Source organism: Crassostrea angulata, chromosome 8, assembly GCF_025612915.1.
Source record: "Crassostrea angulata isolate pt1a10 chromosome 8, ASM2561291v2, whole genome shotgun sequence".
Lineage (NCBI taxonomy): Eukaryota > Metazoa > Mollusca > Bivalvia > Ostreida > Ostreidae > Magallana > Magallana angulata.
This window is the reverse complement of record NC_069118.1, coordinates 56,806,659-56,878,747: the sequence shown is the minus strand read 5'-3', so window position 1 is coordinate 56,878,747 and position 72,089 is coordinate 56,806,659. Positions and strand designations below refer to the sequence as shown.

Here is a 72,089-nt window from a genome sequence, read left to right as displayed (position 1 = left end):
TGAAAATGTCAAACTTTATAAGCTTTGGGTTTCATTGTCTTTCTTGAATGATTTATGGCAAAGAGGTGGTCATCATTACAAATTTTATTTTTTTTAATCCAGATTTAAACTTAATTAATTGCATATATGAGATTCCTCGCCAGGTCTTTGTATGGGCTATCATACTCAGGTGACCGTTAAGGTCTGTTGGCCTCTTGTTTAACAAGTGGTTTTGGGAGTTGATTTTTAATCAACTCTCCTATGCAGTTACTCTGGCAAACCGAAACTAAAGCAGTGTTTGGACCTAAGCACAAATCACCACCGCTGACAAGATTTAGTTCTTGAAAATAATCGATGAATTCGATGTAATATACATTGAAGCATTGTTTTTTAAGAAACTTATTTATTAATACCTTGAAAATAGCAAGAAGTTAAATGGTACGAATAATTTAGATACTTATTGCAGTCGTTTGTATTCCTACGCCAGAGTTCAATATAGTCTAGTTCAACACTCGGCTGTCTCCGTAAATCTCCGACAAGCAGAGAATCATTCTATATATTGAGGTCGCGTCATCAAGCTATCACGTGACCGGGTGAACACATTCTCTTGCTTGTTGGAGATTTACGGAGAGAGCCGAGCATCTGGTTGAACGAGACTAGAGTTTTCTACTGCTTGGATCCACACTATTTTTAAAATATTTCGATGACTTATACATAGTTTGATTGAATCAATTCTATTTTGAATTATTACACAACACGATTCATACGGGGTTTTCTCGAAATTCTCGTCGAAAAAGTCCGATAATTCATATTTTAGAAATGTGTGTAATTCAAACACAGATTATAAACTACTTGCCAAGCAAAGTAACATATCTTGATTTCAAAATGAATAATAATCAATAAAATCAACTCCCGTCAGTACTTTAGTACTTTTATTATACGATTAGTTTCGTGTTTTTATCATTCTTGTAAAGGAAATCATTAATGACCTTGACTCTGTCTTTCTGTGCAATGATGGTAAACGTATATATAATCGATACCATTAATTAAGCTGTTTTTAATATGATTGTGACTATCTAGAAATATTCAAGATTGTTGAATGCAAAATAGGACAATGTGCATCCTCTGGGGACATGTATTTGAATAAGCTTTTTAATTACCAGTAAATGAATAAATATAATAGTGTCATGTAAAAAAGGATGTTAGCGTAGTCCTTGACTTTTTTGACAAATCTTAATCCTAAACTAATAATTTACCTTCTGAATTTTATTCACTGTTTGCTATTTGAAATATCAACGCCTGTGTTTGATCCCTCATATCAAAATTCCAGATATCCAGAGGGCTTACTTCAAAGTAATAAAGTAATATTGTTTAAACGTGTTCTGATTATCATTACGCGTATGTACACAGAATGCGCCTCTTATAGTACTATTTTTTTAAGATTCATTGCTTGCTAAACTGAATTGTTCTGATGAGGACAAAGAACCCAACGAATCCCCTTTTGGATGTTCATCAATAACTATTCAGACTGGAGATGACATTAAACCGAAATTTACGATAGTCAACAACGCTGTCGTCACAACAAACAACGTCATTGATTTCGACACTGGTGACGTCATTTACACACTTGTCATAGTTGGTGTTGATAGTTCAACACGTGATCCACGTAAAACAGGAACGATGACGATAAAGGTCAACATTGAACCTGTGAATGAGTTTACACCTGTAATTCATGATCAACCACTCAGCACAAATGTAGGTATATCATTGCAAGTACCGTCAAATGATATCGTGGGTTCAAATATTGTGTTCATTGACAGAAATTTAATGTTGAGATTAAAATGCTATAGTGTGTGCTATAATAGTTTCATGTTTTGTTAAAACCCTTTTTTTTGTTCTCCATATTTCTCCCATCTATTTATTCCCTTCTAAATCTAAATATGCAATGATAAATTTTTGCCTAACACAGTGGTTAAAGATTAAATTAATGAAATACAAGTTTATGTTGTTTTGTTGAACCATGATCATTATCATGTAATATAGCAGTTTAATATAACTAGAGTGATCTTCATTATATTCAATAAAATAGAACTACGTCGTAGAATGTGATGCTTAGTTATGCTGAAAAATGTGTTAATTTTTTTTATATAGCACTTTATATTTGAAAACAAAGAATGTGTGTCCTTAATGTATATTTTGCATGTTAAAAAACTGTAATGTTTGGCAATATTATGACAGCAATAAGCACTTTACTTCTTTTGAGACATAGTGGTTTATTTGATTCGTTACATGCAATGAACATAAACATTGTAGATAAGCAATGCCACACCTCTTGGTACCGAGATCTTTTCCATCAATGCCACGGACGGTGATGCACCACCTCATGGAAATCTTTCTTACATGATAACAGGTAACTGCACAAAATGCACCTGGTATATGTAAAAGACAATGTTTACTTTCATTATGTGTGTTTTATCAATTACAAGTTGAACACTTCTGTAACACGATATCAAATTAATGGTACCCTGTGCATGACAAACAAAGGTCAACATGATTTTATTCAAAAGAAACTATTTTAAAATGAAGATGAAATAAAATGGATTTTTTACTTACACAAACCAACGTAATAATTTTTCAAATGCTTTATTTTTTTCTAGATGGAAATGAAAAAGGTATATTCCGGATTTGTGAGAAGACGGGAACAATTCATTTAGATAGGTCGGTAGCATCGGCCGCCGGGACGACCTTCACTCTGACTGTGAAGGTCACGGATGGGGACTTCTGCTCGTCAGCTGTTCTCAAGATACTGATTACTTCAAGCTGTTAAAGTGGAATAGTTAAGGCTGTATGACACCGGTTCTAAAGATAGTGATTACTCCGAGTTGTTTAACTAAACAAGTTATTATACACATAGAAAGCTTTAATGTTAAAATATATATATATGTTTGCATATAATGTTGTCATACTCCTTTTTAATTAAAATAGCGGTATTTTATGCATTTGTATTCTTTTAAATAGGTCGCTGTGTCTTTTTTGTATTGAAATAGCGAGCTTTAAACATATCGTTCAACGCATTCTTAATACTAGTATATGTACATGTATATTACATCGTTTTAACGGACATTGCCAAAAAAATTCAATATGTAGTTCTTTTTTTTATAATCAAACTTATGCATCTTTTAGTATCCTCCCGACTGCTTGTACAATACTGAAATTACCTTATACATTGCATAAACACAATAAAATGTCGTATACATATGTCAATTAGTTTTAGGAAACGAAATAAACATTATTTGCTTTTAAATTGATGATCCTAATTGAAATAAAAATAAAATCATTTTAATACAGTTTGCTTTTTAATGAAGATGCATATGCATATCGAAATAGTGGCATAAAAGTAAATGAACATTAAGAACCACTATATCCTGATTTGAACAGACTGATTTAATTGAGTTTACAGACGATATCGAGAAATCTAAGATCAAACAAGGTGTAAATTGTCGAGAAAATAATAAACTTCATCCCTTAAGAACATCTACTTGTTAAAATCCTAATCCAACGTATGACTCCTTTGAAAAATGTATTGATAAAGCCAAACTAGAGATTTCTATGCCAAGAAAACAATATCTGGTTAATATAACTTGCCAGGAAAGGCAGCACTGGTATCATTAAAATACAACCGCCATATTGTTATTAAAAATGCTGACAAAAATTACACAGTAGTCATTATGGACAGAAAAAAATATCATTGGAGCACTACGTCAACTTGAATCAAAGCACTAGAGATTTCTTTGCAATTGCATCAGTAAAATTTTGCCGGATCTACTTCTCTCTACTGTTCTGGTTTAACACTATTTATAGAACGGGAATTTCCAAAATAAACAGTCAACAAAATGTAAAGTTGTGTCTATTTAATTGTAAGCGAACAAAATATAACTTTATAAATATAAAAAATTAAAAGTTTAACCTTGAAAAATAAACAATACACATTATTTAATTCATTAAATAGATAATTAAGCTTCTCACAGTTTCGTCTGCTTGAGATCAACGATCAACATTTACGGTGAGGCTGGCTGTTCCAATTCCAGGAAAAATTTTAATGAACACATAAGCCTATACACTTTTAAACAAATAAGATATGAAGATACTTTTAACTGTGAAATAAAAAAAATTTTTAAACTATCATGTAAACACTGTATCTTTCAGAAACTCTTTATGTTTAAAACTGGAAAATAATTTAAGGGCTGCATTGTTTGACATTAACTTCTAATGCAAGATGCATGTGTTGATGTTTAAAGTGATTTAAATATTTCAAACTTTAAAGAGGTAGAGACTTGTGAACATATTATGTATGATTCTGATAGATATACTCATATTGTAAATACAGTGAAAACAGAAAATATGTCTGTGTCAGATTTTCACAGTTTTGTGTCAACATGCAACAAAAACATCATTGATGAAATTGAGGTAAGAACCAAGGGTCAGCATGACAATTCTCTATGGGTAGCAGCACGGACTGGCAGGGTTACAGGTTCAATGTTCCATAATATAAAAAAAAAGACACACGAAACCAGACATTATTATTCATAAAGGTTTGGGTAACGATAAAGAAATTTGTTGCTTTTTAGATGATAATAATGAAATTCAACGAAAGAAGAATCATAGGTATTATATCCAAATTCAGGACCAAATGGGGGTTTGTAAAATGCAGAAGTGTGACTTTGTACTGTAAACAGTTGTAGACTTTGTTATCATAACAGTTCAATTTGACAGTGTGTTCTGGGAAAGTCTGTTGCAAAAACTTACAGACTTCTATGTCAGTGAAATTGTTCCCAAAATATGTAGCTAGATTAAAATCATATATATATATATATATATATATATATATATATATATATATATATATATATATATATATATATATTAAGCACTAAAAATGGCTAACGACACGAACAATAGAAATTGTCTACATAAGAAAGAAGAAAAACATCTGTATTGTTCGTGTCGTTAGCCATTTTTAGTTAGCCATTTTTAGTTTTTAGTATATATATATATATATATATATATATATATATATATATATATATATATATATATATATATATATATATATATATATATATGTCTTTTTTTTCATCTTATGGTACTTCACTACATCGAGACTTATACTTTTTAAGACACTATGTCACAAGATGGCAATTTAAATGTTTTGATAAATTGTTTATATTGATTGAATTGGTTGAATGTGTTCATAGCTCAAGGTTTAAAGTATTGGCCTTTTGAACGGCAGATCATGAGTTAAAATCCGCCATGGGCCTTTGTTTGTATTAACTGAATCATATTTGTTTAGATTCGTAACTTTTTATTTTTTCAAAAATTGCATATTTTTTTGGCTAATTGATATATACATGTATGATTCTTATACATTATAATATCTATCCTAATCAAGTAATTTTTTGCTACTTCGTAAACCTTTTTCAAGGTGAAGTGTGCCACCTAAAGCATTTTTTTAAATTATTGCAATATGCCTTCAAACACATTCATTGTTGTCTGGAAACACATTGTTCACTTTTATATCCTGTTGTACATTTAAATATTCTCTTCTAATTGTTAACAACAAGGACTAATAAAAATCTGAATTGTAGTATACACAGAGTCTTAAATTTGACATACTGTAGCTTCATTATAATTGCAGTACATTACATAATAAATTTAAAAAAAATGATATACATCTATAAAAATGGAACAAAAGTGTGTTTCAAATAAATTTAAAGTAAACTGATTGAAGTATTACTTTACATCATTGTAATGTAGATCCAAAAATTCTTCATTTTTTTTCTCAAAAATCAGTTTAGCCTTATTGTGATACTAGAACATGCAGATTTTAAAATATAATTATGGCTACTAGTATATCTTAAGAAGTTTGCTTTTACTCTGTTACAAGTGGAGGAAGTAAAGGACTAAGTGCGGTTTTATGCATTTTTTGCCCCCCAAAATCAAAGTTTTAGAAAGAGCTTTAAAATAAGGTGAAATATAGTTAATATCATATTAGAAATAAAGGTGTAAAAGGTTATCACCACAGTGACGTCATAATGTAGAAATGACGTCATGAATATTGCATTGTTTTGATAAATTGATGTTTTGTAGCAAAATATGGGTGTTTTCCGATGGTTATTCGACTGGGAAACATCGAGCGCAGGCTTGCTCAAGTACCATTTTTTAGTATAATATGTATAACTATCTGAAGAAAAACATATGTTAAAATCGCACTTGAGCAGACCTGCGCTCTATACTTCCGAATGCAAAATAAAGAGCAAAAATGAGAATATCTTCATTTGTTTGCAAATTTGCGGGAATTAGGTCATTTAGGTGACGTCATAGATAAACAGGGAGTGAGCAATGATGACTAAAATCTTTATTAAAGTTATAGGCATCCTCTTTACAATGATTTGTGAAGATTTCATTTTTCTACGATACTATTTAAAAATTGGTTGAAATCGGGGGCAGATATTTGACCATACCGCACATAATCCTTTGTCATTGCTGTACAAGCAAAAAAATGTGATCAGGAAAATCACTGACAGCTAAAGGCATGACACCTTGCAAAATATGGATTTTTTTTTTATCTGCTCCATTTTTCTTTCAACATGAAATCTTGCTGAAGCAATCCTTCTTGTGGTTTGCACTTCTCCCTTGCTAAACTGAATTTTGGACTTAAATGGGGGACAGTGGAGCTTTACCCCTATGGCTTTCAAGTCTGATTGGATGTGAATGAAACCTTTATCCACCATCACTGCATCTCTCTTGTTCAACTGCTTAAACAAACCGCTTTTTCTAGTTATTTTCACATCTAAAGTGGATCCCGGCCACAGTTTTGACATAAATACTACTGCACAAGTCCTACTGAACCCTACAAGAACTTTAAATGTTTCATGAGATTTATAGTTTGAATAGATTTTTTTTTAGCTCACCTGAGCTGAAAGCTCAAGTGAGCTATTCTGATCACATTTTGTCTGTCGTCCGTCTGTCCGTCCGTCTGTCCGTCTGTCCGTCCGTCTGTCCGTCCGTCTGTCCGTAAACTTTTCACATTTTCAACATCTTCTCAAGAACTACAAGGCCAATTTCAACCAAACTTGGCACAAATCATCCTTAGGCAAAGGGGATTCAAAGTTGTGAAAATTAAGGGCCACGTCCGTTTTCAAGGGGAGATAATTAGAAATTAATGAAAAATTTTGAGAAATTTTCAAAAATCTTCTTCTCAAGAACCAGAAAGCCAGGAAAGCTGAAACTTGTGTGGCAGCATCCTCAGGTAGTGTAGATTCAAAGTTGTGAAATTCATGACCCCCGGGGGTAGGGTGGGGCCACAATGGGGGGTCGAAGTTTTACATAGGAATATATAGAGTAAATCTTTAAAAATCTTCTTCTCAGAAACTAAACAGCCAGGAAAGCTGAAACTTGTGTGGAAGCATCCTCAGGTAGTGTAAATTCAAAGTTGTGAAAATCATGACCCCCGGGGGTAGGGTGGGGCCACAATGGGGGGTTCAAAGTTTTACATAGGAATATATAGAATAAATCTTTAAAAATCTTCTTCTCAGAAACTAATCAGCCAGGAAAGCTGAAACTTGTGTGGAAGCATCCTCAGGTAGTGTAGATTCAAAGTTGTGAAAATCATAACCCCTGGGGTTAGGTTGGGGCCACAATGGGGGGTTCAAAGTTTTACATAGGAATATATAGAATAAATCTTTTAAAATCTTCTTCTCAGAAACTAATCAGTCAGGAAAGCTGAAACTTGTGTGGAAGCATCCTCAGGTAGTGTAGATTCAAAGTTGTGAAAATCATGACCCCTGGGGTTAGGTTGGGGCCACAATGGGGGGTCGAAGTTTTACATAGGATAAATAGAGTAAATCTTTAAAAATCTTCTTCACAGAAACTAATCAGCCAGGAAAGCTGAAATTTGTGGGAAGTATCCTAAGGTAGTGTAGATTCAAAGTTGTGAAAATCATGACCCCTGGGGGTAGGGTGAGGCCACATGGGGGGGGGGTGTTAAAGTTTTACATAGGAATAAAGAGTAAATCTTTAAAAATCTTCTTCTCAGAAACTAATCAGCAAGATGATTCTTTATAATTGTTAAGACTTTGGGTCCAGGACAATTCTTTGGCCTCACAAGAAGGTTCAGAGTTTGATGTAGCTAAATATCCCATATATAAACAATTGTAAAGGATCTTTTTGAGAACTGCAATACTCAACATGTGATATAACTATAAAATTGAAGCAGGCAGCTATTTTTTCATTAGAATCTTTTTGTATTACTGTTTTGGGTTATTGCCTTTGATTTATTGATTCTTGATTATTTTAATTAATGCATCCACTGTTAACCAATTAATGTGATGATTATTTTTATACAATAATAAATATTCAATGTATATAAGTTGTTCTGCATAAGTAGTTTTGGGTTAGGCTGGATTAGTTTGTTTATTTTTGATTTCCAATTTTTAGATACTATGAATTATTTTAGGCTGGCACATATATAGGGACAGTGTCTATTGCATTGCATCGAGCGATTGTTTGGGGTTAAACTTGAACAGGTACGGAGAGATTGAGGGTGTTGACATCCCTGCTCTTTCTATTCTTCGTGTTCTTCTAACCAACGATACAGAATGTGGGGTCATTTCTGCCCTGTATCGCATTAATACAAATGTGCGGTCATACCTGCTTGTATTGGTGGTGGTTGCGGCGGAGCACTAGTGTATGGTCATCCCTGCTGGTGTTCTGGCCTTTCTAGCGCAAGTGTGCGGCACTCCCTGTGTTAGGTTGAGCTGTTGGCGCAAGTGTGAGGTCATCCCTGCTTGCGTTATCTCTGCTTGCATTAACGTTGGTACCTGTTGAGTTGCGTAGGTGTGCGGTCATCCCTGCCTGCATAACGTTGAGTCCCTATTTATGTGCAGGAGCGGTGATTAAAGTCTGCTCTTGTAAATATTTTCAGCAATCAGGGCTATCCGAGTTCCAAGGGGGAAAAATGGATTTTATTTATACAGGATCTACATGTATTAATGTACATTGTCCAGATTGTATTATGACTCCATTAAGCTGACTTTATCATACCTATTGTTCCTCAGGTGAGCGATGTGGCCCATGGGCCTCTTGTTCTAATGATGATGGAGTCTGAATGAACACCTCAGTACAAAATCCTGGTATCTGAAAACTTCTCGAAACACTTTGGAACTCGTTACTATAAAACATTTAGTTCTGGGAGAGTAATAATTGATTGCATACACATAATCACATAAACAAAATCCATGAATTAAACATCTTTGATACTGTACTTGAGGAGATTTTACAGCAAAATTCTAAGTCTTTGACCAATAATCCAAGCATTGATCTCATCAAAACTAACAAAAACTCATGAACATGCCGTAACTTGCGTTTTCTCCATAAACTGGCAATGTTCAATTCACCAACAGATTCTGTGCACAATTTATCAGCACCATGTTCCATTAAAGTGTCAAACAAAGCTTGAAATGTTTTAAAATCTGTGAGACCAGTGTAGAGCATGATCATTTCATTTGAATGTTTAATGTTTTCTATAGTTATTTCTGGCATCACAACCCCTACATCAACGGAAACAGACTGGCTGCACATTTATGTTGCAGCTGAATGCAGAAGTTGATGTTAATTCGTGGTATAAATTTGAATCTGAGACATCAGTCTGATCACAGGTCTGAATGGTTTGTGTAAAACTGGCTGCTGTAGACTCTGGCATGATGTTTTCCTTGTTTTGAACATACCTGTAAAATATTAAAATTAATATTGAGTTAAATTATTAATCAGATGTACATGTGGGGGTTTTTTCAGCTTCTTTATATTAAAAACAAAACATAGCAAAAATGAAGAAAAAATCCAATAGTATAAAAACAAGGACAACAAAGTTCACAATATAAATAAAACAATAACATTGATAATAATAGCATTATTGTCATATCAATACATTGATTATTAGACCAGTTTATCGCCAAAAGGCCACATGATCAACATGCTTTACCCCTTTATCAATTATTCCATTTAACTCACATTCAATCTTATCATTGCCCATTTATACTATACACATAAAATAAGTATAATATGTGTGTGTTTTAAAACTATCTAACTAATTGAAATTCAAAGGCCAATAAATACGTCACTGAGATAATTCAATAAAATAATAACCTTACCTTGTTAACTGAACTAGTTTGGAATGATATTATACATGCAAGTCTTATTACATGTATCAGCTACCATTTGATTTTCACAGGATGAAGCTCTGACATTCAGTCAACTGAATGGTAACTGAATGGTCTGGAAAGGTGACTGAATGGCACAGCTATGCCATTCAGTCACATTTCAGTTACCTTTCAGTCACCTTTCAATTGACTGAATGGCAGAGATTCATCCTGTGTTTGATCCTTGACCCCGTACAAGTACTATTAAATAACAAAATCAAGTAATCTTTAACAGTACTAGACTTTGACCCGTGTGTGCACGGGTTGACATTGCATATCGGACATTTACGAAGTAGATACATCGATACACCGTATTATTGACATTTACATAACAAAGCTATAAGCCTATAATACAATAATGCTATTATTTTTCACAACACTTTCCTTAGTTTGAATAATCTAACCGTGTCTCGGGAAAGGCCCTCACCACAGTTAGAATGCCTTCCATACCCGTAATGTAGCAGAAAATTGCAGAACCGCTCTGGAACGATTTTGGAAAAAATTAATGAAGTTGCCTTGAAAATAACAGTCAAATTCATCATAATAAACCATTTTGAGACTGTCTGTGAATACCTTTCATCTAAAAAATTAAATCCATATAATGGAAGAATTCAACACTTTTTCACCAACGTACACGTATTTTCTTTGCTACAAAGACAATACACGGAACGCATTAGAGTTATCGTAAAACAAGGTCTGTAGGACATTATTCATTTTTACGATAAAACATGTCCTATCTTCACTTTCCTAAGAAATATAGGGCCTAATGTGAATTTTTTAAAATGTAAATATTGTTGTCATCACGAAGACAAAAGTAAGTACTCAGTTGAAATGTATATTTGTTTTTTTAGACTTTCTCTCATAAGGAATCATTAATATATATGAACAAAATATATAGCAAATTTCCAATGAAAATTTACCCGTAATTGTATTATCATTTCTGAGTTTAATCATGCAAATATAATATTGTGGAAACATAGACTAAAGATCCCGTAAATGTGAATGTATTGCGCAAGCGCAAGATTGTAAAATCCAAAAAATCCAGATGATTTCCGGATTGTTTCGAGGAATTTTCGTTGATTATTAATAAGCGAAGCTTAACTGAGAAAAAATAAAAACAAATTGGTAATCTTCAAGTACCAATGACGTTTAGAATATATAAAACAAAAGGCAGTATTCTTCCAATTTATCGGTATTAAAGACCAAAAATTCGAGTCTATTTTTTTGATATAGTAGTATAGATTTAACAACTACATGTACATGTATGATCTATTTTTCAATATGCATGTCACTTACAAATGGTGTTGTAATGCATTCTGTAATCTCGTCCGTGGCTGCCTTTTTTTTTTATTGGTTATAATTCCTCTCTGTGGCAAAAAATTTGTGAATATTTTATTTCGATCGACTGAGTTTGGTCCTATACCGTCCCTGAAGTGATCAGAGCAGACACGAGTGTAGGAGGTCGGTTTCCAGTTTTTTCGGCTGATTGCTCTTGTCCACGCTCTTCGTATATACTGTTCTTTAGGAGGTTTGTGTAAAGTCACTTTCTTGCCAAATTTGCCGAGTAAATTTGCCGAGTCTACCACTAATTATGACAATTAAAGATGCAGCAATAGTCTTTCCCCATTGTTTACTATTAAACCGGAAAAATGTATACCGTCCCGCATGAACGACAACTCTTACAAGCTTTCATTACGAAAATCCGGAATTCCAAGCTGCAGTTAAACCATTTTAGTACATGTACCTCACTGGCTATCTTGTTACTACAACACTTACAAAATTAAGCCGCACATACATACTATTCGTTGTCAACATATAAACTTTTTACGTCCACGACCGTGTCTCCCTGCATCATGGTTATGCCCAGTTGCCTATTCCAGCGATCTATCTCGCATGAAAACTGGTTTAACAAATCGGGCTGCAGAGTGAATAATATCACAAGCCATCGCATGTATTTTCCTTTCTTTTTTAATTCAGCCGGTTTGGATTTCAACTTTCTAATCCATGTAACCCATTAAATTCAGCCCAATTGCTCTGCATCAGCTGAAGGCGCATCCATTTTGAATATTGTTGCTGTTATTGTTTTGTATTCATACGCGCCGCTTCGGTTACAGTTTTTACATTTTTGATCATTGTCACTTCAAGTTTAATGATTTAAAATGTTTTAATAAATGCGTAGCGCATTTATGAAAAAGTTTTCCCGTCAATTTTTCCTTTGATACGTCGATCAATAGAAAAATTATTAAATTCATTTTCTAAATAATACAAGACAAGGTACTGATATACATATAAGAGGAACACTAGACAAAGAAAAAAAACCATATCGTCATATAAATGATAAAGGGTCGTCCTTTAAATGCAGACATTTATACTTATATAATATCTTGACTGCCCTCACGAATGACACGTGCAACCTCAGAAGGTTATCAAATGGGCGACAAATTATTTCACAATGCTACACACCAACACATATAATTGGTGCTTTCTGTGATTACTTTCTTATCATAATAGTTAAAAAAAACAAGCGACCTTCATAAAGGATACAACTGACTTTATCAATTAAATCGAAACTGTATGCTTACCATCGCAGATTTTATAGATCAGTTGTACAAGTATGTATACTAACATGGAGGTTGATAGAACCATTTTAACAAGACCTTGGACTTTCAGTAGGGCGTAGCTATCTATTCTTTGCGTCAAACCAAATTAAAAATGACGCAGTTTCAAGCAAACTATGCATCGATTGCGTAGTCTGAGCTCAAAAGCCAGACAAATCTTGTTTCAAACAGCCACGGTTGAGTGGCTAGCAATGACACAACTACCAAAAGTACCAAACTCTTGTTAAAATGGTTCTAAATTATTATGCCTACAGAAATAACGTAAGAGACCTTCAGATCTACCTTATCCCGATATCTCAGATCTCCTCTTTCTTGTAAAGTGTATGGTCGAAAATAATCATTTCAAATTCAATCGAAAATATTACAAACAAATCATTGGCAATGGTTCCCGTTGCTTCCCCGGAGGTTTCTGAGTTACAATGTTCCAAATAATAATGTCTTGTTTCACGGCAGATTTAGACATGAGGGTTTTATCACATTCAATGGTTCTGAGACTGAGATTCTCGAATTCTTTGAACTTGCCAATCAGTGTCACCCGCAATTAAAGTTCACTTTGGAAATTCTAGGTGTCTTGGTGAACCTTTTAGACACAACAGTGTATAAAGGAAGACTTTTTAGAATCCAACAAACCTACATGAAACCAACAAACAATATTTAGTGTATACACAAAGAAAGCTCTCACAACCCTGCCGTATTCAAAGGTTTTATTAAGGATGAATGCAAGACGTGAGTAATATCAATGACACTACAACTCTAAGTATAATTCTAAAAGACTTTAAGAAACACTTGACAAAGAGAGGCTACTCCAATACAGAAATAGACCCTATTATCACAGGCATAACTGGAGCAGGCAGAAATGAGATCCTAAATAAACCCAAAAGTCTATCGAAAATACACAATTGATTCGTTGTGGTTACGAAATATAATCTGAGAATCAAAAGATTAAAAAACGCATCTTAAAATACTGGAACGAAATGAAAACAGACACGAGATGCAAAGAAATATTTACATCGGAACCAATTATAGCCTATAACAAGCATGCTCGGATCTAGAGAGAGGGGTCGGAGGGTCCAGACCCCCCCCCCCCCCCCGGAAAATTAACATTTATAAAATTTACATAGTAAAATTACCACAAATATGCCTCGGACCCCCTCTGGCAAACACAATTATCCTTCCACGGAAAAATTTTCTGGATCCGCGCATGGCAAGGACAAAAGTATAGGAGATTAAATCATTAGAACACGTTTACCACAAAACTACTTTGTAAGTGGCCCCCTGATGAGGCGGTACCCGCTTTAAAACCGCCAAATAACTCTTTACTAATTACTATATTATGAATTAGTTTAGAGTGTCGGGTCCTTAAAAATACATGGACTAGTTTGTCTGATCGATGTTCTTTTTTCACACCTGATCTATTTGGACTTAGCATTGGCAGTTACTGGTTTTTTTTTCTTTTTAAAAACATGTGACGCTATCAAATACTAAAACAATATACTTTATGCAAAGGCATACCCATGAAAGTATTTTAAAGCTGATATCAGAAAAACATAATTTACACATTTAAAGATTAACCAATTGCAAGTAAAATAACTGCAGGGTAAAAAAAACTTTAAATTTTTTTTAAATGAGTATATTGTTTGAGAATTTCTGTGTACGAATCCATTTTGCTGCAAGTTTCGCGTGTCAGCAACACAGAGACAAATAAAGAGAGAGAGAGAGAGGAGACAGACAGACAGACAGACAGACAAATAGACAAAGGATAGAGAGAGAGTGAGAGAGAGAGAGAGTTACATAAACGAAACAAATTATTTAATAGTTTTATTTAAACAATAAAAGAAAGCATTTTATTGTTTACATTTACATCTTTTTTTATCAAATTTATACCATTATAAACATTGTAAAAAGTAAGTAAAATAAATTAAACTTAGTTACTGTTAATGTACATCAGGTACGTTAGCTAAAAGTACGGCCAAATCATCTCGTTTGGGAATTTGAGGCTGACATCATTATGATTATTTCGTGCAGTCTATATTCTTTCTTAGGTCGATGAAGGTTTCGACCAGTTGATAAACGGGACGTGTAGATTTCAGTCCTGTCAGTTTCTATAGAGTATGAATTGCAATCAATTTTTGTAAGAAATGGAGGGAATCATACTTTTTGTCAGGTTTGAAATAAATATATCTTTAAACACAATCTTTATGATAGGAATTAATTAGATAGATCTACAAAATATCAAAAAATTATTTGCATTGTAGACTTCCTTTCAAAAATGTTCCTTGGCCCTTAAACAAATAGTCTGCATGTGAAATACATGTATGTCTGGGTTCTTATATTTTAAAGTAACTCCAATCTCCCTTTTAAAGCGTCACTAATGCTGTACGTAATTTATTTTAGAAGTGTGTAAGTGTCAAAATCTTCTCATTAGCCAATGAGTTGAAAATTTACCACTGGAAATTGTAAGTGTCATTACGTGCTTCGTTTTCTTTAAATACCGCAAATCTTGAAGGCTTTTAATTCTTCAAATCATTTTAGAAATCATAAGAATGCCTTCGCATAGTACAGCAAACGTGTACATTTTGCTATTGGTCTGCATCCGTCGTCGTGCGTCGTCCATTCAGGTGACATCAACAATTTTACATTTATTACATCTTCTTAAAAACTACAAGGCCAATTATAACTATTTATGGTTTGGAGCATCTCTTGAATAAGAAAAAATTCAAGTGTGGCACTTACGACTGTACTAGCCCTGAGTCCTCATGAGTCAAGTGTGCAAAAATAGGCCGATTTTTTTTAAATTTCTCTCTACTCCCGCACTTCTAGGACAAAGTCTAATGCATGGTTATGAAAAATATGGATCCCACTTCAGAGAAGTGAAATTCATGGCCCCTGGGGCAGGGGTTTAGTCCCTAGAACAGAACCAATTTAGCCGCATTTAACATGTAATAAGTCTTTTAGAATTTATTTTCTTAGAATTTATATTTAAAGCTGCTTGGTCCGATTTTATATCAAATTTTATGCACGCTTTAAACGATGGCTATGCTTAGTATAAGTATAATAATAGACATTGCAGTAGTTTTGCCCGTCAATTATGCCAAATTTCAATGAAGAAAAATACGTTAAAAGGTACCGCGTTATTTCGCCTCATGTTAAATTTCACCCCTGACGACAAGACGGGTTGGTTGTATTACGAATTTGACATCGCTTTAAATAAAGGTCGAAATGATCAGACAAATTACAAACAAACATGTGTACGTTTTGTTAGCCAATATTTCTAAAGTCTGCTTTCTTTACAATCGATGCATAGCATGCGGGTTGAATAACCCCAATCATTCGGGGGACGAAACCATGCGGTTTCCTTTTCTAAACATTCCCGTGATGAATTTTGGTTTGTTTTTTCGTTTGCCCAAAGAGAAATTATTTTTATTTACTTTGAATATTTCTAACTTTGAAAGGAGACTGATTCTGCTGGTGTAAATAGGAGAAAGTCCATAACTTTCTAAGATAAATGATTTGTATGAAAAAAAAATTGATACTGTAATTACAAAAAAATCGGACCAAGCAGCTTTAAGAAAAACGAAATGCATTTATTATTTATATGCAAATAAAGTCCTCCACCCAAATTGTTAAACGCATAGCACATGGGTCTGGACCTCAGACCTTTAGACGGGGCCAATATGGTCATACAGTGAAAATGTAGAAAATCTTAAAAAATCTTCTTTTTTCTACATCCACAGCAAAAAGGGGATAAAAAGAATGCATAATTAACTTGTTTGTAAAGCCCGTTAATTAAATTATAAAATGTATAGCTCCTTAAGCACTGATTCAGGCCATAGGGCTGGAAAATATCGTAATTAGTCAAAATGTATTTAATCTTAGAAAAAAATCTTCATCTCTACTTCTCTACTTTCATAAAAATTTGAGAAACACTAAATAATTAGTTAATGAAATCCAAGAAGCCTTTTATCTAATTTCTTATTTTGGCCATAACCGTCTAGGGTCCTATGGCTTGGCCAATATGTCCACAATATGAAATGAATTAATCTTACATATCTATTCTTCTTTACATCCACAACAGGGGAGGATAAACTGAATGCATGGTTATGAGGTCCCAGTCGTAGGAGATAAACTGAATGCTATTCCGTTATGTCCGTTATGTCTAGATTTACTGTATTGTACATTGTATCCTTGTTTTAAAATAAATTTAAAATGATATGCATGTTTTGTGCTTTATCAATAAAACAGTTAATATAATAAAAGATTGACCATTCAAGGCCCCTAGGTCCTTTTTATCAAAAGTTTACAAATTTTGGCTAAGGGAGCTAGGGTATATTAGATAATTTTATATTCCTCCGACTCTTGCCCCCCCCCCCTTTTCTATGAATTGATGTTTTACAAACATCTATATAATTAAAGTGGGGTTAACAGTCAGAAGAGTCTTGGATCATGGTTTAATCTAAGACTCGATGGCAGGGGTCTTGTTTTTAATCCAATTTTTTTTCTAATACCAATTTACTTTATTTCTAATAAAGATAAATATTTAAATAATATCAACGATTAGTCAATGTTGGTTAATATGTACTTTTATAAAGAAGATGGGTGGATATTGCGTGTAAAATGCCCATACGCGGTCGGACACGCTACTGAAAAATAAAAGTATCAATAAATCTAATGGGTTTTTTTTTAAATCATTGAAAACAATATATATTTAACGAATTATTGATTTTTAACCTATAGGTATGTTCAATACTTGGAATATGTTGACTCAAACAGGCGTGTACGTATCAAAACCTGCAAATATCGCATTTTTTAGAACTTCAGGGCATTTTCTTTTATAGAGTGGGTCTTTGCTCCATATTTTTCTCATAGTCTAATAAAGGTCGATTGGAAAACAAACCGATTTCAATCAACACAAACGTGGAGAGATGACCCACTATACATTAAAAATATCATTTTGTATCCCAACAATTGAACGTTTTGAAAAAATAATACAAGTACGGTAGTTTGTGACCTTAGTCACACATAATATTTATAAAGCCCACTTTGTTGTGTCTGAAATGGCTCAGTGGTTAGAGCACCTGGCATAAGCTAACCTTATATATCTAGGGTTTTTATGTTACGGGTTCGATACCACCATAATTTCCGACAATATTTTTTTTCTTATTTTTTGTTAAATATATTAAAAACTGACTATAGTTAGAAATTTTGCTTTTGCAAAGTTTTATTATAATATATTTGAATAGATTTAATTGGGGAAACATAAATTCAAAATTGTATTTCACTACTAAACCGAATGGGCATTTGCGCCATCTTATTCCCCCATCTTCTTTTTATAGTCCGTACCTTATTAAAATATCATGAAGTATAATAAAATATCACTATGTATAATGATATTTGTACGTTGTAATTGGAATTTATGGTATGTGTTTATGCGAGCAATTTAAACTCTTATAGCATGCATGCATTGTTATCAAAGTTTGATTTCTTTTCATTAAGTTTACATTTAACCTTTAATTGATAAGAAGCCAAAACGCATCATAGAAATCAAAAGATTTAAAAAAGCAGTCATCATTAAATAAGAAAAACATTATAAAATTTATGTATGCTTAAACTTTTTTTTAATGGTTTTTTGTTTTATAATCTCAGACTACTGAGGCTAGTTCGACACTTAATCTTTGGACACCCAGGTACCATAAAAAATACCAATCCAAGTCCATAAAATGTAAAAAACCATGATATGGAACTTCCAACTATGTAATTATATAAGAAATCCAAGTATGCCAATGACCTTTGAAATCTAAACAAGTGCCGACATCCTCCTCAGAACAATAAAACCGTCCACGTAATATAATGGAGAGTGGTAAAAAAGATAAAAATAGTTTAAATGTTACGTAGATTAACGGTTTCAAGGCCGATACATCATTAACATGGCATTACAACTCATTCCTCCTACTTTTTCTAACAATTGGTCAAAATTATTTATCGATGATTAATGTATTATTAAATCTGGTAGATTAATGAAGAAATTAATGCTTTTGCCAATAAAGAATGTCAAATCTGATTTGTGATATCCATCGATAAAAGATAAGAAATATTTTGAAAGACCACTTGCTTGTTGTATTGATGAAGTTTTTAGCTAGTCTGTACCAAATGTTCAAATGAGCTTTTCGGATCAACTCTTGTCCGTCTTTCTGTCCTTCTGTCTGTATGAAAAATCTTCACTTCGACTTCTCTACAAGAACCACTAGTTCAAAATAACATGACGTTTAGTAATTTTATGGAACATTTCGAGAACTGTTTTGATTTTGTTTTTAACAAATTGAATTTAAATATCAAAATTGGTGATATCAGCATGAACCTATACAAATCTCAATTTAAAAATGTTCTGAAGATATTTTTCTCTGCAGACAAGATCACTTGTTGCCTGTCGTCCGCCCATCCGTTTGTCCGTCAGTTCTTCTGTCCGTAATTTTTTTAAAAACATTTTTGACGTCTTCTCAAGAAACACTAGGCCAAATCTAACCAAACTTTGTAAAGAGCATCTTTATGGAAAGGGTATTCTAAATTAATAAAATAAAGAGCGAAATCCTTTTTAACATGGAGATAATTAGCAATCATTGAAAATAGGGCATGTCTCTAAAAAACACTTTTCTCAAACATTTACATTAAAGCTTGTATACGTAGTTAAGAAATTGTGACCCAAGGACCAATATTGAGGCACAAAGAGGGTTTCAAAGTTTACCTAAGAAATAAAGTCGGAAAATGTTTCAATATCTTCATCCCAAAAACTACATTCCTACAATTTGTGATATTACCATGCAAGCAGCAGATGGTGTATGTTCTAAATTGGTAAAACCGTCACTGCAGGACTAATAACAGGGCCAAGAGGGGTTCCAAATTTAACCTAGAAATATAAAGGGAAAATGTTTAAAATTCCTCTTTTCAAGAACTACATGTATTATGATACAATTTGTGATATTATTATGCAGGCATCCTTAGATATGTATATTCCTAATTGTAAAAACCGTGACCCTTGCACCAATACTAGGGCTCCAGAGGGGTTGAAAGATAAACATGCACATATATAATGTTTAAAAATCTTCTCGATAAACACAATGTTTTGTTATTTTGCTATGCAAGGATCTTCATGTCTTAATATCCTCATATCAAACTTTTTTTAAAAAGTTGAAGCATAGAATAATAAGGTTGGTCAGTTGATACATCTTAGGTCTAGGCTTTTAAGGATATGATACGAAAAAGTAGGCTTCTTTTTTGTATTGTTTAATGTATTGTAAAATCTTGAAATAGATGAGAATTTTACAATATTTTTAGAATTTTATAATTCAAAATTTTGAAATAGAATGTTACAAGAACTGTTGTTCTGCTGTTCAGGTGAGTGATATGGCCCATGGGTCTCTTGACTTTCATATTTCTTTCAGATCCTCTTAAAATCCTCTAAAAATGAAACGAATATAAAGTCTCAAGATTTCTTCCTCATATATTTTTCTTTCCAGCATGTTACCGGTTAGCTCCGTTATCAAATCTTTAGAACTTGTATAAGTATGGTCTCCTATTAAAAGTAAATCCAGGAATGTTGGTCGATGTGAATAGAGTACTTTGAATAAGGGGGTGTATGGTTACATGATAAGTGCAGTGATATCATTTGGTATTAACAAGTGTTGTTAAAAAATATTAATTCTTGTTCATTTACTTTTTTTTATTCATTTCCTTCTTATAATTTGGAAAGCGTTGTTGGGGTTTTTGTGGGGTAAGTATATATATAGGATCATGATTTGCGATGGTATATGATTTTTATCCAACGAGTTTTGTGTTTTCTATCCCCGAGCCTTGGCTCATGAGAGATTCTTTTTATCACTTGCTTTACCACGTGTTTTGTTAAACCTTAATCTTCTCTGTATTTAAAAATTATAGTTGTGATCCGCACAACACATTTTCTACAAGACGTCAACAACTTTACGCACGAAAAAAAGCTCCCTAAGATTACCAAACAAACATTTCATTTTCGAGCATATTTTTATCAAATTCATAAAAAATAAATTAAAAAAACATTGTTTCACATTTACAACTGTACACTTTTCAGCTGAATTGTTTGTTACTTGTTCATTCTACGTCAATCATCCGCCTGAAGCTACGTAATGTTTAATTATGACGTCACGTGCTTAAGAACACACAGTGGAATATCAAAAATTTATCCCATAAGTGATATCCACCGTATATTGAGATAAACATGTGATAAATTTTTCATCTTATTCTTCTTGTGTATTTGAGAAGATGGAACAACGCGGAATATCTAGTATCCATAATATATGTATTAGTACATGTAAAACGTCCGCCTAATCATCATTTTCAACAAATAAACAATTTAAATAAACAAAAAACCAAACATGATAATTCTTTTAAAAACACGTGAAGAGCAAATTAAATCAACTCTGCTTCTTAACAGAATTAGCAAAATTTTATGCATCAAATAATCTATTATATCAGGTCATCTGTTCTAAAAAAAATCCTATATTGAATATTCATATGGAAAGAAAAAATGTAGAATACATTGAAGCTATTTACAGAATCGTTAAAGAGACAGTACGGCGCATCTTTTCGAAAAACCGACTTGAGAAAATTTTCCGATCGGGTTCGGTATTTTTGTACTACTCATGAATGTATAAACTTTCAGAAAATTACAAATTTCTCCATGCAATAAATCGCGTCGGGCAATATTTCGTCCCTCGGGGGCTAATATAATCAATGTTGCCCTCAACCCCAGTCAATATTTGTATATTATTTAATTAAAATTAATAATTACGTGTAACCTATCACATAAATACATCGCAACGTGTTCGGGGTTCAGCCTTTTATACTATTACGCATGCGTGTTTACTGTAAACAAAACACATGCAGGGCTCGCGAAGAATCTCCTGGATAGGTTTGCTGATAAAAAAAAAGTCTTTTCTACTTCTCATAGGTAATAACTGTTCAAAGTTTTTTAAACAACCACATTTATTATTTTGTAAGCATGTATTTCTCGTGTTTATCATAGGAGTTGCTACAACCTAAATCTATTTTTATAAATGAGGCCCCTTGAGGGGTTATTTGACATATTTATGTCTATTCATTTTAAAATGAACCTAAATTGGTAAACCATTTATAAATTATCGAGTAAGTAAGGATGTGTTTCATATAGAGAATCGCTTTAACCTCGTTTTCCATGATGACCGTGGTGGGACGAAGATCTTGTAGTTTTCAGCACGTGTCAATTACTGTCAATCAAAGTCCACGTGGTACAAATAAACGATATAAGATTATTCCGGTATGTACGGCCCTTGAATTTCTGGAAGCTCATAATAACGTTAATTAAATATGTGAAAGGGATTTTCATGTATTTCAACTATTACAATAAACGTTATTTCTTATTCCCTAACGATACAATAGGTAAATCTGAAGTTATATACACATGTGATTTCAGCTGTACTGTCTTTTTAAAATGATGCTTTTAAAAAAAGGAAACACATCCGAAGGAAAAACATTTGGTTTCCACAGAAAACTTTAGACGCGAATTTGAAACATCAAACTATGCAAAAACGCTATTTGAGACAACTGTCACAAACATTTCTTTAATACCTCATTGTTGATGATATCTTTTAATTATGATATGCATTTGTTTTTACATCTACAATGTGTTTCCCCTCTGTTAAGGAATTCAATTGGTTGTAATGTATACCTGTACAGTACTAATCGTGTTACTTTATTGAGTAAATTGACGTTCGCCTACGTTTAACTTTTAAAAACTTCTTTAAAATATTTAGCTAATAAAATGTCAGGTTCAATTTAAAAAGCTACATTAGATAATTTGTATCTCGTTTTTTTTTTTTGTACATTTTGTGTTGCCTTTGTGTAGATGTTTTCTTGTATGATCAAAACTTCAGCTACATTGAGAGCACTAACTCCACATACTAGTAAATATTGACTCAAGACCTTAAAGAAGTCTTCGTAACTGGCTACAGTCCCAAGTGATGCGTCTGTTCATTAAATAAATAATATGTATTCATGGCCTTTATATTTTAAACCTATTAGTAACTATTAAAAAAAACTTATCTCCTCAGTTATTTTTAATTAATGTATTTATAGATTGCGACAATGCTGAGAAAAACTGGAACAAAACTGGCCATTGTATTTTTGACATTGACCTTTATTTTTTGGCTTACTTCTATGGTAACTCCTGGCTGGTTTGTTCTTTTTTACAAAGATCATGTCGTCGTAAGTTTTAATGAACTTTGACTTTGGTATTATATCTGTCCTTTTCTTATTGCCTCAAACCTTTTTTTCTCAAAATGTTTATCAAGTTTGTCAAAACTGAACTGAGAAGTTTTAAAATGTTTTACTAGGATGGATGTAATAGTAAAACATGAACATTGCACATATAATAGCAATAAGTTTCGTTAGCAACCTAAGCTGTGTAAAAAAAATAATATTAAAGAGAAATATCCATATTTACTTCTGTTTTAGCAAACAAAGATAAGCATTTTTTACATCACAGTTTGCATCAATGACACGTGTGATAGCCATAATTACAGAGATATCTCCGGAGGTAATTTATTAAATTCATACGAAATTTGATTTAATTAAAAATGTAAATGAAGCTGTTTCAGTGGTTTTTAAATACAATGAAAGGTCTTGAACATATTCTGAAATGAAAATAAATGAACAATCTTCGTTTCGTTTTTTTTTTTTATCAGTACGGGTTGGTTTTGTAATAACCCTCTGTAATAACCCTCTGTAGAATTGTAAATTTCTTTATTTTTTCCTATTTTTAGTTGCCGGCCTCCCTCTTCATGTACCACAACAAGTTATGAGCCTTTTAGCTCTCGTCCTGTGTGCAATATCGGGTATTTTGGTGATCATTCCGATTAATCGTACAGCGACTAAATTTCTTACAGTTGTAATCATCATTCCTGTCGCAGGTAACATATGTGTGCATAATTAGATATCAAAAATTCATCTTCTTTTCTAGTTGTCTGACACAACTCCCGAAATCGGTAAATGCTGTAGCAACATAACAGCATAATCGATTTTGACATGAAGATGTGTAGAAAATGTACCAATATTGTCAAATTAAGCTGTGAACACAGTGCCTTTCGTTATTAAGAATATCTTAACATGACCTTAATGAGGAAAAAAGATATCGAATCCAAATATTTATTTTGCAGATATTGCAATGAGTGAAAAAAACTTCTGGCAGTTTTGGGCATAAATTTTATTATAGAACTTAAGTTCATACAGTTATTTGTTTGGAGCTATAAATCATACTTCTTTTTGCTTTATGGCCTCCTAAAGGATATAAGATATAACCTGAATATGCTTTTTCTCTATATACATGTATATCAAAAGTGCTAAACAATTACATCCAGTGCTTACATTTGTTTAGTGTTGTAAAGAAGAACACATATAAGAATCTGGAGAAACCTTTAATAAGAAGCTTTTTTTATTTATATTTTTTCGAACAGTTCTAATTACAATTTATTTTTAATCATATTTGTGAATTGCTTTTGCAGTTTCGCTTTGAATAACATCATGGTTTAAGGAAGGAGTCTTTTATGGTTTTCGACTTTTTAAACGTAAATTTGATTAATTGTTCATTAAACCAAGATGAAAGGAAATTAAAATAGTATGTTTCTCTTTCTTTTTTATTATCATACAACTTGGCATAGAAAAAGTAATCAATGTTTAAAATCTAACAAGAACTATATTTTTGGCGTAATATTGGCGTAGGAAAATATCACATGTTTCGCAATTCAGAATTGCTGCAAATTAATGAGTTTGTTTTAGCATTTTAAAAACAATTACATTAATGTTGGGGTTTTTTTTTTTCTAATGTGAACTAATGAAATGATACTTGGGTTTCAGAATATGTTTTTAAAATATGATTTGCTCATCAAATTGCATTTTTAAAAAGCTTTTTAAAGCGCCGATTCTATACATTGATTTATATCGAAAAAAATCACTAAAATCAGTTTTTCTCTCTTATTAAATGGTCATTATATTAGGTTTTCTGTCAATATATATCTTTATATAAAGTCTTCATTATACGTAAAAATCATTAATATTTTATTATTGGAAGCATAAGAAAATAATCAAAATTTCTTCAAAATTTAAGAAAATTAGAGGAAATGCGGACTAAGCAATATCAATTTTAGTATAAATATTTATTCCGATTTAGTAGTATAAGCTGATAGACATTCTGATATTCTATCATTTCATTGAAAAATAGAATCTTAAAATCTTCAACAAATGTCTACAGAACTACAAAGAGCTACACTTTGTTTTTCCATCCTTTACGTTGAGGAAAATTGTAGTGACCTTGACCTGACCTTTATGCGAACACAAAAAGGTCAAATTTGATTAAACATCATTTCGTTATATGATCCGTTTGACTGTGTCAAAATTTTATGATTTTCTTATTATAAGAAGTATGTTTGATAACGAGAAGACTCCTTCCTTATCGATATTTTAAAAAAAATATTAACACTATTAACGTTGTGTTTAATTGACCTGTAATCGTATTTTTGACATCTTAGCCTTAACGTGTTTTGCATTTTGTGTCGAATGACATTTGAATGTTAATCATTATAGTGCATGATATGGCTTTGCATGTATCAGATGGTTTCGATATTAATGAATCTATGTTTTGCAGCAATTTTTCAAAGCGTTCTGATTCTACTGTTTGCTGTGGCAAACGCTATGTTTACGTCCAGAACAACTGACACATATGCGGTGTTGTTTCCGTACTCGATTCTACTGAGTGGACTTGGTACGCTGCTCTCTATCGTTGCCTGGGTGATTTGTGTTGTCGTCTACAACAATGAGCGTAAACGGGAATCTGAGAACCAACGTCATAGTATGGAGCACACAGAACCACTTCCTGTTGCAGAGATGCCGTTCTAACCGAGTAACCAAATAGACAAAACCAACGTTCAAAGATAATTTAATTCATATGAATCATTTGATTCGTCAATGTTGAAGACGTCGTTTAGTAGATTATAAGTCGTAAATATAAATGGTGACATCAAAAGGGAATGACAATATTTGTTTACGTGTCTAATTGACAAAATACTTTGACTTGATTTGTACATTGTATATACCTGCAATCATAATATTGTAGTAGTTTCACATATTTTGTTGATATAGTTTTTTAAGTTTTAAGGGTTGTGTTTACCACTTTATAATCTGAAAATATCATTTGGCAAAATGCAATAGGGGCAATATATCATTTTTTACATCATTTAGTTTCAAAGGAGACAATCATGCTTATCTCAGAGATTACGTATATTTCTATTTTATTCTTTTTACAATTCTATGTCAATTTACTTACTTAATTATATCTTTGACTATGCCAATCTATCGTCTTTCCATTGTGAATTACAGGTCACATGATGTGTTTTCACTGATAAGGCGTTTACAACATTAAAACTTTTTTTGTAACTTGTATACTTTGGTATCATTTTTCAGATATCCAGGATGAATATTTTCAGAAATATTTTGAATATCAAAATTATGTGTATTTCAAAGGTATAATACATTTTGTTCATTATTTTTTATATATACGTTGAAAATATTCTGTGTGTATGAAAACATTTTCCGGCACAATTATTCATCAATTTGATCAAATAAGAGCATTAAGGAGGTCATATTTGTCTTTTTTTTGTTTCTTTTCACTTCAACATTTTGTCATTGATTTCAAAGATTGGAAGCTTTCTTACTTTAAGAAAAACATGATACATGTATATACATTGTATTCACAAGCGTGCACTTGATGTTTTCTTTTAAAAATAACTTATAGGAAATACCCTTTTTTATCAAATACGTAATTTTTGTGAATAATGTCGATATTTTATTTCATCTGTTTTATGTCGTTGATCAGGCAATTGATCATTATATACTTTGATTGTATACGATTTAATCTATTTTTCAGGAAATCAAATTATTCAAAAATTTGGTGGAAAAATAATAAAGCAATAATTTCGTTAAATTTTGATTTAAGATTTTAAATGCATTCCTTTACATTAAGGAAATATCTTAAATCTAAAATTGTAAAAGAGACTTCACTGGGTACGTCAAATGCCAAACAATGCAAACAATAATCATTATAAAGTCAATTGTCATATTTCGTCAAAATTAAGCATAAACAAGGGAGTATTTAATAAACTAGTCATTGGGTTTTATAATAAAAAATGTTTGTACCAAATTATTTTTTAGTTGAACAGAATTAATTTTTCACGAAAGGTGGACGTCATTCAAATTGACTAAAAAAATAACCTCGCCCGACGTCAAGGTGAGCGAAAGGGGATTGCAGTAAGTGTCAAACTTCCAGCAACGCCAATACAAAACTTCAAAATTGTTAACTCTACGAACTTGCACATAATGGTTCTGTCCATCACAAATTGTTACATTACAATTGTAAACAATCAACAGTTCACATTGAGCGTGTATTGTATGTATATAATACGACAATATATAAATTAGGCCCGCAGCTATTATCTCATGAGTCATTTGTACAGCCAATGTTTTATCAAACTAAAACAAAAAAATAAAAAATAAATATTCATCATAATTTAGTATTGATTAAGTTTGTCGAGGCGTTTACCATAAATAACTCAATCCAGCCTCCAAACTCTGTTTTCTAAACTGGTAATAATTTTAGCAAGTAGTAAATTATTCAATACCGCAATTTATGGTTTATCGCATTTTTCAACTACATTGACTCAATGATATATAGTTCAAAACTCGACCAGGACTGCTATCTAGGTACAGGTGTTTATTGCTATATGATTGCAATATTGTTCTTCCTTTACAGTCCCTGAAACGTTCTACTTTCCCATTTTTTCGTGCGTTCACCGTGCGCTCACAGTGCGCTCATCGCGCGTTAAATTGCGCTCTCCGCTCCGCTCCGTTCGCGCTCACCGTGCGTTCACAAAGCGTTCATTGTTCGTTCAGCGTTTACTAATCGTTTAGTCCGTTTTTTTAATTCATTTACATTCGGAACTTTAAAATGAAAGGATCGGTCTTTGCGAGTCACAGCAAAATGATAAAAGAACCCGTGCGTAAAGGTGGTAGGAAACTTATATTACACATAAAACATCATTTTAATAAGAATTTATTCTGCAGAATTTTAAGTGGAATCCCGTCATTTCGACGGGAATAATTTTCGTGGATTTTGGACTATTTGCTTGTTCTTGGGTATATCTGTAATTTCGTGGTTGAGACTGTTTTCAGTTTCATTAGGTAAACCAAACCTTTAATGATCATTTTTCGTTGAGGATGTTAAATCGTGGGCGAGGGCTACCCACAAATACAACGAACATTGAGCCACCACGAATTCTAATGATTCCACAGTATTTTAAAACTGCTTTGTCCGATATAATATCAAATTGTATGAACGCTTTTAAACGATAGTTATGCTAAGTATTTGAACAAAAATAATAATTGTGGTATTTTTCCCGGTCAATTTAGCCAATTTTCAATTAGAAAATAATGTACAATAATATTGCAAATGACAATTGAATTGACTATTTGGGAGATGGGCTTCCCGGAAAAAAAATCCCTTTTGGAAATCAAAACTCAAGTGTTTTTGTTATTTTATATCATACATTTTTCTATATTTTCGAGTTTGCATTGAACACCTATCATTGCTCTTGCAATTTTATTATTAATCTTTAAAGTTGGCTATAACAGCATTTTCTAAGTATAATGGTATATTTCATGACTAGCCTGCCCATAAAAAAACTTAAATATTTTGATAGGTTTTGTTCAAAGAAATAAGTTAAAATAAAAAAAATTAAGGGACACCCTGACCTTTGGTTCGAACTATGCAAAACACCGACAAAAAACTCGTGAATAGTGTCCTATATTTACACCGAAGTGAGTAAGTTGATAGCTCAGTAGGTTAAACCCCTAACTATAATACTCGTGATGTTTTTGTGCCCTAGTTCGATCCCATGTGTGGGCATACTTTTTCTCTTTTTTAAATTAACTGCGCATGCATTTATAAACATATTTCTTTTTTATGCAGAATTGTGCATTCTGTTTATTAAACTCCGATCTTCTTCCTTGAATGCACACTTGCTCTTTGAATAAAAAATATCGATAGAAAAAAGTATATACTTAACTTCATGTACATGTAAAAGTAATCAACCGGAGCTACACCTAAGTGTTAGCATGCTTTGTTTGAGGACAAGAATCATTCACTCTTTGTAACTATAAACAGTATGCCGCGAAAAAAATCTTGCCTGGCAAGAACTGTTGCGTTTTTCTAGAACATTCATAGGAAACGATACAATTGTGAAAAATTATTGCAAAGTAGATGCAGTACGTTGTTTGCAAAGAATGTGTAAATTAGTGACAGTTTATGCCAAAAATGCAGAAGGAAGTTTTATTGATGAGACAAAATGGGTTGGTACAGTTAGACTTGTCATCCCTGCATCAAGTATATCCCTTTATTCAAAGGATGCAGCTGTTGATACGGAAAAGAGTTCAGTTGAATCAACGGTGAATTATGGTAGTGTCCGAACACCTCGTAAAAATCTTTCTAGATTTACAAACAACATTCTTCCTGTTCTTTCTGTTGGAAAAAACTAAGGCGACATGAATATTTGTAGCAAAGAATCAAAGGGTTTGCGAAGTTTAAATCCGCGTCACGCGACTCTTTCGATAGCTGCTCATATGTCTCTGGGTGTATTATAAAAAGTAAACTGAAAATAAAATTAAATGATAATCAAGTATAAACAGACAACCATAACTCATACTGCCCGGACAATGACTGTAAAGCATTTTTTCATTTATTTTTCATTATGGGAACTAGAACATAGGAGTTTATTGTTTATGGCCTAAAATCAAAGAGTGAAACGAAAATCGATGTGGTTTTTTTTTTAAAGACAGAAACAAATACCGGTGTAATATAGTGCCTTTTCCCCCTATCCATCCCTCCCCCCGAAAAAATGGCAATATAGCAGTTTTCCCCCGAAAAAATGGCTATGTAGCATTTCCCCCCCCCCCCGGAAAAATGCCTATTTTGCAGTTTTTCCCACGGAAAGCTGACTATATAGTGGGTTTTCCCCCTTTTTTAGCTAGATTACCCCCACGGAAAACCAACTATATAGTAGATTTTTCCCCTTTTTTACACTCCGGTCGTGTTTATTGCGGGCCATTCGTGGCAATAATTTATGATAACTGATATTATATTAATTTCCCATAATAAAGGATAATAATGACTTTTTTTAATACACAGAATAAAATACATGGTTTTTTCACCCCTGATATAAACAAAGGCACGCGCTTTTATAAGATTTCTTTGTCATCACCATTTATTTCACTTTTTGTTACACCTTTTACACGGATTTTGGAATACCTCAAATCTTTTTCATCTAATCGATGCTTATCTACAGTTTTGACTTCGACGTTATGACATTGACATTTTTCACAGAACACGTCAGAATACATTTAAGTGAAAATACGCCGGTTTGGATCTTTATACTATCATCTATGTATAAGCTCCTCCTAGGAAACTAACTGACTAATCTTGACTTAATTTTGTAAAGGAAGGGAATAAGAAGTGGAAATGTACTCCCTTCGTCCAAAAACTACTAGTTCTAAAAACCCTGTCCGTATAAAAATTCCCTGTCTTTCCCTGTCACCCCTGTGTTTTCCCTGTCATCCCCTGTGTATCCCCTGTCAGCTTCTCTACACAGGCCCTGTACACCCTGAAATCCCCTGTCAGCCACTGTAAACAACCCCTGTGTGCCACTGTAAGTCCCTGTCACCCCCTGGACGCCACTGTCACCCACTGTAAGAAACTGTATTCCCCTGTACATGTCCCTGACACCTCCTGTACAGTGTTTGACTGTTTATGAAGGCCTATTCAGGTGTTTTTTTATTTCCAATATTTTTTTCTTAGTTTAATTATTTAACTTGCATGTGTTATAGTTTAAGTTATAAATCAATTTTTGCACTCAGCAGAGCGCCGACCTTACAAGGCAGACTGTTATCTAAATTTTAGAAATAAAATGTTTTCTTTAATGATTTCTTGATACATTTGTACTTAAATAATCTTGATTACAACAAAATGCTCGAGAATCACCGGGTGGTAAATCTCAGGTGAGAGCGGGAATTGTTTCGGTAGGTGTGAAAGCCTTCAGGGCATTTAGTCCTTTAGCGGTTGGGAACATCACTACTCCTTAATATTTGAAAATTAGATATCAGAAATGATAAGAATTGTTTTTACAAGATCAAGCGCAGCACATGGTGTTTAACATTTGATTTTGTGTTTCTAAACAAATATTTGCATACTGAAATCAGTAAAGTAGTCAGAATGTAGAATGTACAACTATAAGCAGCCATGATACGATGACGCACGTACATGTATTTCTTTTTTAAAACCAAGTGCCTGACTGTACCTTTATTAATCTCCCGTGAGAAGCAAAATAGAGCTTCAATAGCTTATAAATTTGCCTTCGAAATAATCTTAGTATTTTTTTTTAATACATTTATGTTTCTGAGCGGCTTATTGGATCCTTGATTTGAATTTTAACTGATAATTTACTCTCATAAACATTAATTTAATAGTTTCTAAAATCTATCTTTTCAAAAGTGACCACGGGAATTAATTTCCTAATAAGTTAACATGCAGTCCTTATTTCATTCCTAATTCTTTTATTATTATTTAGATTAACTTAAAGCGATCATATTAGTTTTAATTCACTAATGTTTTATTTTACACCATATCAATTAATCAAAGAATTTATTGAAGAAACAGTTTTCAAAGGAGAGGATGTTGACATTATTTTTTTTCACTCGGCCATCGGTAATATAATAGCAACTGTACACAGCTCTTCTTGACAATTTGCAGTGCACGGTAGCGAGCTATGGAAAATAAGATCACAGACACGCGTGTACTTGTATATTCGCACACTTCCTAAGATCAAAATTCTCAGTCACTGATTATATAATTATGATTTCTGGACACATCGTTCTTGTCAATTTGCAGTGCACGGTAGCGAGGTTGGGAACAATGAGGTGACAGACACAAGTGTATTTGTATATACGCACACACTTTCTAATACAGTTAAACACGGTTATAGCGAACACGCTTATAATGAATTGACCCTTACAGCGAAGTGAAGTTCATTTCCCAAGTCTCTATTTCATTTTGTAAACTTGACGGATATAACGAATTACGCTTATAACGAAGTTAAATTTGCCGTCCCTGGGACTTCGTTATAAGCGTGTTTTAATGTATCTAGATCTGAATACTCGGTCACTGAATATATAATTATGGCTACTGTACACAGTGGTTCTTGACAATTTGCAGTGCACGGTAGCGAGGTTGGGAACAATGAGGTGACAGACACACGTGTACTTGTATATACGCACACTTCCTAATATCTGAATTTTCGGAATATGGCTACTGTACACATAGTTCTTGACAATTTCAGTACACGGTAGCGATGTTAGGAACAATGAGGTGACAAACACACATGTACCTGTATATACAGACTTCCTAAGATTCAAATGCTCTGTAATGCTTAACAAGTATGCAATGTTTGTTTAAATGCCGCTTATGACTTTCTCTCTCAGTCTGTCAAGAACAGAAAACAGAAATAAACTTTGATTTCACAGTTCTAAGAATACCAAACATAAAAGGAAAGAGCTTAAAATTCGGAACATCATTTGTCACAGACATACGAATTAAACCGTATTGCTCTCATATTTTTCATTTTTCAAATTTAAATAAATGTTTAATATTTTTTTCCTAATCTAAAACCAGGACCATACATGGGTGTCTTTTCTTTACCCGTAACCGGTATTTGTATACATTTATTAAAATATTCATGAACTGTATCATTTCTTTATATGTATTAAGACAATTCTATAAAATAATGCATATGAATAACCAACCTGGGAAATGCACCCTCATAAAAGTTAAAAGTGTTAAAGGACCGGACTCTCTCTCTCTCTCTCTCTCTCTCTCTCTCTCTCTCTCTCTCTCTCTCTCTCTCTCTCTCTCTCTCTTAATTTATCAGGCCAGATAAACCAAAGTCTGACAGCAAATGATATCATCGATTGGAATTTACATGACTTAGATATTAACTAATTAACTCTCTGTTAAATAAAATCAATATGCACGTCATTGGGACGATGCTATTCTGTGCACCATTACACCAGGCAAAAAAGTCAAAATATAGGTGCACATTTCATTATAAGCACGTGCTAATCATGTTCTGTTAATAAGCACTTTAACTCAGACAGGTTACATGGCACAGAACGTTGCAAATTTCCCGCTCTCATCTTCCACTTATATATATTTTTTTACAAATTAAAAATACGGTCATGGTTTTAAATAAGCAGTTTATCAGCATATTTTTATCTTGATATAGGTGAATGTTTACTAAGTAATTATTCACGTTTGTAACAATATTGACGTGTATATGGAATACAAAGAAAAACAACCACCGTCTTAACCGTGAAAATTTTTTTTTTTTTTTTGCTTTCCATTCAAATATGTATCAGAAACTTCTAAATATATACCGGTAATAAAAAAAAACTCAAAAACATAATTAAATTTTTTTTTAACTTTAGCAAGCAGTTAAAGACCGTACAGGGGGTGTCAGGGACACGTACAATGGAATGCAATGGCTTATAGTAGGTGACAGGGACGTACAGGGTGTGACAGGGACTTACAGTGACACACAGGGGATGTGTACAGTGGCTGACAGGGGATTACAGGGTGTACAGGGCCTGTGTACAGTGGCTGACAGGGGATTACAGGGGATGACAGGGAAAACACAGGGGTGACAGGGGCAGAGACAGGAGATTTTCATACGGACAGGGGTTTTCAAAGCAAGTAGTGAAAAGGCTATTAATTTTAAGTTAATATAATAATGATATCACCACATTTCATTTTTATAAAGGTGACGTTGCAGACCTCACGGAACAACAAAAGGTGATGGTATTATGGGTTAAATATTTATTAAAACAACTAATAAAAACTGGGAAAAAATTTCAGAAAGTAATATAAAAGTGTATAAGTTTATTATATTATTAAAAGTTTGTTCTACTCTCGTATGCGTGCTTATCATACAAAAGATTTGATTGTGTTTTATTAAATAAATAACGTTATGTGAGTAAAATCATAAATAAAGCACATTGCAAGAAAATTATCGAGTACTCAGTATTTTGAATTATAGCATGTTTACATTGTTATGAAATTTAAATTTCTCTTTCGTGAGTATAAATATTTTATACAAAAACATAAATTAAATTTAAAAAGCATCATTTAAATAACATGCAACGCAAAGTATGGAAAACAACATTGAATCAATGCATACTCAAAACTACTTGAGCATTATTTTATTATTATTATTTTTTTAATTTTAATTGTTTAGTTTGAGAATATTGAGACTAAGTAATCAGATTTACTATTGGAACCTCTAGAGCATAAATATATATTAATTTCATTCACTAGGAATGCATTGAGTCAATAGATTCTTTTGCCTTCGATATAGAGCTACTTAATTTGGAAACATGAATGATAGAATATAAATGTTTATATATAAACCGCCAAATACCACTGCAACATTGTAAAACTATCCACATAATCTTCACTGTTCTGTTCAGTTTTCGTTCTATTAATTGATCTGGTCGACAAATTTTATATTTAACGTATCTTATAAACTTTTAATAAATAGTTGACTTGAATTGAACACATTCTTATTGTACTGATTTACAATTGGGTATGGACAAATGTTTTAATGTAAATAATTAACTTAATGATTTAAAGAAAATGTTTATAGAAAGAGTAAAAAGAGTTTCGACGGTGTTTAACTGCTTTTTAGTCGCTAACATTGCATATCAAAATCCTATGTCAAAAGGTTAAAAATGTATTTTAATTTTCTGTCGTGCTAGTTCCCGGAAACCTACAGGAAACACCAAAGGAAACATTTATATGTTTAAAAAAAAAATAAATTAAAAAATATTTTCACGAGTGATTTTTACCGGGTTTGAGCTAAATATATGATAAATGTCAATTTAAAGAAAAAAGAGTTTTATCCGCTGATCCCTCCAAAAAGGCAAGTTGTTAATACTATGTTGTATTCTTTCGTTCTTGAAAAAGTACTTGTAAAAGGACGATGGATATTTTTCTTAATAATATGTTAACTTTATATTATCCTTCTAATATATAGATATACCATGTATTTTGTAGCTATGCTTCAGTCGCCAATGATGGGCTTGTATTTATTCCTGATCTTTAAACCGATACATAACTGTAACAAATCATAGTTTATCTTAGCATTTACTTTTAATTTTTTTAATGTTTATTTGTAGACTGCAACAATGTTGAATAATACAGGGAAAAGACTTGCTATTGTGTTTTTAGTATTAACGTTTATTTTTTGGCTTATCTCTATGGTAACACCTGGATGGTTGGTCAAACCAGATAACGGAGTAAGTTTAAGTAAAATATTACCGAGTACTCTATTTTTCCTTTTCTCTGTCAGGCACAAGTTCGTTCTCTCTCTCTCTCTCTCTCTCTCTCTCTCTCTCTCTCTCTCTCTCTCTCTCTCTCTCTCTCTTCTAGTGGTTAGTTGAAGACCACCTAGTTATCGGCATTTCTCATCTTAAATCACAGCCTTTACCTTTTATAAAACAATAATAAGTTTCTCATCAAATACTTTCAGTTAAAGACTAAACTGTGTACCTGTAAGGTTATTCGATTCAAAGCCTCAGAGATTTGTTTTTATCATAAAAATGTTATTAACTTTAAAAAAAAAATAGTTGACTTGATTTGAACATATTTTTATTGTACTGATTTACAATTGGGATTGTTATAATATAAATAGTTAATTTAATGATTTAAAGAAGGGTGCTAATTTTTTAATGCTTATTAAATCGCTTTCATTGCATACTATAGTCTTATGTCAAAAGGTTAAATTATTTTTGTTCTGTCGTTTTAGTCACCTTTGTGCTAGTTTATCCTTCAAAATTTATAAATGAAATTAAATAAAAAAGAAATTATTTGATGGTATCCGGCCACGAGGAATATAATGAAATAAATAACGTATACAATTTGAGATCAAATTAAAAAAATAGGTTGTACCGGCGCAACGGTGGCTCGAACCCCTTTACCTCCAGTTAGTAGATGTCCGTGGAGCCAATAAGTCAAGCAGTTCGTTGAATGCCTGATCGTAATATCAACCTTTCAAGACTTATTAAATTTGCCTATATAAAAAGCAGAATTATGGTACAAATAAAAAATATTCCGGATAATTAAGAGTTATCGAACATTGCTGAAGATCGGAGATCGTTAAATACTTTTACTGATATTGATGCAATTGTATAACGAGAAAAATCACACATCGTAAATATGTAAAATTTGTAAATATGTAAATATAAAAGCTAACAAAAAGGCTTTGTTAGCTAAGTCACCTACGTAATTAAAAGTCAATTAATGATGATCTATAACAAAATTTACTTTTAAGAACAGAAAGTTCAGCATTTTTTACTTCCAAGTATGCACCGAAGACAAGTGTGAAAACACAAAATACAGCGATATCTTCCAAAAGTCCCCAGGTAACACAAACAGTTTGTTTCATTTAAATGCATTTATTTTTTGGGGGTTTTTTAATAAATGAATCAGATATAATTGTTTTCAAATGCTATAAACAATCAAAAACATTTGTACCTAAAAAAAAAATAAATAAAATATTATCATCAAACTGCTTTGATTTTGATATTAGTAGGGTTTAATCTCCCAAATAATTGTTTAATCATTTAACGATGTTTTCTTAATTTTAGGTGTCAAACTAGCTGTAGCACTTCAAATTGAAAGCCTGGTTGCTCTTATTCTGTGTGCAATATCTGGCATCTTGGTGATCTTTCCGACTAATCGTACAACAACAACATTTTTTATTGTTGTTATCATCATTCCTGTTGCCGGTAATATATTTTATCTAATTTAAGACAACTTCATCGTTTTTGGATATTTTCCTTCATAGGTGGAGAGATGGTCAAAACATTACCAATCACGTCTGCCTTTAACTTAAATATAATAATGATATATGATAATTTTTACTCTAACACTACTGGCTCTGTACACCCTGTCCGTATGTAAATTCCCTGTCTCTCCCTGTCACCACCTGTGTTTTCCCTGTCATCCCCTGTTTACCCCCTGTCAGCCACTGTATACAGGCCCTGTACAACCTGAAATCCCCTGTCAGCCACTGTACACATTCCCTGTATGCCACTGTAAGTCCCTGTCACCCCCTGGACGCCACTGTCACCCACTGTAAGCCATTTTCCTGACTGTACCTTTATCAATTTCCTGTGAAAGCAAAATAGATCTTCAATAGCTTTTAAGTTTGCCTAAGAAATAATTTTAGTATTTTTTTTTTAAATAGATGTATGTTTCTGAGCGGCTTATTGGATCCTTGAATTGAATTTTAACTGATGATATAGTCTCATAAATATTAATCTAATAGTTTCTAAAAAAAAAATGTTCAACTCCCTCTTACTGCGAAGTGGGAGCAGTGAACAGAAATCTGCGGCCCTGGTCAGAAAGAGAGAGATAGAGATAGAGAGATAGAGAGAGAGATAGAGTGAGAGAGAGATAGAGAGAGAGAGAGAGAGTTTGCATGGATTTAGAATTAATAAGTTTTAAAATATTTATGTTTCTGAGCGGCTTATTGGATCCTTGATTTGAATTTTAACTGATAGTTTACTCTCATAAACATTAATTTAATAGTTTCTTAAATCTATCTTTTCAAAAGTTACTTAAAGTTACCCCAGGAATTAATTCCTAATAAGTTAACATGCAATCCTTATTTCATTCCTAATTTTTCTTATTTTTCAAATTAACTTAAAGCTATCATATTAATTTTAATCAACTAATGTTTGATTTTACACCATATCAATTGATCAAAGAATTTATTGTAGTTACAGTTTTCAAAGGAGAGGATGTTGACATTATTTTTTGCACTCGGCCATTGGTTATATAATAGCACCTGTACACAGCTCCTCTTGACAATTTGCAGTGCACGGTAGCGAGCTATTAAAAATGAGATCACAGACACGCGTGTACATGCATATACACACACTTCCTCAGATTTGAATGTGTGGTCACTGATTATATAATTATGGCTACTGTCCACAGTTGTTCTTGATACGGTAGCGAGGTTGGGAACAATGAGGTGACAGACACAAGTGTACTTGTATATACACACACACTTCCTAAGGTCTGAATACTCGGTCACTGACTATATAATTATGGCTACTGTACACAGTCGTTCTTGACAATCTGCAGTCACGGTAATGAGGTTGGGAACAATGTGGTGACAGACACGCGTGTACTTGTGTGTGTGTTTATATATATATATATATATATATATATATATATATATATATATATATATATATATATATATATATATATATATATATATATATAAAACACACACACTTTTTAAGATTCAAATGCTCTGTAATGCTTAACAAGTATGAAATGTGTTGTTTAAATGCCACTTATGACTTTCTCTCAGAAACAGAAATTTAAAACTTTGATTTCACAGTTCTAAGAATACCAAACATAAAAGGAAAGAGCTTAAAATTCGGAACATCATTTGTCACAGACATACGAATTAAACCGTATTGCTCTCATATTTTTTATTTTTCAAATTCAGAATTTAAATAAATGTTTAATATTTTTTCATATCTAAAACCAGGACCATGCATGGGTGTCTTTTCTTTACCCGTTGCTGGTATTTGTATACATGTATTAAAATATATTCATAACTGTATCATTTCTTTATATGTATCAAATAAAACACAATTCTATAAAATAATGCATATGAATAACCAACCTGGACAATACATCCTTATAAAAGTTAAAAGTGTTAAAGGACCGGACTAGTTCAACCTCCTAAAAAATCAACCCTCTCTCTCTCTCTCTCTCTCTCTCTCTCTCTCTCTCTCTCTCTCTCTCTCTCTCTCTCTCTCTCTGAATTTATCAGGGATAAAACCATTGGTTGACAGCAAATGATATCATCGATCGCAATTTGCATGACTTAGATATTGACTAATTGACTCTCTGATAAATAGAGTCAATATGCACGTCATTGGGCCGATGCTATTCTATGCACCATTACACCAGGCAAAAAAGTCAAAATATAGGTGCACATTTCATTATATGCACGTGCTAATCATGTGTTATTAAGCGCTTTAACTCAGACAGGTTACATGACACAGAACATTGCAGATTTCCCGCTCTCATCTTCCACTTATACATATTTTTTTTACAAATTACAATACACGATCATGGAATAAAATAAGTGGTTTATCAGCGTGAACTTATCTTGATATGTGTCAATGTTTACTAAGTAATTTTTCACGTTTGTAACAATATTGACCTACGTGTATAGGAAATACAAAGAAAAACATTTTTATACGAACAGGGGTTTTCAAAGCCATTAGTGTAAGCTACATGTACATGTATTCTTTGAAGAAAAACTTCCATATCTGACAATTTCCTATATCTTAATAGCATGCTCTTTTTTAAGAAAATGGATACATGTAGATCAAAAATTAATTACGTTTTTGGAGGTAGATATGAATGGATAAAAATCAAATGACACAAGTGGTCATAGTTAAACATTCTATGCAGGACCAAATAGAAAACTTATTAAAAGTTAAACTGCACTAGGCTGTCGAGATTATATAACTGTCTAAAAGGCGAATATTTTTATTATTATTGTTATTTCCATACTTACGTCGACTTGATATATCCCAGTTAACTTGAAATAAAGGATATTAAAGAGTCTGCGTCATCGGTTTCATATTTTGATATTTTAATGGAAATGGACATTGATGGTAACCTAACAACAAAACTTAATGATTAACGTGCTGACTTCAATTTTTCTATAGTCAACTTTCCTTACTTATGTAGCAAAACACCTTCATCACCTGCATATGGTGTTTTTGTCTCTCAGTTAACTTGATACGGAAGTTCTATGGTCGATACAACGACCTTGTCATCAAACACAATCTTCATGCTCTTCGTGTAAACAGTTTCTAAGACAAGGCAACTATTTACAAACAAGTTGATAAAACAGAACTATCAACAGTCTTGTTTAAAGTCATCTTTTCGAAAGTTCTATGGTCGATACAAAGACCTTGTCATCAAACACAGTCTTCCACTGGCTCGCATGCTGACTCACGTTTTTCATACTAATTGTTAGACCATAATTAATTACCTAATTGTCAACGGACTTTTGCGGTCTTATTTTCCCGATTACGACAAAGAGAACATGGCGGTTGTGACCGGTAGGCAGAGGATGCTCACTCCTCCATGGCACATGACCCTGCCTCTATCTTGGAGGTCGGTGTTGCTCTGCTTGAATTTGTATTTCGTTTTATGGATTTTTGAGATGGTTGACAGTTTCTTATTGTCATTTTTTCATTATGTCATTTTATTTGAAAATCTAGTTTCATTTTAATAAGGGATCGAAATTTTCAAGATATATCTTTAAATGGATTTTTGAGATGGTTGACAGTTTCTTATTGTCATTTTTTCATTATGTCATTTTATTTGAAAATCTAGTTTCATTTTAATAAGGGATCGAAATTTTCAAGATATATCTTTAAATGTAAAAAAAAAACAACAACAGACCGTTGTTAAATTTCATACGTTTGCTTTACTTTTAGTTCTAATTAGGGTCTTCCGTTTTCAACGGAGGACCCTCTTGTTTATCTTCGGATTCTTTTTCATTATTAGGGTCTTCCGTTTCCAACGGAAGACCCTCTTGTTATTCTACGGTTTCTTTTTATTATTATTTTATATTTTTCCTCTGACATTTTTCGAGAGCTATAACTCAACAACTGTTAGGTCGATTTTCATTAAATTTACAGGACTGATAGAACATAAAACGTGCTTGCGACTATAAGATGTTGAGCTGATGATGTCACTTCCGGTTTGAGATTTTGAAGATTTTGTGAATTTTTAAGGACTATTTTGTCCACGTAACTGCTCCGAAACTAAAGGGTATAGAAACGTGAAACTTTCAGGGATATGTAGATGGATGTCTGTAGATGATCGTCTGTATTTGACATTGTGGAAAATGCGCACGGCGCTGAAGCTCGCCCGAGGTCAAAAATTGGCACCGAAATTTTTGGCAAAATGTTAACATGTTTTGCAAAATATCTTTTAACCTGTAGATAATTTGTTAAAACATGTAAAGCAAAAGTTGTTAAGATTTACACGAGCTTTTGTTTTATGTTAATAAAAAGGGGCTGGCCCCTTTAATTAGGGGCCAGGAGGGCTCTAAAGTCTTTTAATATTAACTCTTTACTGAGCAATAATTTGTCATTAATTATAGAAGCAAAAATGTTCATTGTACAGCTGTTCATCTATACTGGACCATACTAAAGTCACACGTTACATAATTAGGGGTTTCAAGGGGCCAGATGTCCAAAACATTGATCAATATTATCTTAAGAAGGAGAAATATTTTGAAAAACATTGTATTACAAAAGTTGCTGAAAATAATGTTGTTTACAATGTGATACCTAAAACATTTTTGTTGGTGGCCCCAGTAAGGAGTTGAAGGGTCGGCCCCTAAAACACAGTTGTTCCGATATCTCTATCACGGTTAACAATTCGTGAACACTTGTTGAACAAAATATGTTCATATTTGCAAGACCTTTAATTTGATATCAAGAAAAGGGGCTGACCCCTCAAATTAGGGGCCAGGAAGGCTACAAAGTCTTTTTATAGTAACCTTTTTTAGAGCAATAGTTTGTTATTAATCATAAAAGCAAAAATAAAAGCTTATTAAGTTTAATGAAAAACTAAAATCCGTTTTAAAATCGACCGATGCATTACAGAGAAATAGGTGTTTAAAAATTGACTTTTCTGGATATTTTGATTCCACATTCTTGGTAAAGAAAATAGTGTTATGTTCAGAGTTTAATTAACTCGTACCTAAAATAATTCGATAATTGTTAAATCGTACTTAAACACATTTGGATTTGTATTTGCCTAGTTGCTCTTGAAATTGATAATGTTATTGCTAATTCGTACCTAGAATCATTTTGATTTTGTGAACTCGTACCAAAAATAATTCGATTTTTTTCTTTTTGTTTTATTTACTTATGTTTATTGGTTTAAGAACTCTGCTTCTTAGAGAAAGTTTGAGCTTTACTTTCGACATTATCGGAAGACCCACTCGTTGCTTTGCAACGAGCTTTGCTCTAGTTATTATTCTTCCTCTTTCTTTTTTCTTTTTTGGTGGCTATTCAATCGATTTCCACGAAATTTTCAGGACCTATAGAACATCACCGGCGCTACATATGATAAAATTTTTGATTGATGACGTCAATTTCGGTTTCAGATATTGACGATTTTATAAATTTTTAACGGTCATTTTGTCAACGCATCTCCTCCAAAACTAATCGAGACAGAAGCTTGAAATTTTTACGGATTATAGATGAATGTTTGTAGATATACCCCCTTGCTACCATTAATGAAAATTGCTCAAGGCCTTAAAGCTCGCCCGAACCTGAAAATTAGCCCTACATTTTTCCACAAAATTTTAGAATATTTTCTGAAATTACTTTTGATGTAAACATATTTTGTTAAAATATGTTATGCAAAAGATGTTTATATTTGCAAGACCTATAACTTGATATCAAGAAAAAGGGTCTTGCCCCTCAAATTAGGGGCCAAGGGGGCTCTAAAGTCTTCTTACAATTAATCTTTACTTAACAATAGTTTGTTATCAATTATAGAAGCAAAAATGTTCATTATAGAGCTGTTTATCTATACAGTACCATACCTAAGTCATGTGACACGTAATAAGGGGTTTCAAGGGGCCAGAAGTTCAAAACTTTTATCATTTATATTGAAAAAAAGGAGAAATATTTTGAAAAGCAATGTCGAACAAAAATGTTAAGAAGAATGTTCTCAACAATATGACAACATAAATTTTGTTGTTTGTGGCCCTGATAAGGAGTTAAAGGGTCGGCCCATAAAGCACATTTGTTCAGATATCTCGAGAACGTTTAACAATTTGTAAATACATGATGAACAAAATATGTTTATATTTGCGAGACCTTTCATTTAATATCAAAAAAGAAAAAGGACTGGCCCTTCAAATTAGGGGCTAAAAGGTCCACAAAGTCTTTTTATAATAACTTTTTAAGCGATATTTTGATATTAATCATTGAGCAAAAACAAAGAACTTTTTAAACCTAATCTAACGTTGAAATTCGTTTTAAATTCGGATGATACACTACAGAGAAATTGGGGTTTAAAATTTGATTTGTCTGGAAATTTTGATTCCGCGTTCTTGGTTTAGAAAATAGCACAAAATTAAATGTAAAATTAACTCATACTACAAATAATTGTTAAGTCGTACTTAAAAACATTCGGATTTTTTTGTCAAGACGTTTTTGAAATCGAAAAGGTTCTTATTAAGTCGTACTTAAAATAATTCGGATTTTGTTAAGTCGTACCAAGAATTATTCGATTTTTTCTCATGTTTTAAACATACAAAATCCGAATTCTTAAACAACCTTAGATGCAATTTTTTAAAAAATACTCGCAAATTATACAATAAAATCAAACTATACACAGTTGATAATTTTGTATTGACATTTGTAATAACACGAGTTGCGCAAAGTTTTCCAGTGTGCTTATATCATTTATTATCAAAAATTACATTCACTGGGTCGCATGCTGACTAACGTTTTTCATAATTATTATTCGACCACAATTAATCAACTACTTGTGTTCGGACTTTTCCGTTTTTCCCAATTACGACAAAGGGCGTGACAGTTCAGCAGAGGATATTTACTCTTTTATGGCACCTTATCCTACAACTGTACCTCTGTTGTTTGTTTTTTTAAGAGGTCCGTTCGCTCTTTTTTGTTTTGTAATTTTCTATGGACTTTTGAATTTGAACATTGTTCGAAATCACCACGTGTCATTTTTACATAATTTTATTTTTTTTTTAATTTAAAGAGGAACATGTACACAATTAAAAGAATTACATCATAAATTTATTTTAACAAAATACAAATATTACTGCTTATGTATACTTCTACATGTATATAAATTTGATGGACTCGATTTTGTTTTGTTTTCGGGACAGAAATGTAAATTAGTTTAGCTTTATTTTAGATATTATAAATATTGTAATTTAACTAAGTAATCAAAACAGAATTGAATGTTTTTTTTTTTCATATGAGCGTTTATTAATCAATTATCAGCAGAACAAAGTCCTTAAAAACCTTTGAACCCTAATAGATAAAGACATTGTAATTGCTAAGTCGTAAACTTCTGCTTTATATTTTTTAAGTGAATGGAGTGAATTTATGATATTTAACGGTTTTAAAGTTACTTTTTAAAGTGACACGGTGACTCAACAAATGTTTGACTTTTTAATCATAACAACGGAAATGAGAAGAAACATAACATTTCATTTTAAAGAAGCTTTCACCTATTGTAAGTCATCACCTTTCAGTTTACAATTTCGTCAAAAATAAGTTACAGTGTGATTAACACCCTGAGAAAAGAATTTGAATTTGTAGTTATTTTATGTCCGTAGTAAGAAACATGCATCTATAAATTGTTCATTGTAATAGATATTTAATTCTTGAAGACATCAAGTTTTTCTGCGATCCAAGATATTTGCCACGTCATGTATTTACATTCACATGTTGCAGGGTCATGAAGCAGAATGGAAAGTCAATATTTTTGTGTTGGCGCTACGCTTAATTATTTTTTCCCTATTTAATTGAATTTATTTACCGGTACTTTTGAACATCGTAATTTTTCACAAGTTCATCTTTTCATATGATATATAAAATATTTGGAAATCATGTAAAAAGTCGATATTTAGAATATCATGGGTTTGTGCGTCATTGTGTTTCTTTAAGCTTTACAAAAGACTCTTGAATCAAGAATAAAAAAAAATTCTACAGAACACAATACAATGTAATTATAACGATATTAATACAGTGGTAGGTTAAGGCAATTCCGAGTTTAATGACCGTCAAAATTATGATTAATTTAAAAACTGTTTATTTTTATGAAAACAGTGCTGAATATTAATACCAAGTGAATGAGTTCACCAAGATTTTATTTTTTTACTTCGGAATCGACTCGATCTTTGAAGCTGCCGTACAACGGTATCACGTGACAGTTAAAAATAGATCCCTTTTATACCTTAACAAAATTCAAAAAGTGGAACACTACCCCGAAGTTCATTTGTATGTTTGCTACAATAATTCGATCGGCAATTAGTTCATGTTCATTTGTATTACTGCTAGAATCCTATTGTTAATCGCATAAAATACATATTGTAAATATTTATCGGAAACCCTCTCAGCTTCTATAATTTTATTGAAAATACTACGTATTTTTCGTTTAAAACAACAAGCACAGGATTCTAGCAGCACTGTTTAAGTGGTTTAGGTCATATACCGTTGATATTTACCAAAGTCATCTTTCATAATATTCGGGTAGTGTTACATTTTTGCCTTTTTTGTACACATTGACAGAGGAAAGGCTGGTCAAGTCATATAAATGTCGATCTGCTTACCTTATAAAACTCGCTGAATAAACAAAATATTCATGCCTGTATTATCCTGATTATATCCTAACTGACACTCATCTAAATCTTAGGTATCTGTATTGAATAAGTCTTATTTCGGCATTGTTTACACTGCATTCCGATGATTGGTCTCCCGACATGATCTTCTCTATTAAACATGCTTTTGACGTAATCAATGATTATTATACGTAATAGAGAGAAATCGAAGGTATATTCAGTTAGAAGAGTTTCTAGTGATATTTTATGCCTGTAGTTTTTATAATTTAAACTTTAGAGATAAAGTTAAATCGACAAGTTTCTGAGTAAAATATGACATCATGCTGCTTATTGTGACGTCATATTGATCAGAGGAATTTGATCGCTGAGAGTTGCCTTATCATACCCGCGCGCGCATGGGATAAATGTTTATTTTATGCTACTATTTGTCTACCAGGATTTAATTAAAATTTTCAAAATCTTATTGCACATCTGTAGGACAGTCCCTATCATAGCTCAAGATATGATGTATCTATTCATTAAATCATAAGAGGAGTTCTGGAATCTATACTCTGTCCCGAGTTTTTGCTTCCACCACTTTTTGCTTGATATTTCAATAATTGTAAATACCTTTGTTCTCAAACTACGTTCATCCACTAATATGAAAAATGTCCAGATTATCTGTTTTTAAACGCCCCCTCTACCGCTTCAGGTTTCAATACACATCTAAAAATTGAAAGTCTACGGAGATTTTTGCATATCATCAGTCATTAAAAAGCCCGGATGATAAAGTTAAAAAATTGCGCGATGTATTCCGAGTGTATTCCGAATGGAGAAAATAAGTAAACATTTCCCATTACAAATCTCCGTAAGAAAATTGTTTTCGTTCCTGTGAAATTTTATGAGTGAAAAGGAATAATTGTTCAATGAAGATATCTTGGATATATTCCCTTTCATCGATTTCAATTGTATTTCTTTCACAGGTATGTGTATTTTTATTAAAAATCATCAAAAATTGATGGAAGCAATAACTTGGGACAAACTATAGTTTTTTTAGGAGTGATAAACGTCAATTTTTGCTATTATTTGACTCCCTAGATGAAATCTAAATTTTTAAAACCTTATTGCACATCTTAAGGACAGTCCCTATCATATCCCAAGATATAATATGTGTCTATACATTAAATCATAAGAGGAGTTCTATGATCTTGGTTTAATAAACGTCAATATTATGCTACTTTTTGACTCTCTGGATGAAATTATATTTTTTTAAATCTCATTGCACATCTATAGGACAGCCCAAATCATAACCCAAGAGATGACATAGCTTCTTCAAAAGTTGTAAGAGGAGTTATGGAAACCATACTTTTTGCGAAAAAAAATTTTGTTTGTCGTTTTCGTTTTTTGTTGTCCACTGATCCCTGTGTTAAAAATAATTCTGAAATCTGATCACACTTCAACATGACACGCCCAATCATATTCTAGAAGATCATTTGGCTACTGAAAAAAAATGACGTTTTTGAAAGCAGTTTTTTTGTAAAAAGAAAACAAACAAAAAAACTTCATTTTTCAGCCACCAATTGACCCCCAGGGCAAATTTGAAATTTCCGATACCTTATTGCGCATTTATATGATACCCCAAAACATATACCAAAAGATGATTTGTCTATTGTGAATATGTAGGGGGGGTTCGAGGAAGGTGGGTTTTTTTTGTAAAAAAAAAAAAAAAAAAAAAAAAGTCAATTTTTACCAATTATTATTATCCCCAAGGACTACCAGAGAAATTTTGAAACCTTTTTACAAAACTAAATGATACCCCGAATCAAACTCCAAGAGTTCAGTTTGCTGGTTTATAAATTGTAAGAGCAGTTTGAGAAAGTAAAACGTGACAGACGGACGGACAGAGGGTGGGCGGACATACGGATGGACGGACGGACGGACAAACAGACGGAAGGACGGAACAGGTAACAACAATATACCCGAACTTTATTTAGAAAGTGCGGGTATAACAATAATATGAAGAATAAAAAACATAAGGTGGAAAGACATAATTATTATACAACACTTTAATGGTGTATTGATCTTCCGTTTCTAATTTTGTTCTTCTTACTCAACCTGAGCGTGTACAGGTTAAAATCTAGATTTATCAGAAATACAACGTAGTTTATTAAACCCAACACAATCGGACAATCAAATAAACGGTTGGTAGATTTTAGTCGTAGTCTTTCAGTTTTAATGAGTAAAAAGATCAAATAGTGAATTTTTATGACCTCAAACAAATTTCTCTGTGTCTTGTAGCCACTCTTCAGTGTGTTTTGATTTTATCAGCTGCTCTGATCAACAATATATTTGCCTCAATCGTAAATTTTCCGTACTCAATTCTTCTAAGTGGACTTGGAACGCTTTTCTCCATCGTTGCCTGGGTGATTTTTTTACTTTTTGTTTACGTAGCTGACGTAGCTAACAAAACTTATTTACGATATGTGTGATTTTCTAGTCATATCAATATCAGTAAAAGCATTTTAAAGATATTCAGTTTAGTTTGATACTGAAAGCCTTTTAAACTCATTGTTTTATTTGAAGTAAAAGGTTTAATGTCATGAATGTTAATGAGAAATGCCGATAACAATGTGGTCTAATTTTATTCTCTGGAAAGAAAGAAAGCAAGAGAAAGAGAGGGAGTGAAAGAGGGAAATAAAATGAGAACTTGTACCTGACTAACAGGGAAAGAACAAATAAAGTACTCGGTAAAATTTTACTTAAACTTACCCTGACAGAACCTATGTAATTTTCAACATGGACCAACCATCCAGGCTTTACCATCGAAATAAGCCAAAAAATAAATGTTAATACCAAAAACGCAATAGCTAGTCTTTTTCCTGTATTATTCAACATCGTTGCAGTCTACAAGTAAACATAAATAGATTTAAAGTAAATGCTTATATATATATATATATATATATATATATATATATATATATATATATATATATATATATATATATATATATATAAATAAAAAAGAAGGATATAATAAAATTTACAAATGATTAGGGAAAATACCCATCGTCCTTTTACAAGTATTTTTCAAGAACGGGAGAATTCATCAAAGTATTAACAATTTGCCTTTTTGGAAATCAGCGGATATAATTAAAATTTTTTTTTCAAAACTGACACCGATTTAAAATGAACTTTTATTATATATTTATTTCAATCCCGGTAAAAATCAGTTGTGAAATTTTTTTTAATTTACATTTTTTTAATCATTTAAATGCTTTCTTTGGTGTTCCATGCAGGTTTAAAGGTAACTAGCACGACAGGAATTATACCTTTTTAACCATTAGATGTCGGATTTTGATATGCAATGTTAGCGATCTAATAAGCAGTAAAACACAAACGAAAGCATTTTACTGTTTCTAAAAGCATCCATCTTTTAATCATTAAATTAATTATTTATATTAAACTTTTGCCAAATTGTAAATCAGTACAATAAGGATATGTTCAAATCAAGTAAAGTATTTATTAAAAGTTAAAAAGATACGATAAATATAAAATTTGTAGAACAGAACGAAAACCGAACAGAAACGTGAAGATTATGTGGCTGGATTTACGTTTTCTCAGCGGTATTTTGGACTTGTTAATATACAAAAGTTTATATTCCATCAGTCATCCAAAAAAAAAAAAAAAGAAAAACAATTATTTTTTATAAAGTTTTACATTACGTTTTTCAAAAATAAAATTGAAAGAAATTATTTCCTAATTATATCTACCAAATTTGGTTATAATTTCACGTTTAGTAAATAAAAGAAGGTAGGCAAATCTTTATGCCTTTTTTTATTGATCATCACATTGGTAAAGATACTCATTATCATTAATAATTATGTTATTGTATGTCCAATTAAAACTATTTTTATACTAAGTGGTTCTGCCTGGTCCTTCGTCTATATGCGGAATTTACAAGAGGTTTTTAGTAATTAATGAATAAAGCTTTAGAAATTTCCTGTGAAATAGATTAAATTATAAACAGTTAACAATCGTCTGATCGATATCAAAATAGATATATAATGTGTTGACAATCATCTCATTTCACAAAAATACGTTGACTAAAGAAGCAAAAGACTGGTTATTTGCTATTAGGTATTTGAAAAGGAAACCTCAAGCGCACGCAAGTGCTTACTTCACTTATTATTTACTATAATGTACCCCACAATATGAACAATATCTGAAAAAAATCCAATGATACTGAATCAATCTTGTGCTCCATACTTCCTACTGTTATATATGATATAATCTGCAATGTGAACATTTATTCTGCAAAATATAATTATTAAAATCGAGTGAGAATTATGTTTTAGGCTATATTAAGGTGTGCTATGATATGATATGACGAATGAGAAACTATGAGATTAAATGCTTTGATAAAGATTCTAATGCTATGGTATGAGATTCCATTGTATGGTATGAGATTCCAATGATATGGTAGGAGATTCCAGTGCTATGGTATGAGATTCTAATGCTATGGTATCATATTACAGTACTACGGTATGAGCTCACAGTTTTTTGGTATGAGATTCCAATGCTATGGTATGAGATTACAGTGCTATGGTATGAGATTACAGTACAATGGTATGAGATAACAGTACCATGGTTATGAGATTACAGTACTATGGTATGAGATTACAATGCTATGGTATGAGATTCCAATGCAATGGTATGAGATTACAGTACTATGGTATCATATTACAGTGCTATGGTATGAGATTACAGTGCTATGGTATGAGATTAAAGTGCTATGGTATGAGATTAAAGTGCTATGGTATGAGATCATTTACTATGGTACATATTACAGTGCTATTATATGATATTATAGTGCTATGGTATGAGCTTACATTGCGATGGTATGATATTACAGTGCTATGATATGAGATTTCTATGCAATGGTATGATATTTTAATGAAATGCCATGCTACAATTTATGGTGTAAAAGATATGATTGGTCTAACTGGAAGTCTATAGAGAACAACTGAGTTGGGAAAGGTATCCTTATGTTTTTTAACATTTTTTGAAAAAGTAATGAGTGAAATTGAGTGACTGATATGAATCATTGATTTGTAAATACGCTTTATACTGACCATAACACGTGCTACTATAAACCGTTCAAACATATCTAACGGTTGACACAAAACACTACAAACGACAATACTTACAAAATTTTCGCAAATACTTCTTGTCGTACTGACAATTGTCCCGAAAATTTGACAATTACTTATTGTTCGTGTCGTTGGTTATTTTTATTGGTTTTTTATATCTTATCTTAAAACGGTCTATCTTTTGATCCGACGCCACGTATAACGAGTATTGTTGGTTTGTTAGTGCTTCTTATATATATATATATATATATATATATATATATATATATATATATATATATATATATATATATATATATATATATATATATATATATATATATATATATATATATATATATATATATATATATATATATACATATATATATATATATATATATATATATAAAAGTCATTGAAACTCTGCTTAAACTAACTTGAGTGAATACCATTTTCAGTTAATCACTGGAATAGTTTTCGTCAATTCAAAATTTATAATTAACAAATACGTGTACATGTATTTTGATGAGTTACGTTTATACCTTGTGAGAAAATCTCCTTTATTGAGTGAGGGAGCGACTTCAGGTCACTTTGAAAACCTTCTCTGTTCCTTACAATAGTTCCACAGGAGAAGATTCTTTTAGCTAAAAGAACTCTAGCAAGGTGACCAATGTGAAACAGCTGTTAAAAAATACATGGACATTCTCTCCAACCAGACTCTCTTTCTACCACGCTCGGCCTAATGGAATTCTCTGTAGCTGACCACGTGCTCTACCCATGTACACTTCGAACTGGTGACAAAAACCAGAGACATTGTCACAACGTACAACGTAACCCAGCGTATAGGTTTAGATGGTATATACTGTTTTGCCTATAATAAACACATATTTTGTCATGATTAATCAAAATGACATTTTACATGCTTTAAAAGAAATAGCAATTTTTCACAAATATTGATTATTTTATATAGGCCTATAGAATGTTCATTAATGACTTAATTTTATTTCAAATAATAAGCTGAACGTATGTCAATAGTCGGAACTGCTGGGGACTGTAAGAATTGCTTGTGTTCAGGGAAATCATATCCATCATTTCGTGAATCTTGCACAACTGGTTGTTGTCATCAGTTACTGAGCTACAGTGTAGATACTTGGTGAGTTTTTCGTAGCGTTTTACTGGCATGACATGCTAATCAAATGAAATGCTGGATCATGACCTGTAATTTAAATAAAATTATACATATATTGACACTCACGATGCACGTCATTAGAAATGGAAATAGTAACTCGAATCACTATATAAACTATTTAAAACAATAATATTTTTTAGGATTCATTTAAGATGGAATAACAAACCGAGAGATAAACATTCAAATTAACAGAAAATTATTTGATTATGAATTGCATAATTATAACTAAACTGTAGATATGTAAAATGAGCGAACATTTTGCAGAAAGGGGATAAAAATGAATATCTATAAAAATACAATTCAGTAAGAAACAACAAAAGCTCCTGCGGGGTTCGATCTCGAGATGTACGGATCACAAGCCCGATACTTTGTCTACTCGGCTATAGAGTGAATCACATAGTCTGTCGAGAAAACCCTTTTAATAAAAAGAAATTTCATTTTGATCAGATGTCAGCCATTTTGTGATAATATGTTATTCTACCTTAATGTAATATTAGTGAAGGAAAGGGGGAAAGGGTACATGTAAATCAATCTCCCTCGACTCAATATATCAAAAATAAATGAAATTAGATAAACAATAGAATGAAATTGGTTTTGTAAATATACAAAGGGGTTTGGGTTGGGTTTTTTTGTTGCATGTCAGAAGTATTTCAGCAATAATTATTTAGGTGGTAAAGAAATCTTTTTTTTTATAATTTGGGGTAGTCGCAGTGAGAGAAACGGGGGGGGGGGGGGTAATCATATTGCTTTTCATCACTCCCTCCAGTAGAATGAATTTTTTAGAATTTAATAAAAATTTTGTTCGTTTTTATTGTTTAACATATTAATTTTAGAATGATTACTACGCATTTGTGTTGATACAGTCAGTAATTATTATAACAAATAGGGACACATATGATTAGGAAAAAATATATTGTGATTATAAAATACCGTGAAAATAAGGGTACTGTATTTTACTAGATCGATTTTCAATTTGCAAACACGTAGACGGTCCCGCCAAAACGCTAATAGGAGAATGTACAAGAAGTTTAAGACTTTAATTTCTGTAATATTGATATAATGATAGATAATATATAATATTAATAAAATTCATGAACTGTCTATTGTTTTGTCTATATATTCTGTTCATATGTCTCGATATTATTAGTTTTGTAAGGTTTAATTTAATTTATGGATTAATTCAATATATCTGCTTTTCTTTTATATCTCTCTCTCTTTCATTCTTTCTCTCTCTCTCTCTCTCTCTTTCTCTCTCTCTCTCTCTCTCTCTCTCTCTCTCTCTCTCTCGAGAGAGAGAGAGAGAGAGAGAGAGAGCTTTTGATTAATAACAGAAATATATAAATACATAATTGAGCGTATGAATGAAAGGTGTTATCTTCTTATAATAAAATTGTTTTGTGATCGGCTTCGACCGATCACTGTTGTGTCCATATGAGTCATCCGGCCAATGCATCTACGTGCGCACACATTCCTGCTTGCATAAGTAGTTCTTATAAAAACATGAAGTTTGGTTTAGTATTTATATGAAATTTTAGTCAGTTTTATTTCAATTCATTTACCTTAAGAGATGCATACATAAATACATGCATAAAATACATTTGACCTATTAATTCTAGAATGCACATTTTGTCTCAAGCGGAAGAATTTCGATCGAAAGATTTATTCAGTAATGCAGTTGACCTCGATGATCTGACCTCAATCATAAGAAGATGCTCCATAAACTGACCTCAATTTATTGATGTTGCATAATAGTAGCTAGGAAGACGGCTTGATTTATAAACAAGGTTACGTTATAATGCGACCTCAATAGCAAGTTATGATGGCATTTATTGTTTTTCAGTCGTATTAAATTATTTTAATACAACTCTTTCTTTCTATACGTGTTAATGCTCTTTGAAGAGCTATACTCAGTATTCGGAAGAAGAAAAAGATATATTAACATTTAATAATTACGTTAAGAATATAAAACTAGACAAGGAGTTTACGAACGGCTTTCCCCAAATTTATTTCAAAATTAAATTTGTTGATGGTTTATAATGATGAATTATGGTGTACAGATTCAAAATATTCTATATTTTGTAAGAATACAGTATTTTTTAAATTATTTTACATCAAACTGATCATGTTGATTGCTTCTAGCTAACAATATATCATTATTGACGATCATTCCTTTAAAAGGAATACTTGTTTTTCTTCCCATTTTGTCTTTGCTGTTTATATTTAGCGGCATATTTGTTTGATATAACCTCATGCAATAACCTCATGCATTCGGAATTGAATATAGGATTAAAGAAGTCTATTTCTTTTGCGTCTAACCCGATATCATGTTTTAGTCCAGTAATGCATAACAATGGCGGTAGGTCAATTAATTTAAAATCTACTTTCCAGGTAGGTGGGATGTCATCGTTTTCATCACTTCCGTAGTCGGAAGTTTCCGAGTCGTAATCATATGGACTCTCATTGTCGGTCTCTCCTTCATCTTAGACTCCTAAAAATATCTGAATTAGCCTTAACAGGCGTCTTTGAACAAATTCTGCTGAGACTAAAACACCTTACAGATCTGCGTATTCAATGCTTCAAACTGTTTATGACGTAATATTTCATACAATAAAAAAATCTTTTACGTTTTATATAAGTTAAAAAGAAATAAAACGTAAAGTAAAGATTTATGTCATTATAAGTACAAAATTAAAAGTGCGTTAAAATGCGTGATTGCGGGGAAGAGGATAAAAATCAGATTATTGTCACTCCACTACCTTTATAACACTAAGCGGTGCAGACAAATTGAATACCACGCATTATCATTATCTGCACCGCTTGGTGTGTATAGGACCGACGATATTTAAAATAATAAATTTAAAGCGACGATACACAAATATTTCATACCAATAAACATCATTATGAATGTAAATATTAGCATTGAATGCTTATTTTTAGATATTGTCGGTCATATACACACCAAGCGGTGCAGATAACATACGTCGCTTTAAATATATTATATTCACTCTTAGTCAGGGATATGTAACATACATGGAACAGCCATATTAACATGTAATTTATTTAGCCTTCGCGACTTATAATATAGAGCCAGAAACTTTGTGTAGAAAAATCTTATTATTGACGATTATATATGATTCAAAAATCATTTTCTATGAATACTTATCGAATTGGTTATGTTACTTTGAACATTTTATTTAATCTCACAATAATAAAGATATTAAAAAACACATGATGACGTTTATTTTTGTGCTCATGGCGCATGAATTAGCTTAGTGTATCCACAGGAAATTGAACGTGGCAAACATAAGAATGTACACTAAATGTAAATTTGTACTTATATTCAAACAAAAATAGCAACCAAAATGATTTTTTTGTATACTAAAAGTATAAATTTATGACGGCTTTTCTTAAGCGTTTGGTTTTTACTTGATTACTTTGCTGCTATGAAGAATGCCAAAATTGTCGCAATGCACTTGTAGTATACCAGAAAAGACGCTATGCCGTAGAGGCAATTTCTCTGCCTTGTAAGTGCTTTGTTTTCAATTCGGAAATCTTCAGGATTTGCTGTTACAATGCATTTCTTCCAGTCAGTAAGCAGGGATTCCCCAGTTCACTCATCATGAAAATGGATTTCAATTCTTATGAAGCTAATATCATAGGTCAAATTTGCAAAAAAACAAATTATTACTTTAATTTACCAATCTAAATATACTCGTATTACTGAAAGATATTTTTTTTTGTAAATGTTACTTTTAATGTTAAATTGTTCATTATCTGGTAATTTGAATTGTTTTTCAAAGCGCGTTACGAGTAGAAAGTTTTTGTTGTTGTAGACACTCCATCCACTTCATAAAAATGTGTATAAAACAATAGTTTGGATTTATTTCTTAAAATAGCTTTATGTATGAAGCTATATTGAGAAATTCGGGTCAACATGCCGTCGAGCTGCTACAATGACACACGCACACACGCACGCATCCACCCAACAACCCACCCACACAAATTTACAAATTACTCTGCAACTTTACGCAACCTCTGTGGAGAATCTGTATGGCATTACATTCTTTATACAATGATATTTACATTTGCAAATATGTTTCCTTATATGAACCTATAGAATGCGAAAATGTTCAATTCTGTATGAACTTTTTCGTGACGTCACAATGGTCATAGCACGGGCTTCACAGGATTTGATCACGTGAACAACCAACTTCATATCCCGACTCAGACGTTGTTCTAAACACGCTAACCGACTATGTAGTATGTTAAATTCATGTATAGATGAAGACTCGTCCTTTTTACATGTAAACAAATGACACAACTTCTCTTTATGGGTTTTGCAATGGCGTTGAAAAGATTTCCGTGCAAGTTATCTGTTTTTAAATGCCTGAGGATTTTTTTTGAAAACGAGATGAAAAATTGTTTATATTTGCTGCGATGATAAACGTCTTCTCAAAAACACATTATGCTTTCTTTTAGAAAGAAGCTGTCAAAATTTCCTTTTATATTGAACTTCCGTCATGTTAAAAATCATGTTTAAATCAAAATAATCAAAATGTTTGTAATTAAGCATTGAATACTCTTTTTGTCGGTCCGTAAATTTTTAAATATGATCTGTTATGCTACAAACTATCATTCAATAAAAAAATACAAAATGGTAGGTTTAAAATTTAAATTTTTTTTATATCTTAATACAACGCACTTTTCTCTTTTTAAGGAGATAAATGTTGTCTTAAATTGGCCACGACCATTCAACCGTTTTAATTTGATAGATAAATAGGACTTCTCTCTTAAACATAAATCAGTTTTACACAGCCTTTATTTTATTTAAAGATTATCAATCATGCCGGTTAATATTATTCTCGAGAAAAAATGTATATACATATTAACAAACCTTATTAAACCATACAAAAGGAACAATATTTGTTAATGTTCATGATAAAATGAAATGATAACGATGAAAAAAGCCTACTTAGATAATTAAATATAGCATTTTTTTTAAACGCAGTTCTTTGAGATATGAAAGATTGCTATATACAACAGATATACTTACTTATAGCTGATTATAAGAAATTAACCGAATTACCAGACTATCAAAGTAAATCTATATGTACCGACAAGTTGACGATATGATTTGTCTCTTAAAAAAATGTTACAGTAACTATAATATGTACGAAATGTCTATTAAATGTAAAAAGCTAGATGATGTTATTCGTCACATATTTCTAGTAATACAATTCGCCAAAGGGTTTTCCATATAGGTACTTAAGATGGTATAGTCGTTTTACATGTATGTATATCATAAATGTTGTTGTTCAAAAATAATATAGGTTTATAATGTAATATTATTACAATTGCAATTCGACTTACATTTACTGCATAGTCATTGACAAATTCACTTTATCAGTGTCAACAGCTTGGTGAAATATTTACAATTGTCAGTAATACATATGAAAATGGCATTCTTTTTTGACGTCATCAGCTATATTGATAACTACTGAGTAAATAATTAATGTTTACCCTCGTCATCGTTATCAATATGAAATTCTGAAGTTCAATTTGTCTTTACCAGTTTGTATCGTCTGTTTGATTTATCTGTTAGAACGCCAACTCTGTGACAGGAAGTGGTTATGTGTGGTCCATTCTATGACGTTGGTTCTGAGATTCCCGATTACGCTCATTGATGTAGACGATTACACAAATCACCCAGGCAACGATGGAGAGCAGCGTACCAAGCCAACTCAGTAGAATCGAGTACGGAAACTTTACGGATGGGTCATGTAAAATGTTTATCAGAACCGTTGGTAAAATCAGAACACATTGAAGAGTTGCTACAAGACACAAAGAAATTTGTTTGAATCCATATTAGTTCAGCTTGAATTTGATCGTTTTTTCTCATTACAACTGAAAGACTATGACAACAATCTGCCAGATGTGTTTATATTTTCCGTTTATGTTTGGTTTGGTAAGCTACTTTGTATTTATAATGATTCTATATTTTAACATTTGCACGCTCAAGTTGATAAAGTAAGAGGAACAAAGTTAGAAAAAGAAGATCAAGTTTTCTTAAATAATTTCCACCTTTATGGCAAACTGCCTCTTGTATTCCTTATGTCTTTTATTCTTCATATTATTAATTCTTGTCCTTTTTATCTTATATTCTCAATCATAAAATGATCCAGTCTTGTTTGTATTCCACAATATTTTCAGTTGAAGACGACTCCTTGTACTTCTCACATTTATACATGGACCATTGATTTTTAATAACAAAAACTCTAGAATGCCTCGACATCGCGTATCAGAAAGCTAATCCTACAACATGTTCTTGTTTTTCTACAACATTCAACTATAATCCTTCTTGACATGTCATTACTGGTGACGTTAGTATAGTGAACGATGATGACCTTTATTCACTTATTTTTAAAAGTCCAAATTTACACCCATAGCTCTCTTTCAACGGAAGAAATTCTTCAAAATTATATGTTAGTGTTTTCAATATTTCAAAAAAAAAAACCAAAAATTAATTTGAATTACCTAACCTTTATTAGATACCCAAACTTCATAAACAATATTTTTAAACAAAGTGAATGTTCTACCAAGCCTCTTTTTTTACTCCATCACCTCAGTTTGGTGTTTTTGTCTCTCAGTTACTTCGATACACAAGGGCATGCTCGTTGTATGAACAGTTTCTAAGGCGAGGCAAGCTACTGACAAACAAGTTGAAAAAACAAGACTACCAACAGTCTCGTTTGAATTCATCTTATTGTAAGTTCTATGGTCGATATAACGACCTTGTCAGCAAATAAAATATTCCACTGGGTCGCATGCTGACTGACGTTTTTCATACTTATTGTTAGACCATAATTAATCACCTAATTGTGTACGGACTTTTCCGTTTTTTCCCGATTACGACAAATAGCACACTTCTCCATAGAAACTGACTCTACCTGTATTTTATAGGGGTCCGTGTTCGCTCTGCTCTTGTTTCGTAATTTTCGTTTGAAGTTTTGAATTTGATCACTGTTCGTTGTCACTACATGTCAATATTACTTAGTCATCGTGTTCCGTAAATTCTTTTTTGTTCTTAATTATTACAAGAGTATTTTGTAAAAAAACACGGTAACGCACAAACCCATGATATACTAAATATCGAATTTTTACACGATTTTAACATGTTTTATATAACACATGGAAAGATCAACTTTTGAAAAATTACAATGTTTAAAAGTACCGGTAAATAAATCCAATTGAAAAGAGGAAAAGAGGAATATATAATTAAGCGTTGGGCCAATACAAAACTATTGAGTTTCCCTTTCGCTTCGTAGCCACGCAAGCGCATGTGAATGTAAATACTGCAGCGAGGCATATATCATATAAGCAAACGGTTCTCAGTGAAATGAATGTCTTCAAGATCTATATATCTATTAAAATGCACATTCTCTAGATGCTTGCTTCTTACTTCGGACATCGAATAATTACAAATTCAAATTCTGTTCTTAGTGTGTTAATTCCACTCTAGTTAACTGTTTATGGCAATTGCAAACACGTGACACTCAAATCTATATCTAAAACAACTCGGCGATTACATGAGTAATTCCCTTATGAGTTTAAACGACTTGAAACTGAAAAGGTGATGACTTATATAATGCGTAAAACTAAAAAAATATATTAATCCCTTCACGGTAACTGCGGTACTGCTCTTTTGCAGAGCAAAATGACGTGGTTTGGTGAGATATGACGTAACGTTAATTGTTATATTTACGTCACTTAATTATCTACCTAATTAAATTTCGGCAAAGTATATCCTTTTGCCCTGAAAGAGATTAGTACTGCAGTTATCGTGAAGGGGTCTATTGTGTATGACTCTTCTTATTTCTGTTGTTATAATAAAAAAAACTCAGACATCTTCTTTGAGTCATCGTGTCACTTTAAATTGTAACTTTATCAAAACCGGAAATATCATAGATCCACTCCATACTTTAAAAAATATATTAGTGAAAGCTTAGGACTTGGCAATTATGGTTAAATTTATTAGGATTTAATTTCGAGTTTTTGAGGACTTAATTCTGCCGAAAGTCTTTAGTTAACACTTATTTAAAAACATTAAGTTCTGTTTTATTTGGATGAATTAGTTAAATCATAATATTATTTAAAACAATTGACATTTCTCTCCCGTATTATCGGTATGAAAGCAATCGAGTGCATCAAATTATTTTAGTAAAATACATAGTGTAAATTTTACACTTTTTTGCATACACGTTATCTTTGACATTGTACCTTCATAGAATACTATATTTACCCAGAATAAGAAAATCCTCCGCAAGATATAAAACTAAACATTTGGTAGGGGTACACTGTTAACTTCCAATTCCCTTTATTTTCGTTCTACCTCCCCCCCCCCCCCCAACCTCCCCCACTTTTTTTACCTAACGTAAATTTTTTAGTATAATTATTTAAAATACCCTAATTCATATAGAATTTCTAATGATCAACCAAAATTTCAGCGTCAATCGTAGAATTATAAGCAAGATACAGAGCTCACGATTCTGCTAGGTTTGAGTCACATTTTGTTCACATGAGTTTATTACATTCAGCTTAAGATTTTTGATTTGGTATTTCCTATTCAGGATTTAAAATCGAAAAAAAGAATGGCTTCAGATCTGTGTTCAAACAAACATGTAGAATTTTGAGCAAATATCTGTAACTGGCTTATAATTCGAAGATTTACACTCAAATACGGTTGGTTAATAGAAATTGTTAACAATTAAACATAAGAAGCATGCACTATAACAAATAAAGAGCACAATTTATTTTTCAAAATGAATCATATAAGTGAATAAAATACATATTTTCGTCAGCGATATTAAACTCTATTTAAACTGAATAAACTCGAGAAAATATATTTTGCATCAATCTACCATTACGAAAAAAATCGTACTGAATTACCGATAGAATAAATTGTATTTTAGTATTTTTTAATACATCAGAGTTTGCTTAATTTGAGCAGATACAGTTATCTGTCTGATTTACCGAATTCTCTGTTTGATTTGATACGTAAAAATCTTAAAATACAGGCGATTGTTCCCAGGTTACAAAGCATAAATAATGACAACGAAACGAAAATCAAAACAAGCCAATACCACCGTCATATGTGAAAACTGTCGACGCATTGAGATATTTAGCCTCAATTTACTTCACAAAATCGGCACCAATGTATTTTGCATGTTTCAAAGATTCCCTTCGTACGCGAACTATTACACAACAAACACATTCATCATTGTCCGATCAACCCATTTATCATTATGTCATGGCTGCTTCAAACAAAGAACCTCGTTTTAGAAGTATGGAATACGAGTTTTAGTAAAATGGGTAAGCAAACCCGGGCCATCGTCAATTCCAAAATACGCATTGTATTGCAGCAATATTTAAAGCAAATACAAATATATTAGTCCGTAAAATATACCAAAAATTTTAATGAGATTGGCAGATTAATAACTGCCAATCTTTTTTTTTGCCCCGGCCCAGTTTTGCCTACCCATTTAACCAAGACTCATGGAAACCGAACCAGAAGTTATAAATAGATTTAAACACGCTTTTCCTTTCATATTATTTTTGCAATAATTTAGATTTGAAACAGAATTAGCCCATAATATTTAATATTTTAAATTTCCTTTCCATAATAATTATTTATGCTAAATTACATTGAATTTGACTCAGTAGTTCTTGAGAAGAAGATTTTTTAAAATGCGCCACCTTTTCTACAGTTTCGAACTTTTCTCTGCTTTGAATAAAGATCATTTTATTTTTGCGCTTTTTATTTGCCTTCGAATTAGAATACTTTTTGTCAGTTTTGATTATAAAGGTTCAGGCGGTTTTAGAAAATTAAAGAAGTTCAAAATGTAAAAAGTTTTCAGACGGACAGACAGACGGACGGACAGACGACGGACAAAATGTGAGAATATCTCACATGAGCTTTCAGCTCAGGTGAGCTAAAAACCATAGAAAATTACAAATCAGGAGCAGAGAGAACACGGACCTCTTAAAACACAAACAATAGAAGTAGGATCAGGTGCCATGGAGGAGTGAGCATCCTCTGCTGACCGGTCACACCCGCCATGTGCTCTTCAATTGGGAAAACGTCCGTGCACATTTAGGTGATTAATTGCATGCGACCCAGTAGATGTAATTATTAACATTTGACTTGTCTGATTTGGGAGTATTCTTAACAAAATTCTATCTTAAGTTCTTATCATTTAATTCTGTTTGTAACGCGACATTTGATTTGATAGAAAAAATAGTTAAATTTGTAGAACCTGGTTTGCACGTCACAAGACACGTCACGATGCACGTACGTCAAAAACTACTACCCGCTTGACGTTACATTTAATTTGGAATTTATTAATATCATATCTCACGCACTCAATTTGTACAGCAAATTGCAGAAAATTAAATCATAAGGAATGAACTCAATACCCAACCAAGTTAAACTTGGTTAAACTATAATCTGGTTTGGAGCAATTTACGCTTCGCAGATTATAGCAGCGTAAACACCCCCCCCCCCCCCAGGTTATACTCGTTTAACTTGGGTAGACATTGAGTTCATTTCTTAGGTAGAATACGTTTTTTGTATGTTTATTGTAGGACCTATCAATTGCAATATTTGTAACCTACACGTTGTGAATAATTAATTGAATAACTTTTTTTTTTTACATATTAAACAATTTATGAATAAAAGTGCTAACATGTGTATTCAAGTCATTGTTTTCGGTAGCTTCTTATCAGCATAATAGCATAAGCATAATATTTAAAGAATGAATTCAATATTTATTTGTTTTATACGATATAAAATGGTTTGGGGCAGTTTACGCTTTATAAACCGCGAAGTGCTTCATAAAAAAGCATAAACTGTTTCAAACTTTTTTATATCGGACAAAACTAATAAATATTGAATTTATTGCTTATAATTGAATATTTTTACTCTTCATTGTAAATAAAAACGGTCATTTGACCTTTTAAATGACGTAAAATGTGCAAAATTCAAGCGTCATGCGTATTGATACGCTTTTGACGTTAGTCTTACTATGACATAGGCAACATTCTTTATACGATATAAAATAGTTGTTTAGCCAAACAGAAAGTGCGTTACAACCAGAATTAATTTATATAATTATAAATTGATAATTAAACCTAGAATTAAACAAGCTATAAACAAGCTATTACAGCAGTGACAAAATGGCAAGCTAATGGAAATATTTTTTCGGAAGAAACATGGAGTAGAATATTTGAACTTCCTTTTAAAGTTACACAGGAAACAAATCTCCGGTGGCTTCAATTCCAAACACTCCTAAGAAAAGTTCCAACAAATGAATATTTTTTTAAGTTAAATATTTTGAATTCTTCATCATGCACTTTTTGCAAGAACTATATAGAAACAATAGAACAACTTTTTTTATGACTGTGTACATGTAAAAGAGCTTTGGGTTAAGATAGAAGAATGGATGCTAATTAAATTTGATATATCTGTTTGCTTTGATAAAATATCTGTCTTGTTTGGAAAATGTACAAACAGAAACATTTATAGACTGCAGAATTTACTTATTCTTTCTGTCAAACAGTATATTTTTGCATCTAAATACAAACAAATTACAACTCCATCCCTGTACTTTTATTGTCTAGAGAAAACGATAATAGATAGGTTGTATATAGAAAAATATTTACTACTGAAAGATTGTAAATACAATGAATATAAAAACACTGGTAAGATATTTGTAATAAACTATAATTGACTATTATCCTAAAAGGGTCATTATACACATACACATACATTAATTTCAAAAACTATAGCTGTTTAAAATTTCTTTTTAGCAGAAACATAAATCCATATACCCCACCCCACCCCCATTTACCCCCCCCCCCCCTCTTTTATCTATCCTTTTCATGAACCTCAATCTCATTGCACGTATATATATGCAACTATGTTATGTATGCTTATGTCTACATTGTGCAAATATAAATATTTATGCACATATGTATATGCGTATATTCATAGAAAAGCATATATTTGTATATGTAACTTTTTTCTACTGTATTATACTTAAATCAAAATACTGAAAGCAGAGATTATGTACTAAATATATGTTTATATTGTGCTTTGACATTACCATAAACAAATAAATTATTTAAAAAAAAAAAATAAGCAAAGGTATGAAATAAAATTAAAAACAACAATTAAAAAAAAGATTTCCTAGACACGTTGTAAATTTTATTTAACAAAAGTTTGATGTTTTTAGAGTTAAAAAATATCGATCCCTTATTAAGATAAAATTAGAATTAAATTCGTCAGAGACATTGAAATAACATAATGAAAATATTCGCTTTTCAGACAGTTATATAATCTCGACAGCTTGGTACAGTTTACCTTCTAATAAGTTTTCTATTTGGTCCTGCGTGAAATTTTTAACTATGACTACATGTGCCGTTTAATTTTTATCCATGCATATCCACTTCGAAAAGCATGTAATCAATTTTAGATCATACATGTATCTATTTTCTTTAAAAAAAACCAACAAGCTTTTAAGATATAGGAGAGTATCCAATATGGAAGTTTTCTCCAAAAGAATACATGTTCATGTACGCAGCACTGTTAAGACTTACTACGAAAATTTCAGCAGATTTAAAAGTTCATAAAACGATGCATCTATTATAACAATAAATTTTTGCAAAGTTATTTTATCATGATGTAAATGTGATATTAAATGAAACAGAACGTTAAATGCTACTTTGTTTAACACTTAGTACGGTCCCCTAAATTTATAGTCATGTGGTATGCGTTGATAATTCTCCCGAATGGAGGTCATAAACAAATGTCAATATTACAAGAGCATACCCTTATTGGTATAAGCTCCGGTTGGAATTTATAATTTATGACTTGTTGTTTTGTGTAATGTCATCGTTAACATTAACGTACTTTCTGGTCGGCGCGACCACAAAATGAACATTACATGTAACAGTGCTGTGTAGTTTAGAGTAAAAAATATAATAAATTATTAAATTTAAAGCAGACGCGGCTTGTAATTGTTCGACCATCCAGCCTCCTTATGAAGGAAATTATCCACAAACTATGAAATTGTCTTTAATTAAATCAAATACATTACCCGCCACAGGAATGATGATAACAGCGATACAATGTTGTGTTGTTGAACGTTTAGTTTGAATGACCACCAAGATGGCAGATATTGCACACAGAATAAGAGCAACCAAGCTTTTAATTTGGAGTATCACAGCTATTTGGAAACCTAAAATTAAGAAAACATGCATTAAAATTTCTTACAATTCTTTGGAAGAATAAACCGAACTGATATCAAAATTAAAGGAAGCAATATTATTGTAACATTTCATTTAATTTTATAACGAATAAATGTTTTTGATATTTTTAAAAGCATTTAGAGTAAAAAATACAACTAATTCATTTATTTCTGTAATAGCCAAAAAAAATAAATGCATTTAAATTAAAAAAAAATATCTATGGTACCTTGAGACTTTTGGAAGAAATTGCCGTATTCTTTGTTTTCACACTTGTCATTGGTGCATACTTCGATGTAAAAAATGCTGAACTTTATATGCTAAAACGTAAATTTGGATATTGAGATAATTACTTTTTTTTACTTTTGTTTACGTAGCTAACGTAGCTAACAAAATTTATTTACGATATGTGTGATTTTGTAGTCATATCAATATCAGTAAAAGCATTTTAAAGATACTCAGTTTAGTTTGTTACTGAAAGCCTTTTAAACTCATTGTTTTATTTGAGGTAAAAGGTTTAATGTCATGACTTTTAATGAGAAATGCCGATAACAATGTGGTATAATGCTATTATCTGGAAAGAAAGAAAGAAAGCAAGAGAAAGAGAGGGAGTGAAAGAGGGAAATAAAATGAGAACTTGTACCTGACTGGCAGGGAAAGGACAAATAAAGTACTCGGTAAAAATTACTTAAACTTACCCTGACAGAACCTTTGTAATCTTTAAAATAGCGGACCAACCATCCAGGCGTTACCATTGAAATAAGCCAAAAAATAAATGTTAATACCAAAAACGCAAAGGCTAGTCCTTTCCTTGTATTATTCAACATTGTTGCAGTCTACAAGTAAACATAAATAGATTTAAAGTAACTGATAAGATAAACTAAGAGATATCATTTATTGGTTGAAAGATCAGAAATGAATACAAACCCGTCATTGACCATTGTACCAAAGCTACAGAGGACATGTTATATATATATATTTATATATATATATATATATATATATATATATTTATATATATATATATATATATATATATATATATATATATATATATATATATATATATATATATATATATATATATATATATATATATATATATATTTATATATATATCTCAGAAGGATATAATACAATTTTCAAATGATTAGGGAAAATACCCATCGTCCTTTTACAAGTATTTTTCAAGAACGGAAGAATACATCATAGTATTAACAATTTGCCTTTTTGGAAATCAGCGGATATAATTAACAGGTTTTTTTTTGTTTTAAAAAAACCGACACTGATTTAAAATGAACTTTTATTATATATTTATTTCAATCCCGGTAAAAATCACTCGTGAAAATATTTTTTAATTTAACATTAAAATGCTTTCTTTGGTGTTCCATGCAGGTTTAAAGGTAACTAGCAAGACAGGAATAATACCTTTTTAACCATTAGATGTCGGATTTTGATATGCAATGTTAGCGATCTAATAAGCAGTTAAACACAAACGAAAGCATTTTATTGTTTCTAATAACATCCATTATTCATTAATCATTAAAGTAATTATCTATATTAAACTTTTGCCAAATCCAAATTGTAAATCAGTACAATAGGAATATGTTCAAATCAAGTCAAGTATTTATTAAAAGTTAATTAATAAGACACGTTAAATATAAAATTTGTAGAACAGAACGATAACCGAACAGAACAGTGAAAATTAAGTGGATGGTTGTACGTTTTCTCAGCGTTATTTGGGAATTTTCAATAAATAAAAGTTTTTTTCCATCAGTCATCAAGAAAAAAAAATGACAAAAATTATTTTGTATAAACAATAACATTACGTTTTTAAAAAAAATAAAATTGAAAGAAATTATTTTATAATTATATCTACCAAATTTGGTTATAATTTGACGTTTAGTAAAAACTCTTTGTGTTTTTGTTATTGATCATGACATTGGTAAAGATATTCATTATCAATAATTATTATGTAATTGTATGTCCAATTAAAACTATTTTTATACTAAGTGGTTTTATCTGGTCCTTCGTCTATATGCGGAATTTACAAAAGGTTTTTAGTAATTAATGAATAAAGCTTTAGAAATTTCCTGTAAAATAGATTAAATTATAAACAAATAACAATCGTCTGATCTATATCAAAATATATATATAATGTGTTGACAGTCATCTCATTTCACAAAAATACGTCGACTAAAGAAGCAAAAGACTGGTTATTTGCTTTTAAGTATTTGAAAAGGAAACCTCAAGTACTAACTTGTTAACTTCACCTATTATTTACTATAATGTACCCCATAATATGAAAAATATCTGAAAAAAATTCAAATGATACTGAATCAATCTTGCGCTCCATGCTTCCTTCCTTTATATATGAAGTATATAATCTGCAATGTGACATTTATTCTTGAAAACAAAATCATTGAAATTGAGTTAAAATTATGTTTTATGCTATATTAAGGTGTGCTCTGATATGATATGACATGACTAATGACAAACTATGAGATTGTATGCTATGATAAAGATTCTGATGCTATGGCAAGAGATTCCAATGCTATGGTATGAGATTCCAATGCTATGGTATGAGATTCCATTGCTATGGTATGAGATTCCAATGGTATGGTATGAGATTACAGTACTATGGTATGATCTTACAGTGCTATGGTATGAGATTACAGTGCTATGGAATGAGATTCCAATGCTATGAACAACTGAGTTGGGAAAGGTATCCTTATGTTTTTTAACATTTTTTGAAAACGTAATTAGTGAAATTGAGTGACTGAAATGAATCATTGATTTGTAATTACGCTTTATACAGACCGTAACACGTGCTATTATAAACAGTTCAAACATATCTAACGGTTGACACAAAACACTATAAGTGACACGCTTTGGCCGAGACACTATGCAGCTTGCACGAATCGCTTAAAGCTGAACACTGCTCGTAGATAAGCACAGTCACACAGGTACATGTTCAGAAAGAAATCTAAGACAAAGCTTAAACAGGACGTATGTTATTTCTTAGACCTAAGTCCGTAGCTAGAAGAGTGCTTAGCTAGGACAACTTACCCAAAACTTAGGTGGCCGGAAGAGCTGACTTAAGTATGTCTTAAGTATTGTTTTCACACATTACGAAGTTTTATTTAACGAACAAGGTATCATTCTTTGAGTATTATGAGGTGATAATATTGGTCGATGATAGATTTGATCACGCCCCGACCAAAATTATCACCTCATAATATTCAAAGAATGATTCCTTATTACTCACATTTATATAATTTTCAGCAGTTGTGCGATTAAGTATTTTAATATACACAAGCAAATCCCGCTTGCGCCCAAATTATGCGTCTTTTGAATTTATTGGACGGTATAATACAAAATTGATACGTAGTGTTATCACAGGCAACGCCACTGAAAAATGTAAATATTGTTAATATTTTAGCATTTGAATACAGACTATTTATCACATATTTACACAAAATCTATATCTTAAAATTCACCAATATAAAAGTTTTGATTTAATTGACATAGATATTAACGGTGGTCGTAATAAGCTGTAACATTGTCTATATAGCATGCAAGTAGGCTGCTGAATGGTTGTAAACAAATCCACTTTCTAGTTATATAAGGTCTACGAGGATCGCGTTATTTCGCCACAGGCAGTCTTCGAGAACGACTTAAATAGTGTATATTTGTCAAAACAAAGACGTAACAAGAATAGACGGAATACATTGCGTAAATTTCATCGCTTTGAGCTTTTCTTTTTTAATTTAAGGCACATATGTATCTGACTTGGGGTAATGCTTAATCTTATGGTAATGCATTTCAATGCATAACACGTTTTCAAATAAATGCTAGTAATGTGTAATGCAACATAATTAGCATTACAAGTAATGGTAATGTAATTCATTACTTTCCAAAATCTAATGTAATGCTGACATTACATGGCATTACTTTGCATTATTATGCTTATTTATGCATGTTCACTTTAAAAATGTGATAAATAAATGAATAGCTGAAATTGTATTTCATCAAAAAATTATTTTAAAGAAGAAGGAAATAATTTTTGAGATAAAAATGTTTTAGTTTTATTATTAAAAAAAGATTTCAAAAAATTCAATTTTAAAATTGTTAGTATTACTGGATATTATTATATAACAACACAATTCAATAATATTTTTAAGAGTGTTGTTATTAAGAGTTTGACACCATTTAAACAATTTACTCCAAATAGTTTGCAATTAAATAGAGAAAGTGTCAACAACACACTACTCCCCCAACATAATCTTCACCATACATACTTACATATTCCAATTTAGCTACATCATGTCTCTTCAGCATACATACCCACATACTTTACTGTGGCAACCTCATGTCTCTTCACCATACATACCCACATAGTCCACTCTAGCTACATCATGTCTCTTCACCATACATACCCACATACTCCACTGTAGCTTCATCATGTCTCTTCACCATACATACCCACATACTCCACTGTAGCTTCATCATGTCTCTTCACCATACCTACCCACATACTCCACTGTAGCTACATCATGTCTCTTCACCATACATACCCACACACTCCACTGTAGCTATCTCATGTCTCTTTACCATACATACCCACATACTCCACTGAGCTATCTCACGTCTCTTCACCATGCATACTTACATACTCCACTGTAGCTTCATCATGTCTCTTCACCATACCTGCCCCCATATTCCACTGCAGCTATCTAATGTCTCTTCACCATACATACCCACATACTCCACTGTAGCTACATCATGTTTCTTCACCATACATACCTACGTACTTTACTGTGGCTACATCACGTCTCTTCACCATACATACTTACTTACTCCACTGTAGCTTCATCATGTCTCTTCACCATACCTACCCACATACTTCACTGTCGTTACACCAAGTCTCTTCACATAACATACCCACATACTCCACTGTAGCTATCTCATGTCTCTTTACCATACAAACCCACATACTCCACTGAGCTTTCTTACGTCTCTTTACCAAACATACTTACATACTCCACTGTAGCTTCATTATGTCTCTTCCCTATATCTGCCCCCATATTCCACTGCAGCTATCTCATGTCTCTTCACCATACATACTTACATACTCCACTGTAGCTTCATCATGTTTCTTCACCATACCTGCCCCCATATTCCACTGTAGCTATCTTAGGTCTCTTCACCATACATAACTACATACTTAGCTGTGGCTACATCATGTCTCTTTACCATACATACCCACATTTTTAGCTGTAGCTACATCACGTCTCTTCACCATACATACCCACATACTCCACTGTAGCTATCTCATGTCTCTTCACCATACATACCCACATACTCCACTGTAGCTACATCATGTCTCTCCACCATACCTACCTACATACTTTACTGTGACTACATCACGTCTCTTCACCATACTTACTTACTCCATTGTAGCTTCATCATGTCTCTTCCCCATACCTGCCCCCATATTCCACTGTAGCTATCTCAGGTCTCTTCACCATACATACCCACATACTCCACTGTAGCTTCATCATGTCTCTTCACCATACATACCCCCATAATTTACTATGGCTACACCATGTCTCTTCAGCATACCTACCCACATATTCCACTGTAGTTATATCATACAAAATTTTAGCATTACAAGTAATGGTAATGTAATGCATTACTTCCAAAAATCTAGTGTAATGCTGGCATTACATGGCATAACTTTGCATTACTATACTTTTCCATGCATGTTCATTTGTAAATTCGTGATGAATTGAATAATTGAAATTGTATTTTATTAAAAATTGTTTTAAAGAAGAAACACAATTCTTGAGATAAAAATATTTTTGTGGTATGATTAAGCATGTTAAAAAAAATAAATTAAAAATCCATTCTTAAATTGTCAATATAACTGGCTATATCACCACAATTTCATAACATTTTAAGACTGTTGTTATTAAGAATTTCAAATCATTTAAAAAATGTACTCTAATTAGTTGTTACACATTCAATGAATTCTTGACTGTGAAGAATGTGTCAACAACACACAATGCCCCCAGGATAATCTAAGTATCAAAACAATCTATTGTCATAAGAAGTTATAAACACCCCCATCCCCTTGCACTGGCTATGTTCCAATAGAATAGAAGACAGGCATGCACCTTTAAAAACAAAATGAATACACTGTCCATCCATGATGAAAATCAAAATCACTACCAATAATATAACCCATTTGAAATATAATTACTCTCTCTCTCTCTCTCTCTCTCTCTCTCTCTCTGTTGTAATTTAAGTGCATAAGTTTGGACTGAGAGAAAATACAAGATTCATTATTTTTTTGTATTGTTGCACTAAATATATATTCTAAGGTAAAGATTGCCAAGAAATTTTTTAGCCCCAACTTCCGCTGCCCCTGTAAAACTTTTACCGGTATTTAATATAGCTTGGAAGATTTTCAAACCTAACAGGATGCAGTTAAAATATGAACCCTTTGAAACTTTGATGATCATAAAATGCAACAGCAATCTTTTGTCTTAAAGTACCCTAAGTATAAGACAATTGCAATCAAATAAGAGAATTCTTAAAAGTTCCAAAAAATCTCAATTATCGCCCACATGTGACATCCAAGATGGTAGATGCTACTTATTCATTTCGAAATACAACTTATTTATGTTAACATGTATGATAAATATGTTGACATGCAACTTAGTGATGTTCGCATACTACTTTTTTATGTCGACATGCAAATTAGTTACGTTTACATGCGAGATGAATATGTTGACAGGCAGCTTAGTTATGTTCACATGCGAGATAAATATGTTAACATGCAACTTTTCAATTGCATGTCAGCATAACTAAGTTGCATGTTAGCATAAATAAGTTGCATGTCAACATAAATAAGTTGCATGTCAACATAAATAAGGTGCATGTCAACATAAATAAGTTGCATGTCA

The 72,089-nt window shown here is 31.9% G+C and overlaps 4 protein-coding genes across 4 annotated transcripts in view; 3 read left to right on the top strand and 1 right to left on the bottom strand.

Annotated features, from left to right (window-relative positions):
• The window catches only part of LOC128158311 (protocadherin-23-like), a 4,338-nt gene extending 1,051 nt beyond the window's left edge, over positions 1-3,287 (top strand). Inside the window, exons 4-6 of the mRNA XM_052821095.1 lie at positions 1,421-1,734; positions 2,293-2,389; positions 2,637-3,287. Coding sequence (XP_052677055.1) covers positions 1,421-1,734; positions 2,293-2,389; positions 2,637-2,806 — 581 coding nt within the window. The 3' untranslated portion in view covers positions 2,807-3,287. The remainder of the gene's footprint in view (positions 1-1,420; positions 1,735-2,292; positions 2,390-2,636) is intronic.
• Positions 3,288-20,597: 17,310 nt separating this feature from the next.
• On the top strand, positions 20,598-27,045 carry LOC128158313 (uncharacterized). Its single transcript, XM_052821096.1, has 5 exons — positions 20,598-20,618; positions 22,994-23,122; positions 23,372-23,453; positions 23,680-23,826; positions 25,557-27,045. Exons 2-5 carry the CDS (start codon positions 23,003-23,005, stop codon positions 25,805-25,807), a joined length of 600 nt encoding a protein of 199 aa, XP_052677056.1. The 5' UTR covers positions 20,598-20,618; positions 22,994-23,002; the 3' UTR covers positions 25,808-27,045.
• An 8,203-nt stretch (positions 27,046-35,248) lies between these two features.
• On the top strand, positions 35,249-48,797 carry LOC128161122 (uncharacterized). The gene is made up of 5 exons (XM_052824359.1): positions 35,249-35,359; positions 36,403-36,484; positions 36,710-36,850; positions 47,794-47,918; positions 48,792-48,797. Exons 1-5 carry the CDS (start codon positions 35,249-35,251, stop codon positions 48,795-48,797), a joined length of 465 nt encoding a protein of 154 aa, XP_052680319.1.
• An 8,647-nt stretch (positions 48,798-57,444) lies between these two features.
• LOC128158315 (uncharacterized) lies at positions 57,445-65,945 on the bottom strand. The gene is made up of 4 exons (XM_052821098.1): positions 65,853-65,945; positions 65,348-65,438; positions 64,971-65,111; positions 57,445-57,647 (listed from the first exon to the last, which is right to left on the bottom strand). Exons 1-4 carry the CDS (start codon positions 65,943-65,945, stop codon positions 57,445-57,447), a joined length of 528 nt encoding a protein of 175 aa, XP_052677058.1.
• Positions 65,946-72,089: the final 6,144 nt, after the last annotated feature.

Coding starts and splice junctions, on each gene's coding strand:
- LOC128158313 (XM_052821096.1), top strand. CDS start 23,003: ATGCTGAGAAAAACTGGAACAAAACTGGCCATTGTATTTTTGACATTG. Junction 23,454..23,679: donor TTACAGAGATATCTCCGGAG/GTAATTTATTAA, acceptor TCCTATTTTTAG/TTGCCGGCCTCCCTCTTCAT. Junction 23,827..25,556: donor AATCATCATTCCTGTCGCAG/GTAACATATGTG, acceptor TATGTTTTGCAG/CAATTTTTCAAAGCGTTCTG.
- LOC128158315 (XM_052821098.1), bottom strand. CDS start 65,945: ATGTTGAATAATACAAGGAAAGGACTAGCCTTTGCGTTTTTGGTATTA. Junction 65,112..65,347: donor TTTCTTCCAAAAGTCTCAAG/GTACCATAGATA, acceptor TCTTAATTTTAG/GTTTCCAAATAGCTGTGATA. Junction 57,648..64,970: donor TATCATCATTCCTGTGGCGG/GTAATGTATTTG, acceptor TGTGTCTTGTAG/CAACTCTTCAATGTGTTCTG.
- LOC128161122 (XM_052824359.1), top strand. CDS start 35,249: ATGTTGAATAATACAGGGAAAAGACTTGCTATTGTGTTTTTAGTATTA. Junction 35,360..36,402: donor TGGTCAAACCAGATAACGGA/GTAAGTTTAAGT, acceptor AAGAACAGAAAG/TTCAGCATTTTTTACTTCCA. Junction 36,851..47,793: donor TATCATCATTCCTGTTGCCG/GTAATATATTTT, acceptor TGTGTCTTGTAG/CCACTCTTCAGTGTGTTTTG.